The following is a 60,774-nucleotide window of genomic DNA, read 5'->3' as shown; positions in this document are numbered from 1 at the left end:
CCTAATACAATCATCCCCGGAGTCTTATATATTAATATTCAGCCCAACTAACTATTCACTTATAAACCCAAGGCCAAAGGGCCCTAAGCCCCTAACCTAATATCCCTTACATGTGTGTTTTAGTTTATATATGTCCAAGTCATTTTAGCAAATTAAAACCCAAAATCGATGGAATTTCAATTAAAAAGATAATCAAAAAATTTAGAGACTTCATCAAAAACCTCTTCATCAGAGTCCTCCTCATCTTCGATCTAGAGCAGCCACACATTCAGAAATCTCATTTTTTATAGCAGCCGCTTATTTGATTCATACCTGATCATTAATTATATTGATACGAAAATAAAACCATAAAATAATTAATTAACCATATATAAAAAAGAACAAATAAAAAGGAAGAAACTATAAAGATTCTAAACAATGTAATAACTAGCTAGCTAGGTAGGTTTTACACCTGAAAAAAATGTACATATGTTTAGTTATCTTTTGAGAATTATTTTGTAAACAGCAATTTATTTTTTGAAAATATTTGTATGATTTGTTTTAAACAAATGTGTTAGTAGTGGGTTAATACATCTAAAAATTTGTTTGGATAACGATATTTTGAGAAGAGTTTTTAACATCTAAGGAGAGAAAAAAAGGTTTTGAAAAGTTTAACAAACCTATATTTTGAATCAGAAGATTATAGGTAAGTGCTCAACTTGTAACGAGATGAAAGGATATTATCATCTCAATCACTTGAGACAAATATACACCATGGCAAGCAATTGTTAATTAGTTTGCCAAATTTATTAAAAAAAATATCATTTAAAATACATTTCTAGATTAATTTATTTCCCTACACCAATGATTTGCCATAAAACAATTTTTTTTCTCCCTTTTTGTGGATGGAACAACTAATTATTATATGATTTTTATCTTAACCGAAATGCTAGAAATCACATTTTATCACATGATTATCTCGCAATGCTGACATATCAATCTCAATCAACCCTTGGATCAGTTCCTGTTAAAAATAAAAAAAAAATTAAGAATTGATTGGAACTGACACATCAGCATTGCAGAATAGTTGTAGAATAAGAATGTAGTTTTTAGCTTTACTCTTATCTTAAATATGGCTCTATAAGTGGCATAATCTTTATATGCGGATAGAGTGGGCACATAAGAGAAAACTGTCAATTAATTCAATTTTATTTATTTAAGAAAAGTACACATATCCTCTTAAAACTAGTACTCAATTTGCAATATCCTCATAAATTAAAGATTGCATCAATGTCCCCCCAAACTACAAAAAAATAAATAAATAAAAATAATAATAATTGTAATGTACATGTTTTGTCTTGCAAAAAGACAAAAATGATCCTAAAATTTTTTCAATAAAACAAATATTATCTTACAAATTCGAAAAAAAAATAATAATAAAAACTAAAAACTAATTTTGTTAAAAAAGGCTATAACAGGGGTGGCCGAACCACCCCCAATGCCATGGGATGGGATGGTTTGGCCACCAACCCCAAATTTTTTTGGCCATTTGCCAAATGGCCAGGTGGTTGTTCATCCTCCTCCAAATGGCTAGAGTGGTTCAACCACCCCTTTCGGCCATATATGGGGTGGCCGAACCACCCTATGGCCATTGAGAGTGGTTCGACCATTCCCAAATAGCAAAAAAAAAAAAAATTAAATAAAAGTAAATTAAAAAATTCATGATAAAGCATGTAGCATAAGACCCATTTGCACCTCCCTGGAGGTCCCAGCTTGAACGGTTCACGGCTTCAGCAAGAGTTGTTCTCCACCTTTGCACCCTATCCTTTTTAGAGGTGAGAAATTATCTGCCTATCGCCTATCAAACCGCCATCGACTGATTTTGATTCGGTAGTCAGTATAAAATTTTGTTTCGAAAGCCGGTTTGGTAACTGAGCCGAACCGAACCGCCTTTTATTCCGACCGATTAACCAAACTAACATAAAACGAAACAACGTCATTTTAGTAAGAACGAAACGTTTGATCTTTTTTTCTTTTCTTTTTTCCTTTAAAAAAATCAAAACGACGTCGTTTCATTACTCATGTTAACCAAATGTTAACCGACTGAACCGACCGTCTATTAACCGCTTAACCAACTTGACCAAAATAATTCACCGACTACATTTTGACAAAAGTCGGTTAACCGACCGAATTAACCGTCTACCGAACCGATACGCACCCCTAGTCCTTTTCCACTTGAAGCCGCCTATCATGCATAGCAAAAGCTTTGGCAAAAGTTTCAGTTTGTTTTCGTACATTCGAGGGGTGAATATGATAAAATATCGGAAGAAGAGTATGGCCTATAGTATTCTTACACTGCACAATCTCCACAAGCTCATCGAGGCACTACTTGGAAGAAGCAGAGTCTTTGAAAAAAACAACAATAGAAATCCTCAATCTACATATCGCTTTGAGTAGTCAATAAAAAATGTTCTCTCGTGTTTGAAGGCCTTGGTCATCTAAGAAGGTGCGAACTCCGACTCGCATCAAACCGGCGTAGAGGTGACCAATGAAATTTTTGCGTGTGTCTTCACCTATGAAACTTAGGAAGACATCGTGTTCCCAATGAGGTTTGGATTTTTTGGGCGGTACTGAAAGGTTTGCAACAGCCATGGAAGGGCTCACCACGAACCAACAGAGGAGATCAATAGAAAGTGATGGCTGAGAGGGGAGGATGAAAAGAGAAAGAGGATTTTAAGCTCATTAGGACCCTTTTCCGATCAACGGGCGCGGTTGCTATCGCTGCTTACTTTCCCAGAAGCCTCTTTTCTGCAACGTGGTTGCCATCTTCGCTGATTACTTTCCCAGAAGCAGCTAAGATTCTTCGTAATCCATAGGCGTGTTCGCGCTGGCATACGGTCAATTGCGCATGATAGCGGTGAGTCAGTACCCCCATAGTTTTGGGACTTCTAAACTCCACAAGGTCAAGGTCATCTAGAATCCCCATCCATTGAAAAATAAGAATAATCAACGTACAATACGAAATGTGGTGTAAGTTTGGTGGGTGGTACAGGGTCTCTCTCAACTTTAAAATAGTTCATGAGGTAAATCTTTCTCTTACACTTATAAACTAACCATCTAGCGCTCCACAACCGATGTAAGATAAATCTCAACAATATTCTCCTTCACACATCGAGTTTAGATCGGTTAACATTAAACCCTTTTACAGATTGGGTTAAGACTTGTTGTAACTTGGGCCCTGATATCAGTGTTTGATGGTTTTGGGCATCTCTCAATCTCAAAAGCTAACTCGTAAGGTGAGGCTTTCCTTTATACTTATAAATTGATCATCCAACCCCTTCCACAATTGATGTGGGATAAATCCTAACAAAATTGTAATCATCCTAGAGTTTTGGGCCTGATTAAGCTAAACCCATATATAGTCCAGTTTCCTAGTTTCGTCGAGGCCCACAGTTACCACAGCTAGGGTGGTAAATGACCATGTATAGCTGTTCAGGATCACATACTCGAGTTCAGTTTCGGGATTGGTTTATTTATTAAATAAACAAAGCTTAAATAAAAATTTAGACTTAATTAAACGGGTTGAATTCTTATAAACTTGATTCGACTCGTATAAATTCGAATAAATTTATTTTTTTATTATTTTTATAATATTTATTTTAGCTTTATAATGAGAACATGTTAAGTTCTTAAAAAGACTAAAATGAATGTTCTTCGTAATGCAATATAATATTTGAATTATTGTAATTGTAAGTCTTATAGTTTAAAGATCTGTTTGGGTTTGCGATTTAAAATAACGATTTTAAAATATACGATTTGAAAAAATAATTTTTTTAAAAACACAGTTAAGCGTTTGGTAAGTCGCAATTGAACCTTTAAAATCGTAAATTAACCTTAAGTAATGCTATACATCATCCATTTGTCCTCCTTTTGTCCTCCCAAAATTGATGTGGCTCTTAAAATCACCATTTGATCAAAATCTAAGAGTGATATATCAAAAATTCAATGGTGATTTTAAGAGCCACATCAATTTTGGAGGGACAAAAGGAGGACAAGAGAATGATGTGTAGTATTACTTAACCTTTAAAATTATGCGTTTTTAAAAAAGCACCATATGACCTACTATTGGAAAAAGCATATTTTCAAGATTTTTAAATTTCAATTTTTTAGAAACGTAGTTCCAAACTATTTATAATCTACGATTACGAAATTGTAATCCTAAACGTGCTCTAAGCGAGAGTAGAATACCTAATTCAAAATTTCACTTCATCTAATTGCCTGTAACTAGCCGATACCCAAGTATAAACCGCAACCAATAGCATTGCACCACGTCTAATTTGCAGTCCCATTGCTCAGCAAAAGCCCTAGCTAGCTCCAGCCCCAAATCTCTCTCTCTCTCTCTCTCTCACACACTGTCTCTCAATTGAAGGTCATGGCTCCGGCGCAGCAACCGAAGCTCCGGTGGGGGGAGCTGGAGGAGGACGATGGGGAGGACCTGGACTTCCTTCTGCCGCCGAGGCAGGTGATCGGGCCCGACGAGAACGGGATCAAGAAGGTGGTTGAGTACAGGTTCAACGATGAGGGCAACAAGGTCAAGATCACCACTACTACGCGCACGCGCAAGCTCGCCAACGCGCGCCTAAGCAAGCGCGCCGTCGAGCGTCGCTCCTGGCCCAAGTTCGGCGATGCCGTCCACGAGGACGTCGGTAGCCGCCTCACCATGGTCTCCACCGAAGAGATTCTCCTCGAGCGCCCTAGAGCTCCTGGTGCCTCTCCCTCTCTCTCTCTCTCTCTCTCTCTCTCTCTCTCTCGCACACATACAAACTTGAGCACGCTTTTCTGGAAGTGGTTTATTTTTTGTGTTTTAAGGGTCTGTCTGTGTGGATAGGGGGAATTAATGTCATATGAGAATTGAGAAGCTTTGATAGGAGATTGAGGGGTAGGCGAATTGCTTAGAGAATTTTGTTAGGGAACTGCTTAGGCGAAGTTAATAGAGTTTCTGGAAAAAGAGAAGTTGATTTGAAGGTGGGTGAATTGCAAAGTTATGATTTTTGCTTAGTTTTTTTAGGGAAAATTGTGTGGGATTTGCTTAGGTTCTGTTTATTTTGGTGGACAGAAGTTTTTTTTTTTAACCAATATTAACAGGGTGAAGTTGTTCTTTGAGTCTCCAAATTGATGGGATTGGATAATTTTTACCATCGGGCTTTGAGAATCTCATCATTTTTCCGGTTAGCTTTTACAAAATCTGTAGTTTGTTTACACTTGAAATTTAATTTCTCTGGAAATATTTGGCTGGGAGTGAAGTGTATGCTGGTGAAAGTGGCCAATCATCTTTTCGATTGTTCACTGGCCACCTAATATTTGTAAAAATTTACATATGAAACTGAGAAGTCTAACCTAGTTATCCAGAATTGGTGTCCAAAAATAAAAGAAGAAATCGCAATTGACCATTTTGTTTTCATAAGCAAACTAAATGCTATATTTATTTTACTCACTTTGTGTTCATGAGAAAGTTACAAGGTTAGTTTCACTGCTTTTTCTGCTCAGCCAAATGGCTGAAAAAATGATATCATTGTCAGGTTGAATGTATAGGTGTTAGATTGGATTCAGAATGAAAAGAGCATCTTGAGTGTTGATTTCTTCATTTATTTTTACAGTTATTTGATTTTAAAACTTAGTTTTACACTACATTGGGACCATGCTGTATGTACTTTGCTGATGGTTGTGTTTCTTCTATTGTTGCAATGACAAACCAAAAGAGTTGAATGTTTTGATAATTTCAATGATTTCTTTACTGCACTAAACTTCGGGTGTAAGATTTACTTATCTAAGGTAAATCTGGTGTGAGATTTACTATTTTACATTATCTTGTTACATATTGCTTCTGGCTCTTTGTTTGAATGTCCAATTTATTGTAACCAGTGTCAGGTTCAACTGCCTAATGCCTTAAGCTCAAGTTTTCTATTGTCTTTGTCATCATTTTTCTTCTTTTTTTCTTGTTGGTCAAGACATTAGCTCATGGCATACTTCTCTTTTCTTTCTTGGGTATGTCTAGGCCATCGCATACAACTAATAGCATCTAGAAAAGTTTATTGTTACAAACTTCTAAAACATGATTAGGGAGAAGGATCTTATTAGTCCTTAGGGTTCACTACAAAATAGAGTTTGGAAGCAGAATTAGGGATCTATGGGGCTGTTCACATGATTATGAGAACTGTAGCAAAACAGTTAGCATAACATGGAAAATAGAGTAGAGTGCATCAGAAGAGAAATAAGAAGAGAGACAAAGAAGATTGCAATCTTGCCTCATTACCGAAAGGCTCGAAAATTTAATTAAGTTTTCAACTCTAATTCATTATAGTACCAATACATCATTGTCAAGTAAGGATCTTCCTACATGAATCAAACTGATGTGGAAGTGTCCACTTGTATTGCTGGAGATACTAGAAATAAACTGATTTAAATTGCGGGAAGAGGGAGAAGAGGGGAGCGCCAGGGGGGTGGGGGGGGGGGGGGGGGGGATTTCCTATGTTTGGATATTTTTCAAATTTAACCTCTACAAGATGTTTTGATTCAAATGGGTCTAGTTTATGGGATTCCTTGAGATATCCTAATCTATTGCATTCAATTGGATATGGCTCACCTACAATCATGTGTCCTTTACTATGTTGAACAACCTGCCGTTTTGCTTAAAGGTTTAGAGATTGGTCTAACAATGGTGCTATTAGAGCATCTGTATCAAACTCTCCATTTTGAACTTTTCACCAAATATTAGGGAAAGTTCTCAAAAATCTCCATGCATTGAGCTCTCTATTATTCCCCAAACTAACTCTTGTCAGAAACTCTCTCTAAATTTAACCCCATTTGCTCTTACACCATTCACTTTAATATCATTTTTTTTCTCTTCCCGCGCGTCTTCACTTTTCCTCCTTGCCTTCAAGCTTCTGCATCATCTCTCTCTTGGCACGATGTCTTTTAGCTCCGTGGACGACAGTTGCTGAAACAAAGGACTCTGTGGGTTTGCAGACGGCGTTGTTGCTCGGAGAATGAGTGGGAAGAGAGAACTTATCGCGGGTTGATTCCTCATAAGGCAAGGGGTGCGGTTATTGGGGAAGGAAGCTAAAACTAAAGTGAAGGGAAGAAACAAACTGAAGGCAAGACTAAGGAAGAGAAAAGTTCAGGAAGTCATGAGAAGGTTTTGGAGATAAGGTCACTTCGTCATCTTCAGTATACGTGGCGGCTTTTGGATGGAGCTGAGCAGTTTGTGTTTTACAGCTGGAGGTCGGTTTAGGGTTTTTTTTTTTTTTTTTTGTAAATAGGCCGGTTTAGTGGTATAGTGTAATTTTGAGATTTTGATTCTGTGCGTAGATGATTGTAGTGGGATTGTTTTAGGTAGGAAAATTTGATGTTCATACAGTTAAATTGGTTGGTGTCAAAATTAATAAAATATATATATAATTAAAATAGATAAATATTTAGAGAGTTTGATGTATGGAGTTTTTTAAAAGTAAGAGATAAAATCAAAAAAGTAGATTGTTTGACTTAAATTTGTAGAAAATTTTGGAGAGTTTGATACGGATGCTCTTAGTACACAAATTGTACGTGATGAATTTAATATTGATCACTAGTTCACCATGTACACCAAGTGTATTTAGAAACAATTTGTTGTATGCTACATTTACAATTCAAAATGTACAAGCTACCTGTTTTGGGGCACAACCTGATGTGGGTATGAATTAGTATATTATATGGCTCAAGCATTCAAACCTGTCATTCTGTCAAGTATTTTTCCCTGTTAGCATATTACTGTTGTTATGTTGTTTCTTTTGGATTCATTACTTTTAATGTTTCGTATTACCCTATATGCCTTAAGTTGTGTTATTGATGATATGTTGTTATTAAGATTCTTTTTATCCAACCTTACGTATATGGATAAGGGCTCTGTCAAGTCTACTGACAACTTTGAAACTGCTAACAGGTAGCAAACAAGAAGAGCCAAAGGTTGGAGGAGACTTGGCTCAACTTGGGAAAGGAGGTGCTACCCTCATGCTTTGCAGGACTTGTGGTAAGAAAGGTGACCACTGGACTTCAAGATGCCCTTACAAGGATCTCGCCCAACCGGCTGAGGGATTCGTTGATAAGCCTGCTGTATCAGAAGCCACAGCTGCTGCATCTGGGGCGAGCAAGGGAACATATGTTCCTCCAGGCATGAGAGCAGGGGCAGAAAGGACCACAGGATCTGATATGAGACGTAGGAATGATGAAAACTCTGTTCGGGTCACCAACCTCTCGGAGGATACACGGGAGCCTGACTTGCTTGAACTCTTCCGGCCTTTTGGTTCTGTAAGCCGTGTTTATGTTGCTGTCGATCAAAAGACTGGCATGAGCAGGGGATTTGGTTTTGTTAACTTCGTGAACAGAGAAGATGCTCAGAGAGCCATCAACAAACTCAATGGGTATGGTTATGACAGTTTAATACTTAGAGTCGAGTGGGCTACACCAAGAACAAACTAGTTCATGTGTGTGCACCCCCTTTTCTCATCAGTAAATGAGGATATTAAGACTTTTGGCTGTTTGTTACTCCTTTTCAATCTCTGTGCGGATGTTTTATGCTGAATCAATGGTTGCTCAAGATATTTCTTGTGCCTTTTGGTATTTCATATTCATGTGTATGGTAATTGATAAGTTATTTACATGGAAATATGGAATGTTGGTGTTTTTTTCTCAACAGTTTGTTTCTTAGATGACGTAAGATTGATTAAGCATTGAGAAGATGGTATGCTCCGAATTTGACTCAGAGAAAAGGACCGCTGTGCAAATATTTGACCAGAAGGTAGTAAACAAGTTGAGGGAAATCCTGAATCAGCAGGAAGATTCATGTATGGCGCAATATCAGCAGTGGCAGAGGGACAAAATTAAAAGATGAAGTTGATCAACAAATTTAATAAAAATATAACTAATAAAATAAATAATTTATTAAAATATGTTAAAAAAAAAAAAAGAGAAATATATATTCATCAATAATTAATTTAAAAGAGCAATTTAAATATAAAAGTTTAGACAAATAATTTTATTACTTAATAGTAAATTTAAAATTAAATTGATATAAAAATTTGATAACATCCCTGAAAATTTTTGGAAAAAAATAAATAAATAAATAAAATGAAACTATAAGAGCATTCCTAGTAGCCTCACCAAATTTTACTCACCAAAATAATTAAAAATCACTTTTTTCTATTCTGGTGAGCCACTTCATTAAAATTCCCCAGTAGCCAGCCTCACCATTTTAACTAGTCAATATTCACTATTCCATTTAAATAATAATTTTTTCATATTTATTTATTTTTTCTCTATATAATCTTTTTACAAAAAATCATTTATATCCATGAAATAAGGACATTATCGTGTGAGAGATGAGAGAAGAAAATGAGAGAAAAAAGGAAAAAAGTGTGCTAATCATGTGAGAGAGAAAGGTGAAACAAAATTTGGTGAGTGGGTTGTTAAGTGAAAATGTCTCATCTAATTTGATTAGTAATTTTAGTCATCAAATTTTTTTGGTTAAAATGGTGAGGCTGCTGGAAGTGATTTTTCAGGATTTTTATCAAATTGGCTTACCAAAATAGGTAAAAAAACTATTTTGGTGAGGCTACTAGAAATGCTCTAAGCAATGAAAATTAAGAGCAAACAAATGCTATAGACATGGGATGTGGGTGGGGAAGGGGAAAATGGCTAGCTTTTCATTTATGCTTTGTTAAAAGGAAAGAAAAAAAAAAATATGGTGGGCTTTTCTCTCTAATTTTGGCACTGCCTTTTTACCGCACAATAACTTTTGTTTTTCCTTTTTTTTTTTCTTCTTTCTTTCTTTCTTTCTTTTTTTTTTTTTTTTTTGAGCTCCACTGCACAAGCACAATAGCTCCTTTGGGTTTTTACTTTTTAAGAAGTTTGAAAATTAAACTTTGAAGATACGTAGGCTCTTCAACAAGTTTGACAAGTTTAAACACACCTCAAATCTCGCATGCCTTTTGAGTTTGGATAGAACACTTCGAAAATTTTGAAGTTTGAAGCTACATAGGCTCTTTGTTTGATAAGTTTAAGCAAATCCCCAAATTTCACTTGTTTTTACTATATTTCATGCGTTTAATGATAACCGTAGTTGCTCAAATAACTGATGGCGCATTTTTTTAGGATGAATTAAAGAAAGTCCGTTTGATCGTTCGATTTTTTGAAATTTTAATTTAATTTTAATTCATTGCGCAAATTTCGAAGTTTGATTTTGTGAGATAAAATTTGAAAAATTTTAAAAAAATTGAATAAAATATAATTTATTTTTAAAAAAAATAAAAAAGAAATCAATATTCTTTCAAATTGCCAAAAATATCGTATGGTCACACAATAAAAGGAAAATATTATTTACTTGGCCAGAAAAGGGAATTTTGTGTTTGTAGATTACGTAGAGTTGGAAAATGCTTAGTTATGGAAAATCCATAATTGGTTAAAAAATTAGGAAAAATTGGAAAGTAATTTTTTTTGCTTAATTATTCCACTAATTATGAATTTTCACGTCAATTTATAAATAAATGTATGGATAATTACACCACTGGTCCCTAGGGTTAGCCAAAATTACGAATCATTCTATGTGGTACTATAATTACAAATCACTCCCTGAACCCGTTTTCAGTCCACCAAATAAACAAAGTCCGTTGGTAGATTATAATATAAATGATATTTAAAGGTTGTCTCACTATTTATATGACATGACAAACTAACAGATTCTGCTAATTTGGTGGATAAAAACGGGTTTAGAGAGTGATTTGTAATTATAGTTTACCACAATGACTCTCCCTGAACTTTTTGTACCACATGGAGTGATTTTTAATTTAGGTCAACCCTATTTATATGACATGACAAACTAACAGATTCTGCTAATTTGGTGGATAAAAACGGATTTAGAGAGTGATTTGTAATTATAGTTTACCACAATGACTCTCCCTGAACTTTTTGTACCACATGGAGTGATTTTTAATTTAGTCCAACCCTATGGACCAGTGGTACAATTATCCCATAAATATGTAGTAAAACTTATACCACCTCTAACATCACTTAGTAGAGTTTACTCTATCCCTAAAAATTTCACATACATAGAAGTTCAAAGTATGTTGACAAATTTTCAAGATTAGGTGATATAGGTATCTAAGACTAATGCTCTGTTTGTTTCGGCGTAAAATGATTTTTGAAAAATGATTTCAGCATTTTACGGTGTTTGGTATGGGCGAAAATAATGGTCAACGAAAATTATTTTCGGTTTGACCGTAAAAGCTTATTTAATTTTTGAAAAATGATTTACTGTTTTAAAAACCATAAATCGTTTTCTGAAATTAAACTTTTGGTCCTTGCACACATGTTTCATATCTGATTGTCGGAATCCAGCAATGGTCAATCATCGGAATCCAGGTGGTGCCGGAATTCGACAACATTCGGCTACTGTCGCTGAATGTCGGCGAACCAGATTCCGGCCAAAATTGGCAGGAATCCGACCATGGTCAAAAGCAGGCCGGAATCCAACAATTTTGGCCAGATCCGGCCAAACATGCTCGCACGAATCCGGCAACGGTGACCGGACGTTGCCGGATTCCGGCAACAGTTGCATTTTCGCCATTCGTAATTTTTTCGTGCGTACCAAACGCTAGAAAATATTTTCGAGAAAATCATTTTACGTCGAAACAAATGGAGCATAAAAGAGTGAATCATGTGATTTGGCAAAGAGGCACATGAACCATAATTGCCTTGCACTATTACATGCATGTCCACATCCAAAGTAAAAGGAAAAACTATATTTGTTTCCCACAACTATCATCTTTTTTGTAATGTCTTTCTAATTTATCATTGGAGTTGTAATGTCGTCCTTTCACATACCAATGTTACAAGAGTTCTAAATTACGATATATTTTCACCGATAAAAATCCAAATATCTTATGTTAAAAGAACTAGAAATATTTTCATTTTTCTTTTCCTTTTCTCTAGCACATAGAAGTGTGATATGAATACCAAAATCCTGAGAACATGTTTGAGATTTTGAGGTTGCAGTGGGAAATATCGTTTTTGTCTGTAAAAAAATTTGAAAAAGCTTTTTAGAAAAATTCTTATTTTTAAGCTTCCCTCAAAACGTAGTTTGGAGCTTTTTTTAGATTTTTTTTTTTTAAAAAAAAAAAAATAGCTTTTTAAATTTTTTATCAAATGGACACCATTTTTTATATACTAAAAATATTTTTTTTAAAGCTAGATGCAATCCCAAACATATCATAAGAAAAGTCTAAGGTGATGTTTGACAAATGCATGTACAGGCCACGATAATGCTTGCCACTATTTACATCATCTTTTTTCATTTTTTCACATTTTTTAATAATAATCAATATCAAAAAAATTCTCACTATTTTTTACTTTTTATATCACATTAATAATTTTTTATTATTATTCAAATAAAAAAAATTCACTATAATACCAAATTTTTTCACTTTTTTATACAAATTATTTTTACTTTATATCACAACATTATTTTTTACTAATCGTAAAATTATCAATTCACTGTTGTATAAGTATTTGCCAAACATCACCTAATAACTTACTTTTTTGTGGCAGCAAAATGTCACGTGCCATCAAACGAATTGGTCATTGATTCGGATTCTATCAACTTCAGCATATTTATGATTACACGTCAATTTCAGCCTTTTAGCACAATCTAATAATTATTTTGTAATCCATTGATTCATATTTTTTCATATCATCATTTAATTGAGTGTCAATCTGAATCATAAAATTAAGGAGAAGCTACACATGCTCACTTAAAATTATCACTTAATTTATAAAAATATTATTCAAATTTTAAAAAATTATAATTGACCCTATAAGCTATTTAGTCTTTTCACTTGGCTCCTATTAGGATTTCCTTTCTAAATTCAACTGAAAATGGATCAAATATGATACACTTAATTCAAAATGACAATAATACTCTTTTCACCTGATAAAAAAAAAGAAAGTAATACCATACACCATATTTTTATTCATCTTTATTGATGTAACATTACTAATAAGACTTCTTTTTTTTCTTTTTTAAACAAATTTAATGATAACGGAATAGAGGTATAATGGACATTTTACGTCATGTGAAATCACGCATAGCCCATTTTTTGTTGCATTTAAGAGGTAATCATAATGGCAGGGGGCTAAATGAAAGTGGCATATAGTCCTGGGGTCAATTGCAACTTTTAAAATTTAAGAAAATATTGTAAATTAATGCTTCGTTTGTTTCGGCGTAAAATGATTTCAGTATTTTCCGGTGTTTGGTAGGGGCGAAAATAATGGTCAATCGGAAAATTATTTCCGTTTGACAAAAAATGCTTAATAAATTTCAAAAAATGATTTACGCTTTTTAAAAGTGTAAATCATTTTCCGTAGATGGTAAATGCAGACGATTCTTTTTTAAACAACGTAGTCGACTTTTACATTCAAGCAGTTGAATATTGTCGGATTTCGATAAGCCAGATTCCGACTCCAGTCGGTGCCGGAATCCGACAAAATCTGGCAGACATCGCCGGATTCCGAAGATACCGTGCCAAATTCTGGCCGGAGCGGCCAGGTCTCCGGCAATCTGGCCGGATCCCGGTCTGGATCTGGCCAGAACGGCCGGACCCCTGGCATCTGGCCGGGATCCTCCTAGAACGGCGGGATCCCGGCCAGGACGGCCGGTTTCCGGTCAACTGGTTGAGATTCGGTCGTTTTCTGCCGGATTCCGGCAAAGATCGCCGGAATCCGGCAAAAAAGGCCAGATTCCGGCAACTTTGCCAGAATTTGTATCTGCCAAATATTAAAAAAATATTTTTATATTATTTTATATTAACATTTTTTATTTTGTGAATAAAATTTATTTTTTTAATTAATATGATTAAATTAAATATAAAAAATATTTGTAATTTTCCGTACGCGCCAAACACCGAAAAATGATTTCGACATAAAATATTTTTCTGAAAAATGACTTTCCTGAAACTATTTTACGACAGAAATCATTTACACCGAAACAAACGAAGCATAAGTAGTAATCGGAAGGAGTAAATGATTAACATTTTAAGAAAATTGATCTTAAAAAGTGTGAAAGATCTTAATATGCAACATCTTCAATAAAATGACAATAAATCATTACTCATATAGGGATAATTACACCGTTGGTCCCTGTGGTATGCCATTATTATTTTTCACTCTTTATGATTTAAAAAGTTCATGGGAGATCCCTGTGCTATGCAATAGTTACTTTTTACTCCCTGGGTTGATTTTCCGTCCACAATTTTGGCGAAATCTGTTAGCTCTACACGTCAGCGCCACGTGTCGCCAATAAGATGGTGACACGTGTCAATTTTAATAAAAAAAATATAAATTTATTAAAAAATAAATAAAAATACTTATTTTTTTATAAAAAAAAAAAAGAAAAAAAAAAGAAAAAGAAAAACGGGAAGTAAGGGGTGGCGTGTGGCCACCCCCAGTGGCCGGGGGTGGCCATCGGGCCACCCGTGGATCTTAAAGGGGTGGCGCGCGGCCATCCCCATTGGCTGGGGGTGGCCCAACCACCCCTTGCTACTTTTTTTTGAATTTTTTTGTTTTTTTTTGTTTTTTAAAAAAATATGTATATTTATTTATTTTTTAATAAATTTATATTTTTTATTAAGATGGATACGTGTCGCTGACGTGACATTTGACGGAATCTGTTAAAAAATTTAACAGAATTTGACGTTAGGGATCGATTTATAATTATTGTATAGCATAGAGACCTCCCATGAACTTTTTAAACTATAGGGAGTGAAAAATAATTATGACATACCACAAGGACCAACGGTACAATTATATATATATATATATATATATATATATATATTTCCTGGCCACCTTATTTGGAGAAAAATCGTACATGTGCATTTGAAGTCTCAATTCCAAACAAGTGAAGAACCCCATATTTAGAAAAATCCGAACGAAAAAAAAGATGAGAAGCCCAGAAATACCGCCTTTAGAAACCCACCTCCCTCGGTCAAACTCGGTCTACAAATATGTTTTCTTTTACTGTTGAGATAATTTAGGTAATTAGTTCGAATAATGCTATAAATTATATTTCTATCTCTTTTATGGAATTGGTGGAGTTAATAAATTGAGAAATGTTAGAGTTATTTTTAATATTATTTTAGGGTCTTTTATGGTGATACGACACTTCCTTTTTAATAAAAAAAATTATAACTTAATTTATCTTTTTTATTTTTATTAAAAAAATATAAAGTACCATGTCATCTTAAAGACCCTAGAAGAACGGTCTCTTCTTAAACAAAAAAATATCCCCAAAAAAGATGACAAGCCCAAAAATATCGCCTTGAGAAACCCACCTCCCTCAGTCAAACTCGTGTTAGATCTTATCAACAAAAATGTTTTCTTTTACTCTTAAGATAATTTAGGTAACTAGTCCATGTCCCACGTGACATGGCAGATAAGATAATTGATTAAACTCTAAAAATTGGTTAATTAATTTTCCTTAATGAAAGTTGGTTAATACTTTTTTTTTTTTTTTTGATAAAGTTAATGCTTAATTAATCATCCTTAATGAAGTGTTGGTTAATTAACTACGAAAAATAATTTCTTATTTAATTCTGACTTTGATGGGAAGTAAAATTAATGGTGATAAATAAAGAAAATCGGTCCTCTCTCTACCCTATGCACAATATCCATCAACTTTGTATATCTGTAGATGATCAAGTGAGAGAAATTATTTTCTAGTGTTTGGACTTTGAAGAAGTTTTTTATTGATATGGATTCTGATATGTTTCTTTTATCCATTTATTGTGAAAATCTTGATAATTAAGATCTTGGAAGTTATAATAATTTATGTAGATTACGGTTTACAAATAATGCTAAAAATGATTTTTTCTATCTTCTTTTACTAAAGTGATGGTGTTAATAAATTAGTTATTAGATATGTTCTTTTTAAATAAAAAAGAAATCTAATTGCAATATCACATCAGTATTAGGGCGGGAGTTGGGTAACTCGGTTACGAAATATGAATTTTCACATTTCACACCACCGCGGTTGATAAAGTCGAAAGTTTCACTGACTTTTTCCACTAATGTTTATTTTCTCCACCGACAAGTCGGTTAAGGTGACAGTCGGTAATTTTGGTGGAATGCTTATAGTCATCTCAAAACGACACGGTTTTAGGTGATAAATAAATAAATAATAATTCAAAATGACATTGTTTTAATATGCAGTAATGTCGGGTGGGGGTCGGTCAAAATATCGACTTTCCAAAAGTTATTCTGCCTACCGAACCGACTTTGTCAGAAATAAAAAAAGTCTATTGCCTATAGGCCGCAAGTTAGGCGGTGTCGGTCGGTTCTCGAACGGTACTCAACCGGCACACAGTAGCAATTTTTTTGCAAAGACCTGATCAGTATAATGAAATAATAATAAAATAAAAGGGTTTTTTTTTTTTTTTTTTTTTTTTTGTATTATTCATTCTTAACTAGTACCAGTAAACAGTAATCTTTACCAGAAGCCATGTGAACAATTTTGCCTGGGTTTGCTTAATTAATCTTTTGGTGCTTATATAAAAAAAGATTAATCTTTTGGGACTGGTCGTGGGGTCAAAAAAGATGTGCAAGCTCATTGGTGGGGGAGCAGTGCGCAAGCACACAATCACTACATGGATAGTAACGACGTGCACAAATTCAGATCCTCTCCTTTGCCACCCCCAATCTTTGTTTTCTATAAATATATATAAACCAAAGAAGGGCCCAGATTCCCTTGGACAGTCTGTCTCTTCTCGTGGGTTGCCCCTGTCTTCTCCATAGCCTCCTCACTGAAACACCCTCTCTCTCTCTCAGTATATTATATTGCATTGCTCTGTGCTACAAACAGATCAAGTTTTTAGTCACCAGGCTTTCAATGGCTTCGATCATCGAATCTGGGTGGCTGGTACTGCCTTTTATATCATTTCTGTGACAATTTTGGTCACTTTTTCTGTTCGTCTTTAGGTCTATTTGGTAGTCTAAGTCTTACCCTAGATTTATTTCTTTGTGGGGCATTGTTAGTTTTGGAACTTGTATGTGTGTTTTGTGTATAGTAATGCAGGTCCAATTGTGGGCTTTTCTTGATTTTTTGTTTTGTTAATCGTGTAAGATAAAGGATTTGATTTTGGCAGTGCTTTTGGAAATTCTAATTATCTCTTCCACGATTTGGGTATATGGGTTTTTCTCATTCGCTTCTGTCTTTTTTCTTTCCCTGGGCCCTTGTTTTGGTTAAGGATAGTGACAATGGGAGCGCGGTTTATTTGAAAGTGTATATATCGCTTTTAGGTCAACTCTGTTAGTCATAGAATGTGTCGATTGGATGTGAAGCAATGTTTTTCTTTTTTTTCTTTTTAATATTTTTGTCTATTTTGTTAGAAACTGTACTGAAGGTATTTGGAACAGAGAAATGGATACCCCTATGGAGAATCTAGAATCAAGAACCCTGATAATGGGGGATTATGATCCCACGGTTGAGATGCTCTTGAACTGTTAAAACTTAAATCTGTTTTGAAGATCTCTTCGACCCCGGAATTTGAAATTGAAATTTGTGTTTTGTTTTGTTTCTTGGATTGGGCGTTTTCGAGGTTGAGCTCTAGTGGAGATTCGAAGTCCCAAGCTTGTAATACGACGCCTGATAGGCTTTAGCTGAACTGGATCCCACAAACTCAGTTGTCCCTTTGGCATAGTTCCTAGATGACGTGACTGGAAATCATTACATTATCATCATATGTTTGTTTCTTCTTAGAAAAATGCATGTAAAAAATTCAAAATATTGGCTGCTCTCATGTTGGATGTTACACTATTCTGAATATGCCAAATGTGTTCTTTTCGTTTCTCATACCTATGAGGACATGGTCTGAGGCTTAGACACAAGAATCTGTGAGTTGCATGGGTGCTATTGTACTCTATGGGCTTTAAGGATGATGAAATTATTCTCTCTCTTTTCCCTGTATGGATGGACTGACCAGTTTGTGCTTCCCCTTTATTTTCAAATTGTGTTTTTTTTTGGGGGGCGGGGGTTAAGGTTTTAATTAGAAAGATAGTTTTCAGTTGAACCATTTCTTCATCAGTATGAATGGCTATGGAACTAATGCTGTCGGAATACGTTTAAGTCTTTTCCAATAGAAAAAGGCAGATGTGTCTGATTTTACTGTTGTGATTTGTGGAATGATGATTTTTAAAGCTACAAACGTTAAGTTGTGTTTCTTCATGCTCTTAATCGTCTTAATTGTTATGTACTATTTGTTTAACTCTGTACAATTTCCTTTTGATGATGCAGTATCTGATCACACATTTCAGTGACTTTCAACTGGCATGTCTTGGAAGTTTCTTTCTCCATGAAAGTGTCTTTTTCTTTTCCGGACTTCCTTTTATATATCTTGAGAGGGCAGGTTGGCTGAGCAAATACAAAATTCAGGTTTGACTCTTTTGCTGTGCCATTATTCTTAGAGTAGTTCAAAAATTTCAGACTTCTCAAGCTGAATTGGTTACCAGTTTGTACTCTTATCAAGCATCAGACTAGCCAGTGGTATATGGCAGCAGGACATTAGCAAAGTATTCCACTGCACAATTAATGTGTTAACTACATAGCTTGCTCCCATGCTGGGCAGTGTTCATTTTGGACAATAGAATGCTACTGGCATTCTTTTTGTTCTGTGGAGATCGCTATGAAACTTCAATGTTTGCTTCTCTTTTATCATGGCACTCTTCTCTGATCTAACTCATGCTCCAACCATGGCAAGAGTCCTATTTCAATCCTATTTAAAAGTTCTTCTGAGAGAGTAATTGCTTTCTGCAAGTAGAATTGTTATTTTATTTTATTTTATTTTTTTATTACTATTATCAAATCTATGATGCTTCTTCTTCATGCCCCTGGTATAGAACTGGTTAGTGATCACATTTGTATACATGAGGTGCTTCCTTTTCTTCCTTTTCCTACACTCTTGGTTTTAGAAAGGGTTTATCTCTGGATTTTCAAGCTGTTGTAGATTTCTATTTTGGCTCTTATCATAAGGAATAACACCTCTATTGAAAATAATCTTGTGTCACTTTTTGGTACTTGCATACAGTGTATATTGATTTATGTTTTTATGTTTTACTGGAATGGGCTTTCTGCATTTTTTGGTACTTGAATAAGTGTTTTTTTTTTTTTGGTATATTTGGGCTCTTACCAACACTGCCCCTTGGTATGTGATAATGCTTGTTAGTGACAACATAACAAACACAATTAATGCGTAAAGAGTGGCTTTAAGGAAGAAATGTTCCAATTTGTCCTCTGCTATGGTAGCCAAAATTTTCCATTTGTAATTTCTTATAGCTGCCACCAATTTAATATAGATGATATATATGTTCATCCTTCTCACTTGTAATCAACATTATTGCTTTTTCTCTCTTTGCTGAATTCATATCATTTGGGGTCATTACTTGTTTGTCTTTCTTATGCAGACAAAAAATAACAGCCCGGCAGCTCAGGAGAAATGTATTACTCGCCTACTGCTGTATCATTTTGGTGTCAATCTTCCAGTTATGATCTTCGCATATCCCGTCTTCAAATTCATGGGCATGCAAAGTAGTCTTCCATTGCCGTCCTGGTATTTTCAGGTTCTTTATATACTAAATCTTTTTTTCTCAGATATATATAATGCTACTAATATTATAAGTGTGTGCTCCATCCATTTTTCCATGAACATGTAAAATTTCCATCTCGTCTAAAGCATAGTCAGCGAGATTTTGCTTTTTGGTTCTGCAGGAAAGTAGTTTTAACGCAGATAATATTCTACTTCATCCTTGAGGACTTTGTATTCTATTGGGGACACCGGGTTCTGCATACCAAATGGTTGTACAAGCATGTCCACAGTGTCCATCATGAGTACGTGTGAGCTTAAGTGCTTTATCAAGTGTTTAGTTTTATAATAATATTTTTCGTTAGCTGCTTTTTTGGGTGCTCTAATGGGCTTGTTAACATGTACAGATATGCTACACCTTTTGGACTGACTTCTGAATATGCTCACCCTGCTGAGATACTGTTCCTCGGCTTTGCTACCATTGTTGGTCCTGCAATCACTGGGCCTCATCTGATTACTTTGTGGTTATGGATGGTACTAAGAGTCTTAGAGACAGTTGAGGCACATTGTGGTTACCATTTTCCATGGAGCCTTTCAAACTTCTTGCCTTTGTATGGGGGGTAAGTCCGTAGGTTTTCCTTGTTGGATCACCTAGCGTCTTGTATATGGTTAGTGTCCATATTCTACTCGTTCTGAAGTGTTTGTTTTATTATTTTCCAGAGCTGATTTTCATGACTATCACCACCGTTTGCTTTATACCAAATCTGGCAACTACTCGTCAACTTTTACTTACATGGACAGGTAAGAATTTATTTATTTATATATTTTTTCACATAATGCTTAAAGCATTAGCATGTTTGTGTTGTTTGGTCAGACTGTATACTATCTTCTTGTCTCTACGCCAAGATTGTAGAAAGTAGATGGATCTGATGTTGAAGGTTTTTTGTTTTGTGTTTGTCGATATAAAATCAACCTTGTGTCTAATTTAGTTAATACTTTTAATTTTGTAGTCAGTAGGAAGAGAAAAGACAGGAAAAAGGAGGGGAAAAGAAGAGCGTGTAATAATGATTTACATGAACCCCAGTCCTTACCATTTTGCTAAACTGTGGATTTTTCTAAGTACTTGCAATTATAAGTTGTGGCTGGAATGTGGTCTGTGGCATCAGATTTTTTAGTTCTATGAGTTGTGCAGGGAGAGAGTTGTACAGTGTCAGAGAAGGCCTAATTAGTGTCTGAGCCTAATATTAAGGAAAGGGGAGGATACACGTCTTGGAGTGAAGGACAGAAACCAAATAAGCTGTTGTGGCTGGAATATGGCCCATGGCACCAGATTGATTAAGTTATATGAGTTGTGCAGAGAGAGGGAGAGAGAGAAGAGAGAGAGAGACAGGGAGAGGGAGAGGGAGAAGGCCTAAATTGTGTCTGGCTATCAAATATGGTTTTTGTACAGACCACTTTTGTTTGCACATATGCATGCAAATACACGTAAAAATGATGGTCCAAGTTTTGTTGTTAGAGTTGTGCAAAGGCCTAAATTCTTTGGCAGAGAAGGCCTAAATCCTGTCTGACTACCAAATATGGTTTTTATACGGGCCATACGGCCATTATTTCTTTGCACATATGCACTAAAATACACGTGCAGATGGTGGTCCAAGATTTGTTGTCTACAATTGTTTTATTTATAAATACTATGATTACGTCACTAATAAGTCACCAATATGTGATTTTACCTGCTGGCCTTATCTTGGATTAGCCATGTTAATGGTCTATTAAGTCCCTCACAGTTTTCATGGTGCATGGTTGAATTCTCTAGGAATTATGTAAGGAACAATGACATGCCTTTTGAACATCTAACATCATTCCTTTGTTCTGGTTTATTTTTGTTTCTGTTTTCCTTTGTAAATCCAACTTGGTTTCCAATGGTAGTTGAGGAGCAGATTGGACACATCCTTTTAAAATTGTAAACATGCTTTTGCTGCTGGAGCTAGGATGGAACTATGCTGACCACGTGTCATGCATCTTCTCTATGATTTTTCAGGGTATTTGGAACCGATAAAGGTTATAGAAAGTTGAAAGCTCTGAAGAAAGTCGGCGTTGAAGATGGTGACAAGCAAATGTAACTACAGGACGGTCAAGACATTGCTTCTTCATTTAAGGCCATATTAGAAGAGGTCTCGTTCTGTCCATTCCTCATCTTGTGTGAAACCACCTTTTTGTGTTTGATTGCTGTTTACAGAGTGCAGTTATGTGGAATCAGTGGAAAGCTTTCCTTAGACATTTTTTGTCCTGCTATTGCTTACATTAGTGAAGTAGCTGTCTCTCTTTTCTCTAGCTGGACGCCAATTCCACATAGATTGCTCCTGAAGTGACCCAGTTAATAATTTGATGTAGGATCATGGAATCTTAATCGCCATTACGATGGACTTCCTAAATTGTGAATCCTTATGAGTCATATTTCTTTAATTTTTGTTTCAGGTGGGGTGGATTCAATGCCAAAGTTGGTAATATAGAATCTCACATTCCTTGTCTTTATAATAATAATAAATGAAATCGTGATATCGATTCGACGAATGTCGAAATGTTGGTCTCAGGCATTTAGGTTTGGTTGTGAAAAATGCTTCCATGATCAAAGCTCACCAACAGTGAAATATGTTCTTTCCTTTTAGGGTTTATCTTCATTTATTTCCATTAAGATATGCAATGTTGACAACAACGAAAAATACCATTTACGATTTGGGATTTTATGGAATTGTCAAAATGGCCTCAAGGGGGTTCTGAAAGCTAGATTTCCTTTGATTCTTCTCTTCAAAAGTGATCTCAATTGGAAGGTTTCATGAAGCCTATTTCTTTTATTGAACTAAATAGTGACAACAAACACAAGCGAATCTTAGTACTTCAAGCATGTGTAAGATTTTTTCTTTCATATTTTCTTGAAATTCTTCACAGCTTTAGGGTGCGTTTGGGTTTGGAATTTAGGGTGCGTTTGGGTTTGGAATTGCGATGTCGTAGATAAAAAGTGTAATTTTAAATTAAATTGTAAAAAATAAATCGTTTGAAATTGCATTTAAAAAAATTGCGATATGTAAACGTAGAAAATCTGTTTCTCTGAGTATTTTTTGAAGATGCAGAATTTTAAAAAGTTAAACTGTGATTTTACTAAAAGTTTAATTGCGGCTTAAAAATTACTTTTTCAAATTGCATATTTTAAAATATATCTCAGTTTTTGAAATCCTAAACACATACAAATGTTACGGACCCTTAGGCTTACCAATAATACATAATTTGTTTATTCATTTGACCTTATTTGTATTAAATTATTATTTATTTTAAAGGCGTCCCGATGTGTTTAGTTGTTTATCATGATGCTAAAAATTTGTAATTACCTTGAATTTTTTGCTTCTTACAATGGCATTTTTATTTTTCGAAGTAACCCATTTGACAACCCCCCACTTCCCTTTTTCTTATTTTAACTTCTATCATAAAAACATAAACTTCAAAGCATTATAACCTTTTATATTATATTAATAATTTTTTATTATTATTTAAATAAAAAATTCACTACAATATAATTTTTTATTTTTTTATACCGTATTAATCACTTTTTATTACCGCTTAAAAAAAAAATTCAGCTCACCCAAATATAGGAAAAAGAAGTTGCCAAACGGGGTTAGATGTGACTAAACATGGACGCGACTTGGCCCAAAAATGGAAAAATAAATGCATTTCCGCTCACCCCTTTAGAGAGAGAGAGAGAGAGAGAGAGAGAAAGCCAACATCGTAGATGGCCACAACAGTCAAATGTTGGGAATCCTCTCGTGTGGTGATTTGACGTTTGTGGTTGATTCTCACTCACCACACGATTTCAATTTAAGTGAAACTTTTTTTTTTTTTTTTTTTAAATATTATTTTAATTTTTTTTTTTTTACCATAATTGGAAATTCAAGTAAAGAGTATTTTGACTATAATAAGAACCTTTAAAAAGTTCTTATTTATTTATTAAAATTAAATGTAATTATTTTATTACTATTTGGGGCAGATGCCTTTAAGTGACTTTCTAAATTTATTCACCTAGACAGGACCGTGTTTTAGCATCCTTTTTGTTGGGCCCACTCAAGGGATTTTTCTGATATGACATTATTGATATTGATATTGCCTGCTCTTTAAGTGCCCCATTGCTACACCTCCATGCTCTTTTTCATCATTGCTATTTCCTTTTATTACGTCCACACCATAGTTTTCTGTTTTTTCTTTAAAAATAAAATAAAAATAATAATAGCGGGTTTAAGGGTGAATTTACGATGTCTAATCAGCATAGTAAAATAATGGTGAAATAGTAGTGTGATATATATAGCATGTACAAAAATTTCTCAAATTCTTAAATCTAGCGACGATAATTTTTTCTTTTCATTAGGGTTTTTTTAATTTATTTATTTATTTATGAGTAATGCTATATAAACATCAATTTCTTTCGAGTTGGGTTTTTTCTAATCCAATTTATAAGAATATCATATGTCATTTAAGCATATGAGAAACACGTGCTTTTTTAATAGTTATATTAAGAAATCATGTGCTTCTCACATACTAAAGAATACATTACAATTTTATGGTCCGGGTTGGAGGAACCCAATTTGGAGGAGATTTATGTCATTAATTACTCATAGAACAAAGCCCCAAAAGGAAGAAAAAATCGTTATCCTTATATGTAAGAATTTGAGAGAGATTTAAGGATTTCTTTTATTCTTTCCAAGGAAACAAGGAGAAGTAATGCTAAAATGAAGATTCATGCCTTTATTAAGTCTTTTCAAAATTGATGTAATTTTTAAAATTACCATTAAATATATTATAAATTATTATTAATTTTTGATCTAATGACAATTTTAAAAGACACTTCAATTTTAAAAGGACTTAAAAAGAAAACATAAATCTTTCTTTTTATTATTACTCGACAACGAGAGACAAAGAGCTTTGTCTTTTCTTTTGTTTGGACTTGCAAAAGAATAAATGGAAGGAGAGCAGGAGAATATTTTCACAATCTAAGTGTGTTTGTTAAAAGTATGAATTCAAAATATTAAAATTATTGGTTCTTGGGATGTGTGTGATAGTTTTGTTGTTCTTTTTGATGAAATTTTGAGGATTATAACACTTGTTTGCATCCCAATTTTCATTAAAATAGGTGAAATTCTTACATCTTTATATGGTGAGTATAACTAACGTGACACAAAATTCAACATTATGTTGAAAAATTAAATACAAAAATTAATTTTAAAAAATATTTATATTTCACCCATAAATATTAAAATATGTATAGGCACTTTTTGTCATTTAAAGAATTATTCACAATGGTCAAATAATTAATTGTATAGCTTCTATATAAGGGTCCGTTTGAGTTTGCAATTTCAAAAAGTGAAATTTAAAATAACGATTTTAAAATGTGCGATTTGAAAAAATAATTTTTAAAACTACAGTTAAGCGTTTGGCAAAATTACAATTTAGCCTTTAAAATTTTACGTTTTCAAAAATACACAATTTTACCTGCGATTTGAAAAAGTAATTTTTCTGCATTTTAAAATCGTAATATTTAAAAATAGAGTTTCTAAATGATTTATATTCTATGATTTAGTTTAAAATCGCACTTATTGTCTACAAAATCACAATTCTAAACACACCTTAAGATCATCACACTCCATTACTTCCTAAAAAAATAAAATAATAAATACATGATGGATGGATAGTGGTTTGGATCTAACAATTAGGTAAATAATAATTAATTAGGTAAATAATCATTAAATCTTTGTTTGACAGCTGGTTCCCTACATGGAGCCACCATTGAAGCATAAAACTGCCCAATGGAGGAACCCAATAGCCTACACTCTACAGGGTTGCTAACAGACTTGCTTATATAATATTATCTGAAGTACAACATAAACTCACATTTAAAGCAATATTCGAACAACAGCAATAAATTCTGAAAATCAACAATTCATGAAATTTAAAATCTATTAAAGAAAAAAAGAAAAAAAAATTCCTTATCTTTTCGAGATTTTACATTATTTTCTCAAATTTTTAAACTGTGGGAATAAATATAATTCTTTTACAATATAAGAGTGAAATCCTTTTGTCAAATGTAAAGATTTCTTTTATTCAATTTTTTTTTTCTCGAATTATACTGTATAAGACAAGGGAATTTGAGAGAGAGTCTTGATGAGGCTCCATGTCCAAGTATGAGACAGTTTAGAGATGTAAATAAACTAATTCGTTTGACAACTCGCTCGATACCCACTCGGTTTAGCTTGATCCGAACTCGAACTCGATACTATAGAAATTTTTTTTTGTTTGATTAGTAAGTGATACATACTCAACTTGCTCGACAAAACTCAATAGGGGCTCGTGGACTTAGCTCGTTTAAAGTTCGACCGGATCGCTCGTTTGGCTCGTTAGTCCGACTCGTTAGCTTGTTTATATCTCTTATATATTACTAAAAATGAGTTATATAAGTTTAAGCATGTATATTAGTAATTAAGTAATATATGTTATATATGTTACTTAATATTTATATGTGTGTGTATTGGTTAACATACTTACTAGTTAATTCATAAACTAACATATTATCTAATTTATGAACATATACTAAGTAAATGTAATTAACTATATGTTACTTGATATTTTTTTGTATATTATATATATACTAAATAAGCATATAGTATATTAGTTAAGTAAATATTGTATTATATATAAATTATAATACTTTGATAATAGTATTTAGTATGTTAAACTAACATATTACGTTATTAATAGTTAGTATGGATGTTGTTCACAAACTCGGGCTTGAACTCCGCTTTGATTATATATTGGAAAATTTAATAGCCTACCTCGAGCTCTAGTTGAGCTGAGCTTGTTGAGTAATCCGGATCGGCTTGACTTGAATGTCATTCTCAACGAGATCGAGCCTGCCCGAACTTGAACACACATTTTAATAGCTCAGCTCGAATTCGAATTCGATTATTTAAGCTCGACTTATAAACGAGCTAGTCTTGAAATCTTAAAACTAGGCTCGGCTCAGCTTGATTACATCCCCAATGAGAGGGTCTATTGAACAGAAGCCCAACTATCTGAGCAAGTTTTTCGAACAGGACTCTCATACTCGAACACAAGAGATCATTTAATAGCTTCCTATAATTTCCCCAGCCCCCTGTACTTTGGGCAAAAGATTGTAGAGGATCTAATTACTCTGCCAAATCCATTTTGCAAATGAATTTTGAGTTAAGTTATGATGAGAGAGCGATCAACCAACTTGGTTGGTGACATTTTATTGAATATAATCTCATTCAACACGAGTGATAGCAAATGTCATAAAGCTCCTATGAAACTTACTTGTTCAAGTAAAAAATAAGTTGCTCGAGATCTTTTTGAACAGGTAAATCTTATAAAAATTTTCTATTCATCGGTTACGAAATCTTCCACGTTGAGTTTGCCAACATTTCCTCATGAATCTTTGTAACATGGCTCAAAATAAAAGTAAAAGAATGTTCCAATCATAATCGTCAAACCTTCAGATTAAATAATCTGGAGACGTACGAGGATGATTTTGTTTTTCGTAGTGGTTGATTTAAAGTAACTTCTAAGTTCTAAGGCTTCAATCATTTCTTCCTCCATCTTTTAGCTGGAAGGCTTTAATCATTTCAATTTTATAACCCCTCCCAAAACATTAGATGATAGCATATCTCAGGGGAACAACCAATTAAAGTAATTGATCATCGCACCTTTCTAATCCCAATCTAAAAAAATCACCCATCCCTGTAAGATTATTTTAATAAAATAATTTTTTCCTCTTTTTCTTAAATTTTCAACTTTCCCTCCATTTATGCATTTCTCTTTGTCCGCATTAAAGAGCAAGCTAGAAGAACTTTAGTGTTTTACAAGGGTTTATCTTTAACCAAGTCTGAATTAATTAATTTTTAGCTGAGACATACATATATGGACGAAGTTAGAAGCTCTTATAGGCAGAGATCAATATAAATTTTTACTTTTTACTTTTTACCTTATAATTCTTTTTATACCAATATTTTTTTTCTTTTTCTTTTTTGGAATTGAGGGGGGCAATGGCTTATACCGCACCCCCTAAATCCGTCCATGCATACTTGTGTCGCTTAATGCAAAACACTAGCCACACGCATCGCATTCAGTGACGGAGGGAGGGTGCCTAGCAGGGGGCCATGACCCCCCCTCAATTTCTTAAAAAAACAAAAGTTATGAATGTTCAAAAAAAACTAAAAATTTAACCTATTCGTCCTTGCTAAGAAATTTTTTTAGCCCATAAGAACTTTTATCTCCGTCCCTAATCACATTGGCGTTTTTTAGGCAAGTTGAACACGTATGCATCGGTGTACACTCGCATGAGTCACTTGCCTATAATTTTCTTTTGAAAGCTGATGCAGTTTTTTGGACATGTACATATGCAATTCGAATAGTTATAATTTGGTTCAAATTTTAACATTAATAACTGCATTTTCAATAGTAATTTTTTAACAGTCAATAACTGCTGTTGCAATCGTTAAAAAAATGCTCTTATAATTCTATATAAAATGATGATTTCAAAAATTGGAAAACCTTTTTTTTTTTCCTTAATCTGTTATGCTATTATACATTTATTGTTCAAATTAATGTTGATAATTTGCAATCTGCACAATATATTTGGATAGTATGATATCTTGATGATAAAATTGATGTGTTCTCTTTGAAAAATTTATCATAGAGATATGATCTTTTGTCACTCCGAGACATAATTCTTGATCACTTTGCCCATGTGACAATGTGGTTTCCTAATGATCTTTTGGCACTCCAAGACACAACTCTTGACCACCTTGTCCGTGTGGCAACTTGGTCCCCTAGTTAACTTTAAGGATATTTTTTTTTTTTTTTTGGTAGTAAAAGTAAAATTACTACGTGGGCAAAGGTGGTCAATAGTTGTGTCATTGTAAGGGGTTCAAACTCTTCCACAAATAACAGAGAAAGTTCTGGAGTGTCTGGCAAAACTGAAGAGGTTAGGAAGGCAACTAGCTATGCACCTAGAGTTACAGGGGTGGTCAGCTGGCATGTTGTTGAAGACAACATCGATGGGGCGGCCAAAGATCTACCAGTTGTCACCAACTAAGCCGGAACCGTAAAGGGTCAATCCAAGCATGGAGAGGGCAGAGTTAAAAGAGATGGATTAAAAATTGCTTACTATTCAAATTTTAAGCATTCTAATGCAATATTTTGCACTACTTTCTTCCTAAGACTGAACATCCCGATCCAAGACCCCAACATCTAAAAACATAAAAAGAAATAAAGTAATAAAGTAGTTTAAAAAAGCCATGGTTGCGACAACACGAATTGAACCCCGAACAGATGCTCAATCATGCCTGAAGCAGGGAATAAAGAATTGAGAATAACAATACACAGAATCTGTACAATTTCAATAAAAATTTGGACCAAAAAAGTTATAATAAATCTTAAAAATAACTCTATATTTGTTAATGTCTCTTAAAGAATATTTTATTTTTATTTTTATGAAAGTATTCTAACGTGACTTAAAAGTAAATGCTAATATAGTTTTATTTTTTTAATATTTTTATTTAAAAAAAAAAAAGAAAATAAAAATTACAAAACCATCGTCTTTATTAAAACATTGTCACTGTACCCGACATCAACAAAAAAATAAAATTAACCTTACAATTTTTTCAATAAAACAAAAATACTCCTATAAATTAAAAAAAATGTAAATTTTTATTTTAAAAAACGAAAATTCTAATTTGTTTTTTTAAAAACGAAAATTTTTAATTTCTTAAAAAAAAAAATTAATAGAAAAAAACACTTTTAATTTTTAAATTTGACCACAGTTGATTATTATGTATTTATTTTTTAAAAAATTATTATTATTATTTATTTTATTAAGGGTATTTTTATGGGTATAAAATGAGCCCAACCGCTCGTGAACTCGGCTCGGTTAGGTTCGATTAAATTCAATCTGGTCTCGGTTTGAATAACAAATGAGCCGTTCGTGAACACAATAGTATGTTCGAATATTAAACAAGACATACTCGTATAAACTCGGGTCGACTCGAATAAACTTATATACACTCATATAACTTCATTTTTACAATTTTTTTTTCATCATATTATTTTAATGTTATAATTAAAACATCTTAAGTGAAGATGAATTATCTTCCTAATATGATAGATATAACTTGAATTATATATTTTTGTGAGTTTAATTTTATAGTTTTTTTGTTTACACGTGTTTGTGAGCGTGAATGTGTATGCATACATATAAATTCGAGATTAGTTTCTTTAAGATTCAAGTTAGTTTATTTAATGAATTCAAATGATAAAATTTTAACAATACTTAATTAATTAATAATTAGTATAGATTTACAAAAATATATACGATCATGATATTTATTTTATATAAGATACGAATAAGTTAATTGAACCGGTCATGATAAGATCAATTCAACTTGAGTTCAAAATAAAATTAAACCAGTCAAATTTAAATGGAATATATAATTCGACCATAAATTTAAGCTCCATTAATGTTCAAAATAAAATTAAATGAACCATACCATTAGCCCCAAGTATTTTCATCATTGGGAGATCACCGACAATATTTGATTGTTTTGTCCAAATTGAAACTTCGAAAAGAAAATTATCAAGTAGGTATTAATTTGAAAGACCATGTTGCCTTTACGGCTTTATCTAAAATTAAAGACTACCATTAAAGACTACCTTTTTTTTTTTTTTTTTTTTGAAGAGATTGTTCTGTCAAACCTAAGGAGTCTTCCAAACAACTACGAATTTTTCTTTTTTCTTGTATGTAAATATTTAATGAATAATAATTACAGCATTAGCCATTTTTAATTGAAAGATCTCATACGAAATGCATTTGATAAAAAAACCAATATTGGTATCGATTTTCCAAGTCCATTCCACCATTCCTCACTCCTTTTCCACTATTTCAACTCCCTCCCAACCAAACACTCCCCCACTCTCGTCTCTTCCTCAATCCTCACCACTCCCCTTAAAAAAAAAAACTAAAAAATATACATTTAAAAAAAAATACCCACAATAATCCATGGCGTGTGGTTACGTGTCCCTTCTGAGGTCCACCACGACCACGCTAACGTTATCAGTACTGTGCCTAGCCAACGCCAGCTTCGTCAGCAACATCGACGCGTCCGAGCAGGCCTTGTCGGATGTCTCCGACGCAGCCGCTTCATCCTCCATCGGCGAACGCGGGGGCGCGTGGGCCTTCCCTCGAAGACACATACGCGCCACCCCACAAGCCGTTTCATTGGACACAACGTCCCACAGCCCGTCACTCGCCAGGATCAGACAGTCGTCCTCCGCCGTCCGATCCGTTACCGACACCTCCGGCTCGCAGCTCACGTAGGGTTTGAGATAGTTATCACCTGCGGTGACAAAAACGTTAATGATATTGTGGGCCGCGGAGTGTGAAGAGCTATTAGCTTTGGCGTTGGTGCTTACCAATGGCTCTTGACATGGCGAGAACTCCGAGAACCCGTGGGCCGTCCCAGTATATAACCCGACCACCGGCGGCCTGGATCCGGATCAGCTCGTCTGGACGATCCGGCTGTTCGCACGCATCACGAGAAAACCTTGCCTAGTTAGCATGCTTCTCATTGTAACTAAAAAAGAGAAATGCGTTTAATGAGTTGCAACAATCAGAACCGTCAGATCAGGCGATCCAACGGTCACTGTTGCGAAGTGCACGCCTACACAACGGACGCAGGTGAAGTCAAATTTGTTTTTTATTTTTTTAAATCTTAGATTAATGCCTCAAGTACCGTTTGGTTCCTGAGAAACTGAAAGAGAACTAGAAAAGGAATGTCATTCATTGTTGTCTCATACTATCGAAATTATACCTAGGAATTTCCTTGTTTTGTTTTCATCAGAGACAGACCACACGATTCTTCTTTAATGTTGCTGATGTTACTTGGCTCTCTCTCTCTCTCTCTCTCTGTCTGTGTGAAAGCAGTTACACTAAAAACTGTAGTTAATAGATAAAGGAAGAGGAAGCTAACCTTGTGATCGGACGACAGAGGAACAGGCTTGCCGTTCCGGCAAAGCACAGCTCTGGAGTCGCCGCAGTTGGCGACGATGATCTTGTCGGACGTTACGATGGAAACGACCGCAGTGGACCCAACCGCATCGCACTCGGGCGACTGGAGCTCGCACCTGCACTTGGCTCCCAAAACGTTCTCGTTCCATGCAATCGCTTCCTTGTCCATGCGCCAGAAGCTTCGCTCCATCGCGGTCTTCCATTCTTCCTTGCTCTCCAACTCTTCCTTCACCAGCTCGTGCAACCGCTCTTTACACTTCGTCGCCACCTAAAACAAATAACTTTAATTTTAATCTCCAAATTGAAAATCGAAGTAAAAATTAGATAGTTTTTTTTTTTTTTGGGTTTATTGAATCGAAAACGAGACTCGTACATGAGAGCAGCCGTGGCCGTCGTAGACTCCAAAGTAATGCAATTCAGTGGTGGTTTCCCGATCTCGGCGACAAAACGAAGGGTGGATTGCCACCGCGTCCTCCATGTCTCTCCGCCTTCCACACACCGATGCAACGCCGTACTTCGGGTACTCCCTGGAAGCCTCTGGAACCACAGGGGTCGAAGGAGAGAGACTCCCCGTCGAAATTGACAGATTCAAAGACTGATTCGAAATTGATACGTCTTTGCTCTCGGATCTTCCTCTTTCCGCCACAAGCACTTGCTTTTCCTCATCCGAATCCGTGTTCTCCACAGCGTTCTCGCAGTCCCGAGAATATGCCTCTATCTTCTGACGCTTGTGCTCGTTCTCCTTCTCCGGCGAAGACACGCCGCCGGAGACGAATTTAAACCGTCTGATCTCCATTCTTCTCCGTCTAGCCGCTCGTGAGCTCTGTTCACACGGCGTCGATGCCTCGCTCTCACTCACCATTCCGCAGCAGATCTCCGCCATTCTAAAAAATTTTCAAATCATACCACAAACCTCAATTAGGCTTTGGTTGTAAAAATCTCGAAATTAGCAACAAAGACCATCAATTGCGTGAGCCGAAATAGCGAAATGAAAGAGAAGGCTCGCGCGCTTACAAGGAAGCTTTAAAAGGACTCCCATGGCCTTTCTTTTTACGTAGGTACTTGGCAGAGAGGCCCTTAGCTGCCCGTCACTGTCACGGGCAGCCGGGACACGTACTGTTGTGCGTGACGTAGTGCTACTCTGCCTAAAAGATCTTGATCTCCGCCGTTGATCTTCACCCTTCTCTTCCCTCTCCTCCGTCAATATCAAACACGTGTACCTGCTTCGTCGGGGTACGGACGTACGTGGTCCAATAGGACTTTAACACCTTGATTTGGTAAACCTCCTTTCCTGACACGCATGTTGTCCTTGAACCTGAGGCGTGTTTCGGGTTTTAAAAATTTTCTCATTTTCGATTCAGAGTTGGTGCCACGTGTCTCCATCGTAGAATGCGTTATTGAACCACGACTTTTCATTATTTTAAATTCCCACTTTATTCCTCTCGGCTCTTGTGGTCCAATCAAATATCTCTACGTATCAGTCTTTGATTTTGACTGTGGGCCCAGGCGTCCACATCGTTGACGGCTAATAGAATATCTGAAGGCGTTCACCGCATCCTTTAACACGTGTCGTAATCGTAGACTTCCTGCATTGACCCCAACCCGGTGGTTGCTCCAGGAAACCTTTCAAACACATTCACAACTATTATATAAAACTACACTAATCAAAACGACCCAACGAAATCAAATTTTTTTTTTTTTTTTTCCCATCTTATTCCCTTATTGAAATGTCCAAAATAGCCTTCACCGTACACGTCAACAATAAAGCTCGGTTCAGGTTGGCAGGAACATAATCACTAAACTAGATTTCTTAAAACACGTGGTGAGGAAAGAGTGGATAACGTGTAGTGTGACAGACGGGACAGTACGTTGAGTGGGGGCCACGGATGAATAACTCGAGCCGTAGGAAGAACTCCACGTGGAAAATCTGGCTGGCAAGCAATTGTACTGTATGGGGCCCATGAAACTGACAGGAGGCAAAGTTAGTGCCACGTGACAAACAAGACCCGGCACGACTCTAACCCTTGTCTTCGAACTTGGACTAACCGGGGTTACTTTTTTGTTTACGGGAATGTATATATGGTTTGGTTAGGTTAGGTTAGGTTAGGTCATTACTCATTTCTTGGTCTTTGAATTGAAATTTGAAACCCTACCGAAAAAAGAAAAGAGAAAAAGAGAGAAAAGTGAAATCCCACCAAAAACACTCTCTCATGATTTAGAATTTTTTAACGTGTTCTGAGCTTACGTAGGGCTTTTTACGCGCGGTGGGATGAGCTTTGGATGTGAGACACGTGGGGAAGGAGTTGTGATGTGATGTGAGGCTGAGAAGAGTGCTTAGTGGAGTGGGGATCGAAAGCTGGAAGGAGAGAAACGGAAGGGAATGGGATACGTGTCCGGAAGAGGTAGACACGTAAGGAGAGGTTGGGAACTGTGGCAGTGAGCCGGTGGCACACGCGTAGAGGTTTTGTGGGTGGTGCATGGTGAGAAGGCTGCACCTGCATGCGCGCGTAGTTTTCAGAGCTGGGTTAGCATACAATTGGCGCCGAGGGGAAGTGTGTTTTGACACATATCGACTGTTGGACTGCTTCAAAGTTCAAAGCTAGCTGTTTTGTTTATCTCGCAGCCGAAATCCGGGATCCGGCCGGAATTGGGGTTCAGGAGATATTTTGCTTTTTTTTTTTTTATTCCCCTCCTTTCTTCGAGCTATCAGCTATTTCTTTGGGAAGAGAGAGAGTGAGAGGGGTTGAGAAAATGGCCGGTTCTGACTTCTGAGATTCGTTGAGCTTGGAATTTACCGATCAATATCGGAAGTTACAGGTACTGAAGTTGATTCTGAGCTTAACAGAAAGTATACAGGGAACATGGGTTACGAGGATGACATGCGATTGTTTTTGCGGCGGCCGGGGCGAGAGGAATGAAAAATGTTATCCATCGTCAGTTCTTATCTACATTTTATTTATTTTATTTTATTTTTTTTTCTGGTTCTCATGTATTGAGTGACAGCGACGGGAGTTTATAAAGTTATTTATTTATTTTTATGTATAATATGATTGCTTCCTTTAATATTGTAACTAAAATGAATGACTCTTTAACATATATATCCAATTAGATAAAAGCAAAGATCCATAGCCCGGAATCCAGATAATCAATTTTCTGGCTATCTGGAAAGATGGATTAGTAATATTCCAGAAGGCTTCGAAATATATATATATATAAAGTGGAGATCCAAGTGGGAAAGGAATATCTTTGGATCTAATTAAAGATAATTTTTCAATTGGGTTACATTAATTATGGTAATTAAGTACCTTACCTAAAGCTAGCTAGAAGTGCACGCAATTGAATAAAATATTTTGGACTACGATTGAGAAGCTATATTTACAAGGAAAATATTTGACGGGAGACGTACACTCATTCGTCCTCCATTACCTATTTATAATAAAAAATTAATTTTTTTATTAAAAAATGCTTACAGAAAACGAATGAATGTCCCTGTGTACTATTTATAATTTCCATCACTAACTAAACATGGAAGACTTCGAAGAAGATAAATGTAAATGACGAAAGAAAGAAGTTGATCAAAAGTTACATCATGGGATAGCATTAGCTCATGTTTTTAAATTCTAGAAAAATTAAAAGAGGTCCAAGAAATTAAGAAAATATGACTTAATTAGGATCCAAAATACGTTTTCACGGCTTAGTATTTTGGCTCATTTTCTTATGCCATATCGATCTTGGTTTAAAAAGTGCATGCCTCTCCATGTATTCTTCGCTATTGGTTTTTTTTTTTCTTTTTCTTTTAAAAAAAAATTTGGAAAATTTTTTTTATGAAAACGGTTTAAAACACAGTTTTCTGTTTGCAAAAAAAAAAAAAAAAACACGTACACATTTCTTAGAACTATTAACAAACAATTTAAAACACAACATTTTTAAAAATATTAAAATAATTTTTAAATGTAGACTCCAACAAAAAATATTTCTCACACTTATGTCACCTAAAAACAATTTTTCAAACCCAAAAAAAAAAAAAAAAAAAAAACACTTTTTAAAACCATTATCAAACATGCAATTAGCTTAATTTTTATGTGTTTAATTTTCTTTTAAGGAAGAAAAAAGTTTGACTAGTATTACTTTTCATTTTTATTTTCGTGTAAATTGTATATGAACAGAGAGTTTAATTAATTGGTACGCTTCTACAGCTGCATAAGTACTATTAATTAAATTAATCGATCAATTAGTGATTCTCTTAAAAATAATGCATCACAAATTAAGCTCAAGCCCGGCTTGTAGAGTACCTCCACGCTAGCTCCATTCCTATCGTTGATGTCACGACTTCTGACAGGAATACGATGGTACTCCACAAATCCGGCCAGCCGACTCGATCTCACACTACATGGTTGGTTGCTGTCGAGTCCAGAGTCCACATAGACAATGAGTGAGCGAGCAACTATAACGGCTAGTTACAAAAACATGGCAAGAAAGGTTAGAGAGTACATTTTTCAGCTCAATGCATTCATGAGCGAAGTGGCCTTCCTTTATGCAGTTAATTAAAGAACACCACCACCTTAGACTTATCATTTTTACTAGTGTACTTAATTACCTCTCTTGTGCTTGAGCCTAGTTCCTGCATGAACTTCATTCAGCCAGTTACTCAAGACTATTGCGCTTAACTTCAAGTTTCAAATGACACGACACATCATCAAAATTCTTGATGTACGTTCTCATTGTCTGTCAAATTCTTGCTCATAGTCTCCTTGGAGCTAGGCAGTAAACAAATCACCACTTGAATCTGCTACTTGCTGGTAAGATGGTTTTTGGCCGCTTTGAGCTCGTGGACTACGGATGACATCATGACTCTAAGATGTTACTTCATCGATCGTATGATCTGAGCGCATCTTGTAGTACCACCGTATATACTTCAACTTTAGTTCATTTCACATATCCTAACCCTAAATATTCAATGGTCGATCTTAAAAAAAAATTGTTAGAATTGTGTAAAAGCTGTGCAAAAAACATTACTCAAATTTCAAATGCTGCAAAATCCCTTTGGTGGATGTTGTTCGGTCCGTAGCCCCTTGCTCAGGCTTAGTTAGTGAATTAATGGGTCAACGTCGCCATATGTCATAATTTTTCCCATCAAGTTTTTACCCTTCATTCAAATTGGCAACAATGCCTTTTGAAGCCATTTCATTTAAAAAAAATAAAAAAATAAAAAAATTATGCAAAAAGATATTACACATCCAAAAAAAATTTGTTGCGTTAATCTAAGTTAAAAAAACACTTATTAATATGCCCCAAGATAAAAAAATTCGATAAGCTTCCAAATCATCTCTTTCGCCTCAAGTGTCAAATTATTAATATCTAACTTAATGTTTGCGTAAAATTATACATGGGAAGAAAGATAAATTCAACCCAACCCAAACTCCTACTTAATCAAAATTATATATATATATATATATATATATATATATATATATATATATATATATATATATATATATATATATATATATATATATGCTTCAAAAAATAGTATTTGCGGCCCAAAGGTTAGGCTGTGGGTCTCTGTAGCTAGAGGGCCTGGGTTTGAATTTGGGTCAGCCCGCAAAACACAATAGGTCCACATGTTAAGTGGGCCAAGTTCTTTCATGTTTTAAAAATCATACACAAGCCCAAAACAAACAGACTCAAATTTTTTTTCTTCCTCTCATTTTCACATTCGTCCACTCCATTTTACACACACACACACAGTGTAGACGTCGCACCAAGCCGTGAAGACGCCGCAAACGGCAGTTCAATGCCTAAAGCGGGGAAACGTACGGCCCCTCTGAGCTAGCGCACTTGACAGATCTGAACGCATCCTTTAATGACGCAATGAGAATCACGTGGAACAATTAAGTATACAAATGAGGTATTAATATTTTAATTTCGTTATGCATTTTACTTTTCTAACGTAATACAAGTACATTACCCTTAATGATTGGGGTTTGAGGTTTAGGTTTAGGGTTTAGGGTTTGAGGTTTGGAGTTTTAGGGTTTAGTGTTTAGTGTTTAGGGTTTGAGGTTTAAGGGTTTAGGTTTTAGGGTTTGGGGTTTTAGAGTTTTAGGTTGAGAAAAATCATATTTAGTCTCTAAGTTTTCATTTGATTTAGATTTAGTCTTTAGGTTTTCAATTTAAAAAATAGGGTTAAATACCTTATTGGTATCTGATTTTTCAGCTTTTTTAAATTTAGTATTTGAGTTTTCATTTGTTTCATAGGTGGTACTTGAGTTTAGGGGTAAAAACCACTGTGGTACTTCTGTTATATTTTCCGTCTAAATATTAATGACCCGCCACGTCATTGCCACATGGTACCATATTAACGCGACATCTGTCCTTCTGGCCACGTTAGATGCCACGTAATTTTTTTTAAAAAAAATATAAATAATTGAAAAAAAGAGAGGTGTGGCCCTTGGCTGATTCGGCCACCCCATTGTAGAAAAAAAAAAGAAAAAAAAGAAAAAAATTTGTTTGATGGGTTTTGGGGCTTGGGGGCCACCCTCATGGGCCACAAGGTCTCTAGGGTTGTCAATGTTGGGCTTATTTGTAAGAAGCTATGCATAAGGTCTCTAGGGTTGTTAGAAGCTAGGCATCTCTCTTTGGCAAGAGCTTCTACATATCCTCCCATCATCCCCCTTATCACCCTTTTATAATAAAAAACAATTTTTTTAAAGAAAAGAGGGTGATAAGGGGAGGATGAAGGGAGGATCTTTAGCATTTCCCCTCTTTGGCATTGATTGCATTCTGTTTTGGAGCTTGGCATCCTCGAATCAGCCATTAATGTTGCTCTCTTTTATTCCTGCATTTTGCATTTATCGAAGCTACCAGAATTCCTCCATTAAATTCCCTAAAAATATAATTGTCTTGTTCCAGAATATATATGGATCCCACATTCACTGATACAGCACCAGCAACTGAAGACACAAATACAATGCTTCCTGCCTACGAAGAAGCTTCGAAAAGAGGATGTGAATAAGGTGGATCAGTTTCATAAGATCATCGTCGTATTTATGTTTTCTATTATCTCAGTATACAACACCTAAATTCTTTTAAAACATCTAGAACATTTTCAATTTTCCAATCTTTTGCACGATAAAGAAACATTAATCTAAAAACTAACTAGTGTTAGGTAAATGTTTTATTTAATTAGATGATAATATCATAACGCTGACAAATCAGTATAGGTAATCTCAGAGAAACGGGTTCATCTATATATGAAGAATTATTCACATATTCGCATGTACCACAAACAACAACGTAACACATTTACAAAGCCCAATTATAATAGTAAGAATGAATTAATTCTTGCAGGAGGCATGCATGCCGATCACGTACCGTACCGTTGAAGGCGTTGATGAAGGTTTGGAAGCCAAGAGGAAAAGTTGTCTTCAACGAATCTATATATATATTTGATTGAATTTTCGATCAGATATATATAAGATAATATGAACAGGGTTTATAGAAGGTAAGAATATTCATATGGATGAGCTGGAAAATAACGACGTCGTTTATAGAAGGCCGGTATGATCACGTGAGAAATGAGGTGAGGGAAAATAATTTGGAATAATGGTAAAAGTTACATTTTTATCTTGCAATTATCCCACAATATATATTGATGTGGCTGTCCGGCCTAATCAGCTATTTGATCGGTCAACAGTCATTATTAAAAAAAAAAAAAGGTTAATTGAGTATGCTGGATTAACATTGTAGGACAAAATCATAAAAATATAATGTATAGCATTTATCTTTAATCTGATTACTATAATGCCTATTTAATTTGTAATTCATACTAAGAAGTTGTATCATTTTTCAATTTATAAAACTATTTAGTATTCTACTTTATTTACCTAAGGACAAATAATTCGAATGACTTGGCTATTCTCTATTCAAGGCTGTTGACGTACCAAAAAAATCACTTCTTCCAAATTCATATAATTAGAAGTTAAAACGCATATAATTAAAAAAAATTAAAAATTTTTTTTAAAAAAATTACTTAAAACCAAATTCATAAATCATTATATAAATATTAATAAAAACCTGCGCATGAATAGAACGGGGCTACAAGTTTGTAATAATTATAACAAAGTTACACGAGAGCACACAGAGATCAAACAAACTGATGCCTTATTATCATGCAATACTGCAAAGTCTGCAAGTAGGGAAATTGGCATTTGCTTTCTCTAATTCTGAATCATATATGCAATTATGGGCACAATAAGCCATTCACGGTCATCCCTCCGTCGACGCAGATAGTCTGTCCGGTTATGTAAGAGGCCGCAGGAAGGCAAAGGAACGCCACTAAGGACGATACTTCTTTTGGCTCTCCAACGCGTCCCATGGGTGTTCGAGAGATAACAGAGTTCAAGAAGTTTTCATTAGCAAGATACTGCAATATTAAAATAAAACAGCCAGAAATAAGTAAATCTAATAAGATAATTATTTTCAAGAATGTCATTATCATTTAAGTGATGATAAAGATACAACTCACATTAGTAATGACAAGCATCTCAATGAAGACAATGAAGAGTCATTCATAGTTGAAGATAATAATAACTAGACAAGTGAATAGTTCTCATGATACATTGACTACAAAATGTTAGAAGATGTATAGTGAAATAGTAGGTGAATAGTTGTAACTATTCATAATTATAATAGAAGTTGAATGGTTGTGTAATACTTGTTATAAATATGAATACAATGATCCCACAATATTCATGAGGAGAAATATGTAGTTCTCAAATCTTAAAAGTGAAAACTTCACTTAATTAACCCCCTTGAACTTCTATCAATTTTGCAATTACCCTTAAAAGTTCAAAAACTTTCAATTTAGTGTATCAATCTTTTAATTTTTCACAATGTCACACATCCGTTAAGTTTTTCCATTAAATTCTGACCAAGCCTGAATCTTTACAATTTTTTTTTTCTTTTTTAATAAGTTGGGGGTATTTTTGTAATTTTGATTCTTCTCCATTATATTCGGTTGAAAAACCTAACAGATTGACATTGTAAAAAAATTGGGAGTTCAATACATTATAATGAGAGTTTTTAAACTTTAGGGAAGTAATTGCAAAAAAATAAATAAATAAATAAATTAAAATTAAAATTCAAAAGGTTTAAGTGAAATTTTTCCTTTAATTAATTTAAAGCACAAGGATGCGAAACGGGTCCTTACAGGATCAGCAAGGGGGGTCCAGATAAACCATGGTGCAACACAATTAGTCCTTATGTTATCTTTTGCCCACTCGCATGCCAAACTTCTTGTTAGCTGGTTCATTGCTCCTTCATATATATGCACAAAAAATCAACACTTGCACAGCCTTCATATCTATCAATAATAATAACAATAACAAATAATAATAAATGGAAACTTCACTTAATTTTTCTAAACTTTCATCACTTTTACAATCTTACTCCTTTCTCCCAAAGTTAAAAAACTCTTAATTTAGTGTATCGAACTTTAAAAAATTTGCAATCTCACCCTGCATTAGCATTTTCCGTTAAATCCTGATGGAGGAGTGAGAAATTTTCAAAATACAATCATTTATATATATATATATGAACTTAATTGTAATTTAAGGATAATTTTGTAATTTTATAAAGTTTATAGGGGTATAAAGGTTATAAAGATCTTTAAACGTTTGATTGAACCCAAAATCCTAATGGGAGGGGTGAGATTGCAAAAATGATGAAAGTTCAGAGATTTAATTAAAATTTCTCCTAATAATAGTGATAAATATATAATAGTACCTTTAGTTGCTGCATATATGGATCCCACATTCACTGATACAACACCACAAACTGAAGACACAAATACAACATTCCCTGCTGATGAAGCTTTCAGAAGAGGATGTGAAAGTTGGCTAAAATGGTAAGCAGATTCGAAATTCGTGGCCATGATAAAGGAGAAATTTTCAGCTGTGTACTCTGTGGTCGTTTTCATTATGTTTGTTCCTACATTGTTAACCTAGACCCAGATATTCAGAACAATAAGAAATTAGAAAAACTCTTGAAAAAGTACAATGTGTGCTTGCGCAACCTTATTATACATAGCAAAGGTGAGACTTACAAGGATGTTGAGTTTCCCATTAAAGAGGGAGGAGACCGCGGTTATTAGCTTCTCTCGCTCAGTTGGAGAGGATGCATCGCACACTGAACCAGTGACTTGAAAGCCCTTCTTTCTCCATTCACTTAAACATTCATTCAGCTCGAGCTCATTCCGAGAGCATGTATGTACAGTCGCCCCTAAACCTGTGAGTTCCTCCACAATAGCATGCCTGGTACGTCACAAAATAAGGTGGATTAGTTTTATTAGTTAGATAAGACAATTGATGGCGTCACGTAAGACACAATGACAACTTTCACCTTTACGTTAAATCAAAATACTTTTTTCAAACAAAAAACAAAAAATTCTCCCCAAGCATATTAACAAATTAATATATTACATTGGGTAAAGTTCATTTACCCTCTCAAACTACCACTCAATTGACAATGTCTCTCGTCCCCAAAACATGAACTTCTGTCACTTGCGGGGAATATCGCCAGAATGAGTAATGCTATAAAGATGATTCATGTCTTAGCTTATATTTTTTTAAAATTGACGTGGCTTTTAACATTATCATTGGATCAAAATTAATAGTGATCTATCACGCATTTAATGGTAATTTTAAAAACCACATCAATTTTAAGAAGGCTCAAGAAAGACGTAAATCTTCAATTTAGTATTACTCCAGTAGAATCGGGCAAATAAGTTAAATTTTGATACTATTATAGATAGAGTATTTCGTCTAAGACAAAAATATCATTTGCATATTTCTTTTGCACATTTTTCATCTATATATACCATTGGTTTTGAATTAAAAGTAATAGTTAACAATACAGATGAGAAGTATGCATAAAAGGTACGTATGTATATAATTAATAACACTATCCCTTTACAAATCGTATAAAATAAGATATATTTTCTCCTAAAAAAATAAGAAACTATTGTACGTGTAGGGCATTTGTCTAGGAGAAAATTCGTCTTCTAAGAATTCAACCCAATTGAGACAAGCGTTCGATCGGATAGCTCGAATAACAGGTGAGAATCTGAGTTGTTCGGGCATTTGTCTAATACTCATGCACTCACATATTTCTGTCATATTGTACGTAATGCAGTTGGACATGATCGAGTATTACACTGGATCTTAATCCTTATTTTCCAACGACTGTGGGATCAGAAATTCAGAGGATGGACATTTTCTATGTTTGGTCTTGAAACAAAAAAAATGAATTAATTGATGATTTTTGAATATCTATGTAAAACTTTCAACATATAGAAAGGGAATTAGGCAAAGAGAGCAAACCCTATTCCTTTTGTTCCGCCCGTGACAAGAGCTGTCATTCCTTGAAGACTCCATCTTCTTTCTCTGCTACCCATTTCAGCTGCCTGAGCCATCTCTCTCTCTCTCTCTCTCTCTCTCTCTCTCTCAAACTCCTGCAATATTCGTGGTGTGCCTGTTAGTTCTTATATAATGATAAAGAATATATTCTCCATATATAATTAATGTTTGGTGGGAAAATATATAAAATTGTACAATTATACTATAGCACATGCTCTAGCGCACATGCTCACACTGGAGAATTGGTCTCGATATAATTGAGAAAGACATAATATACGGAGATGAGACAGTAGCCAATATCCAAGGCTGTCGTCGTATGGCAGCAATAATAATGTAGCATTAGGACCGCGGTCAAGCTTTCACCACGTCCCTCTTTTATTATTCGGTTGTTTTCTTTAATATATTTTATGTGGTGCGGTTTATAATTTATATTTACAAAATAAAGTTTAATTCATTTGTCTTAATGAATTTACAAAACAAATGACCTCTATGTATAGGGATGTAAAAAAAATACAAAAAAGTAAGGAAAAAGATACAAAACAAATGACCTCTATTTTTTCTCTTATTTTTTTGTTCAAGTTAATTTAAAGATAAATGATAATTGCACTATTGATTCTTGGAGTTGGCCTAAATTATGAATCACTTCATGTGGAATATATAAAAAATTATTGTAGGATCTTTGAGGTAAACTAAAATTACGAATCATTTCCCGAAGTCGTTTTCCGTCTACAAAGTTAACAGAAACCATTAGGTTGCCATGTCAGACCAATAAAAACGCAACACGTGTCACTTTCAATAAAAAATATTAATATATTAACAATTAAAAACCTAAAATTTATTTTTTATTTTTATTTTATTTTTTAAAAATAAAGTTTTTGAAACCTATCACATCCACCCCTTTGGGGGTGGCTCGCGGGGTGGCCGCACACCGCCCCCGAAGGGTGCCGAGGGTGGCGGGGGGCCACCCCCAGGGGACGAGAGAAGTGAAATAAGAAAAATGGAAGGGATGAGAGTTGTCAAACGGGCATGGTATTTTGGTTTTTTTTTTTTTTTTTTTTTTTTTTTTTTTTTTTAAAGTTATTCTAAGCTAACTTCTCACTCCCTTATTAGAGGGCACAAAAGAATGGATTTGTGCCACCACTCAAGTTGCTCTCTTTCATCAAATAACTCACTGGTACGAGTAATTCTACATGTATATTAATTAAGTATCTATCAAGTGTCCGTTAAAAAATGAGGTACTTTTTAAAATTATCATTGAACATGTGATTGAATAAATGATATGATTTTGATCAAATTGTGATTTTAAAAGTCACCTCATTTTAATGGACACTTGATGGACACTTAATATACTATTAAAATTACTCCATCGGCACCCCCCACACAGAAAATAGGACAAATTATGTTCCTCTTATATGTTTTAGAGAAGTGTTATTTGTAGACACATTATACACATAATATACAAACAAATATCGATCCCCTCCCCTTTTACCTGTATTGCTCATAAAAAAAATTAAAAAATAAAAAATAAAAAAACATACAAATATCATTGGCCTATATATTTTTAGGGAAATGCCCAAAATACTCATAGTGTACTTGCTGTAATTGTGGGCCCTACCTTATTGCGCTTTGTGGTAATACTTTGTGTATTATAAGTACATGTATCGTTCCCCATATTTTTAATCTTTTATTTTTTTGGCTTGTCTTTTCCTCTCATACATCTCCATCAAATAACTCACGGGCACCCAACGCAGAAAATACGCAAAGAATTCAAACAACTAAAAAGATTCCACGTGTAACATTCCAATCTAAGTGTACAGTAGTAAGTGAATAACAATTACTTAAGAACAAAATGTAAAATAAAATAGAAGAGATAGATAGAAAGGAATAAGAGAACACAAAAAAGAGAAAATGATTACATTGTTTCTTATTTTATTGAGTACTTTTTATTACAAAAGATATAAATATATAAGTTAATAGAGGGGAGCACATCCCATTAATTATGATACACAATCATGAAATATTAATGTGAAAAATATTGAAAAAATCAGGTAGGAAAATAAAGAAATATATTGAAAAGGAAATCAAGTAGATATTTTTGATATGCTGCAACGGCTCTTTATTCGAGAGCTCTTTTATTCTTTAACACCCTTCCGCAAACTTATGGGAGGAACTTTTTTCAGTTTGTTTATTGCTTTGAATCATCATCATCAAACCTTTCTTCTTCATCCTTTTTTTTTTTTTTTTTTTTTTTTTTTTTTTTTTTTGTGTGTGTTGGCCCGAGTTGCAAACTGTACCTCAAAGGCCAAAAATAAAGCCAACTATAGTTCAAAAAGAATTAAAAAACAGGCTTAGTTTTGAAACATTACCACAAAGCCAGTAATATAAAAGAGAAGCCTAGGTTTTTAACTGTACTACAAGGTTAAATTAAAAGAGAGAGAGAGAGAGAGCCAAATGGCTTTAGAAGTTTGGGTTTTAAACATTACCGCAAGCAAGAGATTTGAGAGTGGGCCAACAATCGCCTTTTTTTTTTTTTCCCGAAAAACAGCTCTAACTAGATTTTGAGCTATTTTCCTAAAACGGTTCAAAATGGAGCCATTTTATCAAAATAGTTCAAAATGGAGCCTTTTTTTTTTTTTTTTTTTTTGTTTAAACAACTCCAATTGGAGCCATTTTTAAAAATTATATTTAGTATATATATTATATATTATGTTTGTATAAACCCATAATATATAAATTATTATATTATATTATAAAATATATAGTTACATATTATATATTTATGTTATTAATAAAAATATATAGAGGTTGTTCACAAACTCGGGCTTGAACTCTGTGATCACACATTGAAAAATTTAAAACCTAGCTCGAGCTCTAGTTGAGCAGAAACTTGTCGAGTAACCCGGATTGGCTCGAGCTCTAGTATGATCAATCATGATAAGATTAATCGATCGATCATATTGCATTAGTCAAATTGATCGTGAAACAACCAAATGATCGATCAAACTTGACACAATTGAAGGTTTGATCGAATATCTAATTCATCCTAGTGCATCGGTCCGATTTATTATGATACGAATGTTTGATCAATCAAACTTGTATTACTCCAATTGATCAAACATCCGATCGAACCTATTGCATTAGTCTGATTAATCATGATAAAGTTCGATCGATCAGACTTGACACAGTGAACGTTCGATCGAACGTCCAATCGATTCTAGTGTAATAGTCTGATCGATCATGATATAATTCGATCAATTAAATTTGACACACTGAATGTTCAATCTAACGTGCGATTAATCCTATTGCATTAGTTCGATCGATCATGACAGGATCATAGGATCGATATAAGATCTGATCGATCCAAGTGTATTACTCCAATCGATAAAACATCTGATTGAACCTATTGCATTAGTCTGATTAATCATGATAGAGTTCGATCGATCAGACTTGACACATAGAACGTTCGATCGAATGTCCGATCGATCCTAGTGTAGTAGTCTGATCGATCAATATAGAATAATATGATTGATAGACCATCCGATCAATCATAATAGAATTTGATTAATCAAACTTGACACAGTGAATGATCGAATATCTAATTCATCCTTGTGCATCGTGATGAGCGTCAAATATTGTATATTTGGATCTCTTAATTTGCATGTGTTAAACTTTTAGCTTTGTTATTTTTTAATATTTTTTTTGTTAGTTTTAGTATTTTAGAGTTTTGCATGTCTTTGATTAAAAATGAGATCTTTTTTGTATAATTGCAAATAAATGGAAAACAAAGAGAAACCAATTGGAAGATATATATATATATATATATATATATATATATATCTTTTGAAAAAGACATGTCATGCGCCAGATCTTTTCTTTACAACTGTGCATGTTGTCTTTTGCGTACCACGTGATCTGGGCACCACACATTAAAAGGCAAGATTTCTTTAATGAAAGAAAAGCAGCAAGCCTAAAATTTAGGCACGTGAATGAACCAGACATCGATCTCTCCCATTTTCGCTAAAGCACCGAATGCTGGCAGCCCACCATATCTTTCCAAAAGAAGTCCAGCAGCTCTACACGTGATTTGCAGCACAAAAGACACCTGTTTCATTCCTTACACGTGCGCCGAATCAAGGCAAGAATTCCTTCCATAACTGGCATATATATATATATATATATATTTATTTATTTTAAAAAATTAATAAGTTTAAACAATTTTTAAATGGCATAAATTAAAAAAATATAAAAAATACCATTAGCGTCGACTTGTAGAGGTCAACGCTGATACTACGAGTATCAGCGTCAACTTCTGTTTGTCGACGCTGATAAGTTTACATCATAAAAAAAAAATTAGGCGGGTGTTTTGGCACTACAATTTTTCGCACAACATTCTATACTTTTTTTTTCGCACAAAATCAATTTTTTTCTCTAATATCTCACTTTAGGAATCCTCCACTGCCCTAGCTAATATCACGTCTGTCTCTCACGCTTCTCTCGTTCTGTTTCTCAATCTCTGACGCCACGAAATCCTCCAGTAAGCCGCATCGTACCACTAGCATCCTCTACGTACGCAGCAAGCTCTCCCCAACTCGCCTCCATCGAACCCCCCGCAGGTGTGGATTTCTTCCCTTTCGATCTAGGATTTAGGATTCAATTTGTTCGAGGTAGCTTGGTTTCGATTTTGGGTTTGATTGACTGAAGCCATATTTTTTGAGGTTTTCTATTTAGTGACACTAGTTTATAATCAAGTTTTGGTTTTTCCTCATTGGAGAATTTAGGCGGGTTTTATTTAATTATTTCTCTGAGCTCTGAAGTTAATGATGCTGTTATTGTACAATCGTTGAAACCTCTTTGGCACTTTGTATTTTGTTAGTGACTTAGTTTTATGGCTACTAACAAGAAACCCAATTTCAAAGTTGCGGCCTTGCGTCGTCTCTTGTCTCTGTAGTTTTCATCACATTGTTAGGGGTTTTCCTTCTGATATTTCTCCTTCGAACGAATTCAACTTCAGATTTTGTGTCACCGTCTTTGGATGAAATAGATGAACTTAGTTATAATTATTCAGATTCTAGAGAAAAACTCGGTCTCCCTAAACAGAATAAACTGTCGGTTCATTTGGAGAAGCGAAACCAGTTGCCCCCAATTATCGATAGACATAGCATAAGAAATTCATGTATTATATACAAACCATATCGAAATTAGTGAGCCAGATTAAATAAATTTTCATAAAATAAAAGATATTTAGGAAAAATATATATACCTTTCTTCCTTGGGTAAGCCATAGTTTTGGGTAGTCTTTTAGTACTGATTTAACCTGTTGGGCCACTTCACTCCATTTTTGCATTTTTTATTTTTTCATGCACTGTCAGTCTTTTTTTTTTTTTTTTTTTTTTTTTTTTTTTTTTTCATGTTTGAAATAAATACACAAAAGTATACATTAAGGTGTACGTAAACAGTAAGAAAACAGTAGTAGTGATTGTGATTGTCGGAAATTGGAATACCTTCTCCTCAACACAGCGATAATGAACAGAAACACAGAACTTGTTGTTCTCCACTTTAGCCCCTGGAGTTGATTTCATTTTCTCCACCAATTGTTTGTAAACCTGAAAATTCATGTTTAAAAATGAGTTTGAATATAATCTTGTGGTTTGTATTCATCCAATGTATATATATATATATATGTTCAATAAAGAAAACAAACCTCGTCGATCATTGGAAGAAATTCACTGGCGGGTTGGAACAGAATGCCATTATCCTGAGGATAGTAAAGATGAAAAGAAAAGAAAACTATTAGAAATCAAATAAGCTTTTTTTCTTTTCTTGGGGGAAACAAAACGTAGGGAAATCTTCACCTCACTCACTTGTTTTTGGAACCATTTGCCGGTCCTTTAATGTCCATGCCATGGCTTCCGGCATTGTACAGCTATGCTACCTTTACGAAACTATAGACCTGCATAATTTATAGAACAATACTATTAAACTCAAAAACAAGTAAAAATAATATAAGTTATTTTTATAACTTGAAAAGTTGTTTCGGCAACAAGGTTTTTTTTTTTTTTTTTTTTTTTTTTTTTTTTTTTTTTTTTTTTTTAATAAAAAAAAAAAGCTGCAGCAACCGTCCACTCTTTGTTTGTGATTACTATATAGGTAATCTCGTCTGTGTAAAAAATTGATTTGCTCTATTGTTAGTAGGCTTGGTATTCAGAGGCTTGAGATTGCCAAAAACGACTTGCAACACAGGATCGCAAAGGAGGTAACATTGCTCTTGCTGAAACCATTCTAGAGTTAATCAGAGTGTTCGGGTTACTAACATGATTGTCCACAATTATTTATAGGCTAGAGGAAATGCAATTTTACAAGTAAGCTTAGAGAGAAGGAAGCAAGCATTGCATGAACAGCACATGGCACTTGAACAAGATGTATTCCTTCTTACCCTATCAATTTCTGGCCTAAAATTTATCAGGTGTCATATATATGATCTTTGTTTGCATTAATAGTTCCACATACTGTGTCAGCATTAGGCATTCTGATGTTCGATTTATTCATGCTCTTTTGGTACATATGCTATATGTACTGAAATTCTGCTATGCATATTCTAGTTATATTCATCTCTTTATCTATGCACCTGCACATGGGTAGTTACGCAAGTGTTAATTTAGAATAAAAAGTTAATCTTGATGAAAAAAAAAAAAGGACCAAATCATACAGAGGTAGAACAAGGGACCCTTAATATTCTCGTCTTTGGATTAATTTTCTTAGGTTCACTCAATTTGACATCAGTAATGTTAATTGCACGAACTTTCTAAAACTGTGGAATAGGATCAATGGCTATAAGCTTTCTAGACTTTCTAAACATGATGCACCTATGGTGGTAAATTTACCTTATTTGATGTTCATTGGGGGATACCTCCAGTTTATAATCCCCAAAATATGTTGATACAAGTGCAGGTTTTATATTGCTATGTCATCTATAACACCAAAAAGTGTCACAGTTTTTGATTAGATATCAATGAAACTAGTGAGAAGAGTACTTTTTTAAGAAGCATATCTAGGAATTTCAATGACACCAGGAAAAAAGTTTTAGATGTCATCATCTGTACTTAAAATTCAGCTTGTCTAAAGGTTTAAATGGGCTAAAAGATGAATTTGAAAGGCGACTTCATAGAGTACTTTTTTACTACTTGTTTGATAGTCTGCTTTAATTAATGGAAATCCTATAAAAAAATAGTTTAAAAATCATATTTACTTAAATATGGACCTGATTGTAAAGATTTTTGAGAGACAGACAGTCAAAGCTTAGGGTAAGCTTTGGTTTGTAATTTTTTTTTTTAAAAAATACAGTTTTAAATGAGATTTTATGCAATTTTGTTTAAAAATACATTTTTAATCCACCAAATCACAGGACCAAACATACTTTAAGCAAATTATTTGCTCAACTAATACGTTCTTTAAAATAATATTGTGTGTTGATACAGTTTCCAGCATAGTGACGTATTGCCTGATGATTTGTCCTGTTTTTCATGATCTGCAAAATAAGAACATAAACACTGCGTCGGGGGATGCCGACGATCCCCCTCCGATGCTTAAGTCAGAAAATATTGATTGTGATTTTTAGAGAGACCATATGTTTAAGATCATTGAGTCTAGGGTTATACCTGTTATAAATGTCTATTTATAGGCTGAGAATTGACAACAAACCTGATGGCTTGACTTATTATCATTTAGGGCTTTAATTGTGGGCTGGTCATGGGCCTGGTGGCCCACAACCTTTCTGAGTGGATAATTTCCCTAACAGTTACCCCCTGATTCCCATGGTTGACTTGTCCAACTAGTCGGGCATCGGGAATCTTCTTTGTACTGGCGACTGGCGTCTCTTTTGTCCATCAATACTGAGGATGCAATGTCAGTCATTAGGTGCATGTTGAGACCATGGTTGTCAGAATGCCTAGCACGCGGCACATGTTTCGGGACTATCTCAGCTTGCTGAAGAATCCGAAGCCAAAGATAACTTGGTTGCAGAGCTCACAGAGAGCTGGAAACAGCCTGATGCATTTGAGGCTCGGGTATGCAATTCTAAGGTAACATTAGATCGAGTTTTGGATGACTTAATGGGTGTTGACTGAATTGACTGATTCCCAAAAAGATAAATAGTGTCTTTTACGGAGCTTAATGTATCTCAAACTCGGAAGATAGTGCTAGCTGCATAGTTGTAGGCCGCTAAGGCTGAGAAGGAGCAAACTGTGGCAGGGAAGCAAGCTGTAATCCAGCTGCAATAGAGTGCTGAAGGTCGACATAAGAGATTTCGAAGGAGTTCCTTCACGGTCAATATACCTAATGAAGTGGCATCTGAACTCACCAACTAGGTCGAGAGTTCTTCTCGGATATTCCGGTGTAGGGAAGCAGGCCCTTAACTCTTGGCGTGGTAAACTCGTTCCTGAGCCCTTGACTTCTGGGCCCCTAACTGATATCATTGGGGGCAATCGAGAAGAAGAATTGGACAACTTGTGAAGTGAATGCTTCTCTTTGATGAAATTCTTGTTCCTTGGGTTTTGATGTTGTTCGTCTCGAGTTCGGGTTGCCGGGCTACGAAGGGATATAGCTGCTGTTAAGACTGCTTGGGAGAAAGCTGATCAGGAAAAGGAACATGCCATAACTAGGAAGAAAGCAATTCTTTCGGTCACGGAATCCGAGCGTGCATCTGGCATAGTAGAGTCCGAGCATGCATCCGGGGATGGAGACTCATCTGGGAGTTCCCTTTTGCAATTTTGTTTTTGAATTTTGGTAAACTTTGAATAATTTTTCAAACCTCATTTGGCTGCATCTCTTATGAGTCGTGTGCCACAAATGGGGACTGCCAAGTAACCGACCGAGGCCCTAGCTCGGGAAGTTGTTTCTGAAGTTCATACCGATGACTCTCTCGGGGAGAGACACTTGTTGGCGATGTTGATACCTGTTCAAGAAGATAAAGAGAAGGCGATGGCCAAAGATAGGGACTCAGACAAGAGTCCATTTTTGTTAAGAATTGTTTTTGTTAATGAAATGAACTCTGGACTTCAATGAGATGTTATGTTTAATACTGAGCTACCCCCCCGGTAATTGAGACAAATTTCAGATTTATCTGAGTTATTTCTGAGGGTGTTAATTATTTGATTTGACCGAGTTACCTTCCAATCCCGGGAAGGTGGCTCATGCATGTGGCCGGCCTTTCAAACCGGTTGTATGTGAATTATTACCGAAGGGGATAATCAGAGTGACTTGGTTGTATTTCAAATCGAGGGAGACAACACTTTGAGTTGATCTCGTTTGAGTTGAACTGGGTCACCCCCCGTGCTACCGAGGGACATGACCGGGTGTGTGTTCCGAGCCGGTTGTGTTTCAAACCGAGGGAGACACCACTTTGAGTTGATCTGGTTTGAGTTGAACCGGGTCACCCCCCGTGCTACCGAGGGACATGACCGGGTGTGTGTTCCGAGCCGGTTGTGTTTCAAACCGAGGGAGACAACACTTTGAGTTGATCTAGTTTGAGTTGATTTGATCTGGTCTGAGTTGAACCGGGTCACCCCCCGTGCTACCCAGGGACATGACCGGGTGTGTCTTCCCAAGCCGGTTGTGTTTCAAACCGAGGGAGACAGCATTTTGAGTTGATCTGGTTTGAGTTGATTTGATCTGGTCTGAGTTGAACCGGGTCACCCCCCGTGCTACCCAGGGACATGACCGGGTGTGTCTTCCCAAGCCGGTTGTGTTTCAAACCGAGGGAGACAGCATTTTGAGTTGATCTGGTTTGAGTTGATTTGATCTGGTCTGAGTTGAACCGGGTCACCCCCCGTGCTACCCAGGGACATGACCGGGTGTGTCTTCCCAAGCCGGTTGTGTTTCAAACCGAGGGAGACAGCATTTTGAGTTGATCTGGTTTGAGTTGATTTGATGGCCCGAGGCATACGACTACTCTGGGCTTATGGTGGCCCGAGGCTTACGGTTGCTCGGCCTCGTGCTCGGACGTACAGAGGCTTTTGCTCAGGATTGTCGAGGCTTTTGCGCTCAATGCATGCCGAGGCTTATGTGTGCTCGAGGTAGGCCGAGACCTTTGCTCGGGGGCACGAGTCTTTGGTGCTCGAGTCATGTTGAGTCTACTCGAGGCATGACGAGACTTTTGTCTTTTTCTCCTCTTGAGATTTTCAATGGAGTTCCTGTATCGGCACATCACCAGAAGACAAACAGATCAAAAACATAAGTTTGGAATAGATGCTTTGAGTGACCATTGATTCTCGTGAGGCTTTCATCGAACGAGGCAACATTAAAGCTCCTTTGTGTGTTGTGCAAGCTCGGGGTGATGTAGCCCCCATCGTTGCGACATAGAATTCAAAAAGGCTGTGGAGAAGCTGAGAACCGTGGTAGAGCGAAATTAGCGATGATGCCCTCTCTTCTAAAGAATATTCCGGGTATGGTGAAGTTGCCTGGCCATGTTTTGCTCACGAGCGGGCATTTTTTCAGAATTTTCTGGTCTCGCTTGATAAAGACCTTTGGCCTGAAATATTAGTCTCACATGCATCTTAAAGGCACATATGTATGCATATATGTAACAAAGTCTAGCAATTAGCGATTTATTAGTGCGAAAAAATATGTAAAATTGCACTGAGATCCTCAATCATGCGACTTGATATAGTCTTCTATTTCAATCATGTTTTTATTTCATCGGGTTGGTACCCCCCAACATTTATACTTAGCTGATTTTTAGCTAAGTATGAATGTTTTAGGATTTTGATGTTGAACTGTCGAAAGAACAAAGTGTGGCTGAGTATAAAAGTTTTTGAAGCCTTCTATTTCATGTTGCTTCATTTTCGTGTATGCTAAAATAAGTAATGATGTGCTATCATTTTTTGTGTTGCGTTGAGAAGCCAATTTTTAATGTCTCCGATCAAGATACATTTGACTGTCTCAAAATTTGATGCTTCTCTGTGACAAAGAATTGCTAAAAATCGTGTTTCTTGAGTTATCAAGTGTTGTGAGTAGACTAGCATAAATGAAAACGCAAAGAGTGAACTTATCTCGATATTCTGATGAAGTTGTGTGTTGGGGCTCCTTGGAAGAGACCCTTGAAATGTGCCCCTGGGAGAAGGTGAGCTTGGCATGGAGCTCTTCGAGAGAGAACCTTGAATTGAGTCCTTGAATTGGACCATCGACTTAGATTGGATCCTTAGCTTGGATCGGATCCTCGGCTCGGGATGCACCCTTGGCTAAGATTGCAACCAAAGCGGCAGCTTATTTGCAGGAAACGAAGGATTGAAAATTACTAGAACCACGAGCAGGAGTGGTACTACTTCCAGTGAATTTGCAAGGCTTCAAGTAGCTCAGTCTCCAGGAGGATATTTCCTCTTGCATCTTTTATTCTGATCAGCCCATCTAGTATGTAAATGATCCCTCTTATGCTAAGAACACAAGAAAGAAGGATTCCACTGGGACTATGTAGATTAAAGGGAAAATCGTGCAACATAGACTCCCAATAGGCCCCGGATAAAATTCCTACAGCTCTTTTATCAACAATAGCGTCCAACTTCAATAAGAGATCAAGAACAGGAACCAGCTGCAAAGAATTGGTCCAATTCTTTTCAAGGAGTTCATCCTAAACACATTTGTCAAATCCAGAATGCTTGAGAAGCAATAGAGGTGAGAACATATTAGCACTGTTCAGGCTGTTATCAAGCATATATAGCTAGGAAAGCTTTCTGATGGGTCTGCAAAAATCTAGTTCCTCGATTTCTTCTAGTATGGGCACAGTAGACAATTGCTCCAGCAGGCCAATTACTAGTCTAGGGAAGTTAGTGCCCTCACCAAAGGCGCCACATTGCCCTAAAAATGAGTGGGCGAAGAAGAAAAACTGCACCATATCAGAGAAGTCCAGATCTTGGGGGCCAGTACACAATGGAAGCAGCTTGTCTGATGCAGTGGCCATGGTAGGGTAATCCCAACAAAGTGCAAAGACGTATCTTTCAACAACAAGATCTTCAATTGCTGCAGCCTTTTTACCTTTCCAGAAGCCCAGAATCCTTGAGAGGGTAGAAAAAATATCATTCAATTTCAAGCATAAGCCATCAATAGCCTGATCATTGTGGTATAGTGAAGTAGTAGGGGCTGAAATATCAATCAGTTGATTGATCAAGCTACCGACCAGAGGCTCTTCAATATATATCTCATGCATAATGACAATGACAGTAACTATGACTAGTCGACAATTAACATATATGTATAGATTCAAAGTCATATATCCATTGTGAAAGCAACGAAAGCTTATGGGCCATTGATGCCTTAAAGAGCCTTCTTCTTTTTCTATGTATTTTTTTTTTATCATCAAAAGGTATCTTACGTAAAAGTACAAAAATATCTTACGTGAAAGTTGATAACACTCATAAATCAAGATTTCATTAGCTTTCTTTGTGCCTTTGACACGTGACCTGACATGGTCTTCTATTCCACATCCCTTTACTTCTTTTTAGAAAGAGAAACAAGAGCTAGAAAGAAGATTTGAACACCATGCTCCTGTTTTTGTCTTTATCTATGTAAAAGAAAAAGGAAATAGCAAAGCACTTATCTGCCAAAGAGGGAACGGTTCATCAGATACTGTATCTCTGGGCTCGTGAGCCCAGAGTGACTGCGTCATGCCTCAAGCTCCTGCCCAAGAGGGTGAACCCACCTTCGCCAAGGGCATTTGGAGAGGAAATCCGAGCTTCGGACAATCCTCTGGGAGAGACCGATCTGAGATCCCGGGAAACCGATTGGAAGAAGGACTACCTGTACTCACCGATGACCAAGGAACAGAGAAGGTCGACGTTTTTTTTTTTTTTTTTTTTTTTTTTTAAGGCCTAGACAGGACTTTGACGAGTCTGACCCAGCATAACTGGATCCTTTTTGGCCCATCCGTTTCAAGCCCACTAGAGCGTTGAGCCTTACGACCTGGACGAGGACCTGGGTCCCGTGGTTTTTGGAGAGGAGGGTTCTGTGTGATAGGCTTGTTGCTGAAGATCCCGCTCCTGGCGGGCCACGACCCGGTGGTGGAGGTCTGAAGCGAGGCGCAAATCGCGGACCACGTGAGATGGGTCTCGTCCACGTAGAGGCAGTGGAAGCATTTTTTTTTTTTTTTTTTCAGAGATTGAAGACATCTTGGAAATCATGGATCTGGCGGTTTGTGTTTGAACAAATAGAAACTTACAACTGTCTATCTGCGTACGTGGCGAAAACCACCCTCGATCCAACATGATTGAACGTAAATTCGAGATAGACCATCGTGGATCTGCACAACGGAGGGTGAACAAAGTTTTTGGCGCTCTTGTATGTCTCGAGCACAAACTTATCCTGGACCCCCGATTCTTGTAACTGGGAAAGACTAGTACAGAAAGTTTTTTTTTTTTTTGATGAAGATGAACATAAATCAGCTGTCTGCCAATACCGATTCGGTATCGTCGAATGTAAATGGCGTGGTGGTGCAGTGGGGATGATTCTTGTCGAATTTGGATCTATAGCTGTGCGTCTCCTGGTTTGCGTGTTGTTCCACGTTTTTGCCGAAAGAAATTTACAGCCACGTGACGTCGTGGTGTGTGGGTGCAAATCTTTGATGAAGGCGTAGATGTGATCGCAAGTCACCATTCCAGATTTATTTTTTTTTGCAAGAAACGATTCATCGATTCCCACAGACGGCGCCAAACTGTTGATACAGTTTCCAGCATAGTGACGTATTGCCTGATGATTTGTCCTGTTTTTCATGATCTGCAAAATAAGAACATAAACACTGCGTCGGGGGATGCCGACGATCCCCCTCCGATGCTTAAGTCAGAAAATATTGATTGTGATTTTTAGAGAGACCATATGTTTAAGATCATTGAGTCTAGGGTTATACCTGTTATAAATGTCTATTTATAGGCTGAGAATTGACAACAAACCTGATGGCTTGACTTATTATCATTTAGGGCTTTAATTGTGGGCTGGTCATGGGCCTGGTGGCCCACAACCTTTCTGAGTGGATAATTTCCCTAACATTGTGTTTTTGCCCTTTTATCCATGTCCTGTCTGATAAAGCTGAAATGAAATTCAGCATTAACAAAAATTATCTTAAATTAATTATTGACACACATTGGTGAGGTGGGAAGCATTATAAGATAAAATAATTTTCTAATCTACTATATAATTTTTTGTTGTTTCACGTGATGTTGATGCTACCTTTTTAATGACTGGACCATTCACTATTTTTTTTAGCAGTGTCATGATTAAGTGTTACGTTAGTTTACCTCATTTGATGTTCATTGGAGGATACCTCCAGTTTATAATCCCCAAAATATGTTGATATAAGTGCAGGTTTTATATTGCTATGTCATCTATAACACCATAAAGTGTCACAGTTATTGATTAGATATCAATGAAACTAGTGAGAAGAGTACTTTTTCAAGAAGCATATCTAGGAATTTCAATGACACCAGGAAACAAGCTATAGATGTCATCATCTGTACTTGAAATTCAGCTTGTCTAAAGGTTTAAATGGCTAAAAGATGAATTTGAAAGGCGACTCCATAGAAACAAGCAACGAATGACAGTATAATTTTATTTTGTGGGTATTACTTTTCCATTTGTTATGTTCTCCTTCTACTATCTTGAAGTCAAATACTTCCTGATATGATTCAATTGAATGTCTGGCCTTGATGTTAAACTTTAGGGTTAAATACCTTTTTAGTCCCTGAGTTTTAGCAACTTTATTTTTTAGTTCCCGAGTTTTAATTCGCATCACAGATGATACATCAGTTTTGAAAAATGACCAAATTAGTACCTCGGTTAACTTCTCCGTCCAAAAACTAACGCTCCGCCACGTGTCAACCTCAGAAGTTGACACGTGGCACTATATAAAAAAATTAAAAATTAAAAAAAATCTTTAAAAATTAATTAAAAAATAAAAAAAAGGGAGTGGCTCTTGGCCACCATGGGGGTGGCCAAGGGGGTGGCTGAGCCACCTTTTTTTTTTTTTTTTTTTTTTTTTTTTTTTTTAATTTTTTAATTTTTTTAATTTTTTTTAATTTTTAAAGATTTTTTATTTTTATTTTTTAATTTTTATATAGTGCCACGTGTCAACTTCTGAGGTTGACACGTGGCGGACCGTTAGTTTTTGGACGGAGAAGTTAACCGAGGTACTAATTTGGTCATTTTCCAAAACTGATGTATCATCTGTGATGTGAATTAAAACTCAGGGACTAAAAAATAAAGTTGCTAAAACTCAGGGACCGTAGAAGTATTTAACCCTAAACTTTATGATTTCCTAAAAATAAAGGCCAATGCAATTTAAGTAAAGGCCTACAAGTCTTGCTTGGATTTAAGCAATAACAATGCTTAGCACATGGTTATACAATGTCTGAGTTCCCTTTTGAGCAGGTGGGTGACACCCTACACTGCTTTGATGGACTACAGCTGGAGCACCAGACAGTAGCTACAAAGACAAAAGTCAAAAACTCTTCATGATGCGTGTGACCGGCTGGTGTGTTTTTCTCCCATTTCCTATCTTAATGTCACTTCACAACAAATCTTTTGATAGTTTTGCTGCACTCTCTGGAGGTTCAACAAAAAACATGAGCAAAGACTGATTGAATTTGAAATACTAGAGGTAGTAACCTTTGTTTAAAATAGTTGACTTGTTGTCTCACTTTTCTGTTCTTGTTGCAGGTCATAGAGAAGCAAAGACTGATTGAATTTGTAGAAGCACTTCATAGTAAGCTCAAGTACTTTGATGAATTGGAGAATGTAAGGTTTGAATGCAATCTTAACAAGAGTTTAAGTTTGTTTTGATATATTGTTTTTTTTTTAGTCAAAGAGACCCACAATAGAAAACATTACTAAAGTAATGGGACAAGATTTGGAACATTATTTTGATATATAGCAACTAGCAGCTTCCCATTTAAAGTCATTGTTGTTTGTTGAAACCTCTTCCAAAAGTCACACTAGCTTATCCAAACTTCTACAAGCTTAAATGAAAATAACTCTCTAAATGTTGGATTCTTATCTCCAAATTAGGTTGGTCATTCATGTATCTTATGTGGCAAGATATGTAGTAGCTGTGTGCTTACAATATCAATTATGAAAGCATCATCTTCATTAATTATCTATTTATTGATGCTGTAGTTTAATAAGCTAGTTTAATATGAAAAATATTACTGCCTGTAGGTTAACATTGCTGGGCTTCTTGAGAATATATATATATATATATATATATATATATTTTTTAATTTTTAGAGTATTAGCGTCGACTTAGTCGATGCTAATGGATATTTAATTAATTTAATTTTTTTAATGTTATTAGTGTCGACTAAGTCGACCCTAATAGGGAATTTAATTTTTTATTTTTTAGCTTCTAGCGTCGACAGAGTTGACGCTAATAAGCTATTTAATTTTTTTTTTTAGGTTATTAGCGTCGACATGTCGATGCTAATGTAGTATTAAAAATATTTTTTTAGGTTATTAGCGTCCACAGTGGTTGACGCTGATGATAGACTATTAGCGTCGACAACAACATCAGCATCGACTTATCATAAATGTGGTATAAGTTTTAGCGTCGACTGAGAATAGTATTATGTCGACGCTAAAAGACGATCATCAGCGTCGACCCTTATGTCGACGCTGAAGATCGGCAGATGAGCATCTGCGTCGGTCTATCAACGTCAACTTATTAGCGTCCAATAGTCGACGCTAATACTCATTAGCGTCGACTTTTGGACTTTTAGCGTCCACTAAGGGTCGACGCTAATGAGCGAATTTCTTGTAGTGTAGTCTGATTAACCATGATAGAGTTCGATCGAACGTCCAATCGATCCTAGTGTAGTAGTCTGATCGATCATGATAGAATTCGATCAATCAAACTTGACACAGTAAATGTTCGATCTAATGTGCAATTAATCCTATTGCATTAGTTCGATCAATCATGACAGAATTATATGATCGATATAAGATCTGATCGATCTAATTAAATGTATTACTCCAATCGATAAAACATTCGATCGAACCTATTGCATTAGCCTGATTAACCATGATAGAGTTCGATCGATCAGACTTGACACAGAGAACGTTCGATCGAATGTCCGATTGATCCTAATGTAGTAGTCTGATCGATCAATATAGAATAATATGATTGATAGACTATCCGATCGATCATGATAGAATTTGATTAATCAAACTTAACATAGTGGATGTTCAATTGATACTTGAGCAGTGATTACATTCTATTTTGGAGGTTAGCATCCTCGAATCAGCCACTAATGTTGCTCTCTTTTATTCCTGCATTTTGCATTTATCGAAGCTACCAGAATTCCTCCATTAAATTCCCTAAAAATCCAAAAATATAATTGTCTTGTTCCAGTATATATGGATCCCACATTCACTGATACAGCACCAGCAACTGATCGAAGACACAAATACAATGCTTCCTGCCAACGAAGAAGCTTCGAAAAGAGGATGTGAATAAGGTGGATCAGTTTCATAAGACCATCGTCGTATTTATGTTTTCTATTATCTCAGTATATATATAACACCTAAATTCTTTTAAAACATCTAGAACATTTTCAATTTTCCAATCTTTTGCACG

At 35.4% G+C, this 60,774-nt stretch overlaps 4 protein-coding genes and 1 long non-coding RNA gene across 6 annotated transcripts; 3 read left to right on the top strand and 2 right to left on the bottom strand.

Moving 5' to 3' along the window:
* Positions 1-4,345: 4,345 nt before the first annotated feature.
* Positions 4,346-8,639, top strand: LOC133877897 (uncharacterized). The gene is made up of 2 exons (XM_062316347.1): positions 4,346-4,745; positions 7,958-8,639. The coding sequence occupies exons 1-2, from the start codon at positions 4,412-4,414 to the stop codon at positions 8,491-8,493; spliced, it is 870 nt and encodes a 289-aa protein (XP_062172331.1). The 5' UTR covers positions 4,346-4,411; the 3' UTR covers positions 8,494-8,639.
* Positions 8,640-16,716: 8,077 nt separating this feature from the next.
* LOC133876968 (methylsterol monooxygenase 2-2) lies at positions 16,717-22,076 on the top strand. The gene is made up of 7 exons (XM_062315189.1): positions 16,717-16,978; positions 18,353-18,490; positions 19,519-19,664; positions 19,823-19,942; positions 20,045-20,257; positions 20,358-20,438; positions 21,676-22,076. Exons 1-7 carry the CDS (start codon positions 16,949-16,951, stop codon positions 21,755-21,757), a joined length of 810 nt encoding a protein of 269 aa, XP_062171173.1. The 5' UTR covers positions 16,717-16,948; the 3' UTR covers positions 21,758-22,076.
* An 8,450-nt stretch (positions 22,077-30,526) lies between these two features.
* Positions 30,527-32,743, bottom strand: LOC133878552 (probable protein phosphatase 2C 24). Its single transcript, XM_062317112.1, has 4 exons — positions 32,129-32,743; positions 31,718-32,023; positions 31,161-31,266; positions 30,527-31,084 (listed from the first exon to the last, which is right to left on the bottom strand). Exons 1-4 carry the CDS (start codon positions 32,636-32,638, stop codon positions 30,759-30,761), a joined length of 1,248 nt encoding a protein of 415 aa, XP_062173096.1. The 5' UTR covers positions 32,639-32,743; the 3' UTR covers positions 30,527-30,758.
* Positions 32,744-39,784: 7,041 nt separating this feature from the next.
* LOC133877902 (tropinone reductase homolog At2g29290-like) lies at positions 39,785-43,280 on the bottom strand. Its single transcript, XM_062316354.1, has 5 exons — positions 43,134-43,280; positions 41,858-42,065; positions 41,539-41,755; positions 40,964-41,070; positions 39,785-40,177 (listed from the first exon to the last, which is right to left on the bottom strand). The coding sequence occupies exons 1-5, from the start codon at positions 43,223-43,225 to the stop codon at positions 39,995-39,997; spliced, it is 807 nt and encodes a 268-aa protein (XP_062172338.1). The 5' UTR covers positions 43,226-43,280; the 3' UTR covers positions 39,785-39,994.
* A 4,334-nt stretch (positions 43,281-47,614) lies between these two features.
* On the top strand, positions 47,615-59,229 carry LOC133877130 (uncharacterized). Of its 2 annotated transcripts, none has more exons than XR_009901661.1 (5): positions 47,615-47,782; positions 49,362-49,422; positions 49,505-49,588; positions 58,575-58,677; positions 58,863-59,229. It is a non-coding gene; the product is annotated as an uncharacterized LOC133877130 (long non-coding RNA). The 2 variants fall into 2 exon arrangements; XR_009901662.1 differs by having other exon boundaries at positions 49,359-49,422.
* Positions 59,230-60,774: the final 1,545 nt, after the last annotated feature.

This window comes from Alnus glutinosa, chromosome 9 (assembly GCF_958979055.1).
Source record: "Alnus glutinosa chromosome 9, dhAlnGlut1.1, whole genome shotgun sequence".
Classification (NCBI taxonomy): Eukaryota; Viridiplantae; Streptophyta; class Magnoliopsida; order Fagales; family Betulaceae; genus Alnus; species Alnus glutinosa.
Note: the sequence above shows the minus strand (reverse complement) of the source record. Positions and strands in the feature narration are given on the sequence as shown.

Coding starts and splice junctions, on each gene's coding strand:
- LOC133877897 (XM_062316347.1), top strand. CDS start 4,412: ATGGCTCCGGCGCAGCAACCGAAGCTCCGGTGGGGGGAGCTGGAGGAG. Junction 4,746..7,957: donor CGAGCGCCCTAGAGCTCCTG/GTGCCTCTCCCT, acceptor AACTGCTAACAG/GTAGCAAACAAGAAGAGCCA.
- LOC133876968 (XM_062315189.1), top strand. CDS start 16,949: ATGGCTTCGATCATCGAATCTGGGTGGCTG. Junction 19,665..19,822: donor AGTCTTCCATTGCCGTCCTG/GTATTTTCAGGT, acceptor TTGGTTCTGCAG/GAAAGTAGTTTTAACGCAGA. Junction 20,258..20,357: donor TTCTTGCCTTTGTATGGGGG/GTAAGTCCGTAG, acceptor ATTATTTTCCAG/AGCTGATTTTCATGACTATC.
- LOC133878552 (XM_062317112.1), bottom strand. CDS start 32,638: ATGGCGGAGATCTGCTGCGGAATGGTGAGTGAGAGCGAGGCATCGACG. Junction 32,024..32,128: donor ACGGCCACGGCTGCTCTCAT/GTACGAGTCTCG, acceptor TATTTGTTTTAG/GTGGCGACGAAGTGTAAAGA. Junction 31,085..31,160: donor CGCCATGTCAAGAGCCATTG/GTAAGCACCAAC, acceptor TTGTCACCGCAG/GTGATAACTATCTCAAACCC.
- LOC133877902 (XM_062316354.1), bottom strand. CDS start 43,225: ATGGCTCAGGCAGCTGAAATGGGTAGCAGAGAAAGAAGATGGAGTCTT. Junction 42,066..43,133: donor GGCGGAACAAAAGGAATAGG/GTTTGCTCTCTT, acceptor GTGACGTACCAG/GCATGCTATTGTGGAGGAAC. Junction 40,178..40,963: donor GGACCCCCCTTGCTGATCCT/GTAAGGACCCGT, acceptor TTAATATTGCAG/TATCTTGCTAATGAAAACTT.